General features: G+C 44.1%; 1 protein-coding gene across 1 annotated transcript; it reads right to left on the reverse strand.

The window, feature by feature from the left end:
• Positions 1-34,041: 34,041 nt before the first annotated feature.
• Pelp1 (proline, glutamate and leucine rich protein 1) lies at positions 34,042-51,706 on the reverse strand. Its single transcript, XM_028862157.2, is given in 18 exon segments — positions 34,042-34,185; positions 34,313-34,488; positions 34,491-35,817; positions 35,928-36,134; positions 36,300-36,355; positions 36,925-37,084; positions 37,191-37,338; positions 37,453-37,569; positions 37,648-37,736; positions 38,085-38,172; positions 38,281-38,410; positions 38,710-38,860; positions 39,126-39,185; positions 42,883-42,954; positions 43,164-43,313; positions 47,361-47,466; positions 47,842-47,906; positions 51,300-51,706. Coding segments are annotated over 18 exon segments (3,444 nt in total). The 5' UTR covers positions 51,549-51,706; the 3' UTR covers positions 34,042-34,092.
• Positions 51,707-69,565: the final 17,859 nt, after the last annotated feature.

Genomic DNA, 69,565 nt, shown 5'->3' on the forward strand with positions numbered 1-69,565 from the left:
CTTTTGTGCTTTGTTCAAAGATAAGCTGTTGCAGGAACGGCATGGAGGCATCAAGATCCCCAAAAACACGCTCTGCCGTCTCGATCATGTGAGCGACAAAATCAGAGAATGGCTCGGCCACGGCTTGGATAATCTTAGTGAGGCTACCGGCCATCTCGCCTTTATTGGGAATTGCCCGCCAGGCTTTATAATAAATTTCATTTATTTGCCTGTATACTTCCAGGGATAATTCGTTTGATCAATGGCCCATTGCCCTTGGCCAAAAAGCATATCTACGGTCCAATCGGGCTGTCCCTCCTGCACATTTCTCTTGTATTGGGCCTGAGCTTTGTCCATAATTATGGATCTAAAATCAAGAAACTGCCCATGGTTGAGACACGTGTGGGCGAGTTCCAGCCAATCGTTAGGCGTCATTGCATTAATTGTGAGCCTGCGTAACAAAGCTGTTGTAAAGCGGGCGGCTACTCTGTAAGTGCGTACTGCCTCCGCCGAGTCCTTCATCTGTTTGTAGGAGACAGGCTCGAAAAATCTCTCAAATGTAACAGCATTTTCAAAAACTGGGAACGCAGCCGCCAAGCAGGACCAGGTTTTTCTTTCTTTCTTTTTTTTTTTTTTTTTTTTTTTTTTTTTTTTTGGCTTTTCGAGACAGGGTTTCTCTGTGTAGCTTTGCGCCTTTCCTGGAGCTCACTTGGTAGCCCAGGCTGGCCTCGAACTCACAGAGATCCGCCTGCCTCTGCCTCCCGAGTGCTGGGATTAAAGGCGTGCGCCGCCGCCACCACCGACCGGCCAGGTTTTTCTTTTTATAAAGTGACATTTCCCAGCTGCCAGAGAATATGGCGGGCGCGCCGAAGGTGTAGTCTCCTTTCTACCTTCAGCCACAAGAGGTCGCTGCCGCCCATATCTTTTTTTCTCATACCTCGCGGTCGTTTCCTCCAAAACTTTGTCTTTAGGATCTAATTCTTCTTCTATCTCCAAGTCTGATTCCAAGTCTGATTCCCCCTCTGACTCTCTGTGAGGTTCCCTATCGCTGGACTCCTCATCTGTTATTTTTAAGCTTATAAATTCGTCCAGGGTCGGATAAAGCTGTCTTACCGCCCTGGCTCTCCCCTCTTCCTCCTGTTCTATTTCTTTAAAGGACTCAAACCTGTCCTCTTCAGTATCTTTTTTAGAGCTCTGAGGTTTTTCTTTACTTTTATATTTTTTCTTTTTAGGCCTAACTATATCCTCCTTTCTTGTTTCTGACTCTGAAAGGCTATCTTGGTGTTGCATCAGTACTCGTCTTCCCGCCCTAATGATGTCATGATGACGATCGTCCCTGAGACAGGAGCGGACAAGCCGCCAGAGAAGCAGGGTGCCCTTCCCTATCCTGCCTTCCTGTTTCGCTCTCTCTAGATCCTTTCCAAGCTTATTCCAGGAAGTCAAATTAAGGTCTCCGGACACCGCAAACCATGGCGCAATCTTATCTGTCTTTAATGATCCTTTTTATAGTACCTGCGGAGATCTTTAAGTCGCGTTGACGGAGTAATGCCTGTAAGGGTTCATGAAAATCGGCGGCATCTGAGCAGGCCCCCTGCATGTTGCCCATGGCACACTCTTAACTGCGAGCGAGTTTATCCACGGGTAGAGAAGGCAGCACAAAGGCAGACTTCTCTCTCGAAAAGCCGCGTTATCTACCGCAGACTTACTTTCGGTTTTAAGCAAAAACTCCCGCGCTACTTTTCAAGAAAGCACCGACACTCCCTTCCCGGTTCGTCACAGTGTAAACAAAGGCAACAGGCAAGAATTAGAAGTACCATCAAGGGAAAGACAAAAGCGATCACCCAGAATTCCACCCCCGTAGTCAGCATTCCTGGAGATACCAGCTGATACTTACCGAAGTCTCCTCTCCATGTGTCAAGTTCTGAATCCTCTTCAGCCCCTCGCTCGGTGTCCGAATTTTCCCGGGTTTCGGCACCAGTTGCGGCACGCTCCTCAGCCAGCGAGGAAGAATATAACAATGAATTTATGGGGATGTGATTTGTTACAGCAATGAAAAACACAGATTAACATTCTTCCAATTTCAGAAACAAACTATAAAATAAAGAGTGTTTATGAGAGAAATATTAAAAATTCATACTAAGAATGATCACTGGCCACTCAGATCATACATAAGCAAGACACAACAGCTGTTGATCTTTCAAAGACACCAACAACCCTACCTTTAAAATAGTTAACTGACAAACCTGTCTGAGTGGAACAATGGCCTCTGACATCAACATATTACAGGCACTAGAACAGCTGACACAGAAACAGCTAAATACTCAATATATTGAAAAATTGACCAGTCCTTGGACTTCTCCTATAGTTGTCATTAAAGAGAAATCTGAAAAATGAAGAATGGTAACTAAGAGCCATAAATAAAATGATTCATCCAATGGGCTCTTTATAGCCTGGAGTTCCCTTGCTCTCTATATTATCAAAAGGTTGGTCTATTATAGTGATTAATTTAAAAGAATGTTTTTTTTTTTAAGGGAGAACTAGGGACTCATCATTCCTCTCCACATTCTATTCTTTCCCTTGTTTTATATATTTAAAATTTTTTTATCAGTGGATTCTGCTGGAGGATCCGATGCAGATAAGCACTGGAGGGCTCCTGTTGCAAATCACCCTCTGGAGTGATGGAAGGATCTTTCTACTAGCACGTGGAGGAGACCCGATCTAGTGTTGGTGTGGTCCCAGGGTTCTGTTTATGTCTTTCCTCAGGACAATGAGGTTCCTCTTTGGATTCCTGAGCACTGAACGTGCCCTGTGGCTGCTGCTGAAGCCCAACATGACAGAGACCTAATGGGTCATCATAAAAAAAATCTACCTTTCTGATGCCAATGGAGATTGAGAGCCCAATATGGCCAGCTTTGGCAAGCATTAATGTAAGCCTAGGAACTGTAGCCATGAGATTGGATTCTCCAGAAGAGCTGCCAGCCAAAGTCATGCTCGGATCAAGAAAAACGGGCCTTGGCGGTTTGTGTTCCTGGAGTTGTATCCATGCCAGTGGATGTCCACACAATCCAGAAGAGAATTTGACAGTGCTGCTGCCACTGTTGCTGTTATAGCAATGGTGCACACCGCTGCTACTGTTTCTGGGATTACCATTTCATAATTGCTTACTACAGCTAGCACAGTAAAGACCCTGGCAACAAAAGTAGCTACCAGAGTTAGTTAATCTTTCATTCTATTGGGCATGATAAATTTAATTCAGTAGTTATATACATCTCAACTGGCTTTGAAAATTATAAATTTATAAACTCAAGTTCCATTTGCTTTTGGGATACTATCTTACAAGGACTCCAATGTACAGATTGGCTTGATAAGGAAGGGAATGGCTCAGTTGCCTTTAGCCTACTGGCTATGGTTGAGATAGGACCTCTGTTGGTCTTTTCTGTATCGAACACACAGATTGCAAGCCCAGTGCCACTTTGAGATCTTTGGCAGCAATTAACCATGTAGCTCACACACAATTGAGCTGGTATGATGAGTATTCAGAGACGGGTAATGCCTGAGAGGCACTCACCAACCTAAGACAGAGCACCTGTGTGGCCTGGGCAGGTGTCTCCATGAAGGGTAAGGTGACCTGCTGATGTCCTATACAACCCAAGTCAGAAGCTCATTTTTTAATAAAAGGGGGACCTGCAGGGCCCTGGCCCCCCGTTTTGGGTAACTGTTGCCTTGCTTGAGGACCTTGACCTTGATATCCTCCCAATGCTAATTCCCTGCCAGGTTCCACCCTCCTGAATGCTTAAGGGAAGTTCCTTGTCTGTGTATCCTGAATAATGGGCGTTAACAGCCTAGATGCAAGATTGTAAAACATCAGTAGCGAACTTCTACCCTCAGGGGTCCTCCCATTGTGCTGTAAGCCTGTAATTAAGACCTCCTACCCCCTTCAAGAAATGACATTCGACATTTAAGATTATATATAATATATATATATATATATATATATATATATATATATATATATACACACACACATATATATAATTGAATGAATACTGTGAATGTAATCTATGAATACCACAAATGTGATTAATATCATGAGTGTAATTTAAAAAATAAATAAATAAATAAATAAATGAGACAAAAAATAAAAGAATTTTTTTTTAACTATACCTTTACAAGAACAGGATAGAGAAAAATTTGCCTTATCGGTGCCTACTTATAATAATCCCCAACCTGTTAAAAGGTATCAGTGGAAAGTTCTTCGATAAGGAATGTTAAACAATCCCACGCTGTGTCAATATTTTGTATAACAGCCATTGGAAATAATTCATAAATTTTCCTCAGTCTATAATTTACCATTATATGGATATCTTACTAGCTGATTCAGACACAGATACTTTAGAAGAAATGTTCAAAGAATTAAAGAAATTTTTGCCTGGTTGGGGATTACAAATTGCTCCTAAAAATATACAAAAAGGAGATTCTATTAATTACCTAGGATATAAGATAGGTTTACAAAAAAATTCAACCACAGAAAGTATAAATCAGGATTAATCAATTACAAACTCTTAATGATTTTCCAAAGTTGCTGAGAGATATTAACTGGTTATGGCCCACAATTGGATTAACAACTCAAGAACTAAGTAATTTATTTCAAACCTTATGAGGATATAAAGATTTAAATATTCCAAAAGAATTTTCAGCTAGGGCTGAAAGAGAATTGGCCTTGGTAGAAATAAGATTTACAGGATGCACATGTGAATTGCTTGGATCCAGAGCTTATTTGTATCTTGATCACACTACCTCCTATGCATTCTCCTACAAGAATTCTTATGCAGAAAGAAGATAATATCCTAGAAAGGATATTTTTACTATACAAACAGAGTAAAATATTGAACACCCATGTAGAAAAGATTTCTGAATTGATTTTAAAAGGAAAATTGAGACTTCGTCAATTTACAGAAATAGACCCAGCTGAAATTGTGATACCCTTTACTAATTCTGAAATTGCCTCATTATGGGCAGGAAATGAACATTGGTAAAGATCTTGCAGTAACTCCTTGGGAGAGATTAGCAACAAATATCCCAAAAGCAAGAGACTTCAGTTTATAAAAAGAACTAATTGGACCCTTCCTCACGTTGTATGAAGAGCACCAATTTTTGGAGCCCCTATATTCTATACATGCAAACAAATCAGGAAAGGCAGGTTAAAAATCAGGAAAAATGAGTAAAGTGGTTCAAGACCTTATGATTCCATTCAAAAGTCAAAATTATATGCTTTTCTCATGGTATTATTAGATTTTCTATAACCTCTTAATATGGTTATTGATTCTCAATATGCAAAAAGAGTTGTTTTACATATTAAAACTGATAATCTTATTCCAGATGATTCAGAATTAACTTTGTTATTTATTCAATTACAAAAAATAATCAGAAATAGTAATCATCCCTTGTATATAACATATATCAGATCCCATATGGGTCTATCAGGCTCTCTAGCAAAAGGTAATGATGAAATTAATCAGCTATTAATAATAAAGGTGCTAAAAGCCTCAGAGTTTCATAAGAAACACCATGCTAATAACAAAAGTTTAAAGAAATATTTTTCTATCACTTTTCAACAAACCAAGGAAATTATAAGGAAATGTCCTACTTGTTCTTTGTATAACCAAATTCTGCTACCTGCAGGAAGTAACCCAAAAGGTACTCAAAGAAATGAAATTTGGCAAATGGATATGTTTAATTTTGTGGAGTTTGAAAAAAAATTAAAGTATGTATGCCATACCACAGACACATATTCAGGATTTCAATGGGCAACTGTTTTGAGTTCTGAAAGGGCTGATTCTGTAATTTCACATTTATTAGAAGTTATGTCCACTACTGGAATACCCTTACAAATTAAGACTGAAAATGCTCCAGCATATGTCCCTAGTAAGATGAAGCAGTTTTTGCATATTACAACATAAAGCATATATTACAATCCTATAGGACAAACCATTATAGAAGGATCTAATTGCACTTTAAAAGTTGTGCTTAATAAACAGAAATGGGTAATAAAGGACCCCAGAGAGAGATTATCCAATGCTTTATTAACTTTAAATTTTCTAAATGCTAATGAGAAAGGAACAACAGCTCTGGAGAGACATTGAATAGTAGAAAATGCTGCTGAATTAAATCAGCCTATATACTTTAAAGATGTGTTGACCTCAGAATGGAAACAAGGATATGTGTTAGGTTGTGGAAGAGGTTTTGCTTTTGTTTCCACAGGAGAAGAAAAGCTATGGATACCATCAAGAATGGTAAAGATTAGATTCAAACAAGAGAGACCCCTTGATTAGGAGAGGCAATAGTTCATCAAACAGTGTGGCCATTCAATCTAAACTAACTTATAAGACTAACAAATGCCTTTCATTTGATCAGACATAAACTGCCAAAAAAGGGAACTCCTCAAAGTTAGGGTTGGGGCAGGGTTTTGTTTTTGTCTTTAATCCCAGCACTCAGGAGGTGATCTCTGTGAGTCTGAGGCCAGCCTGGTCTACAGAGCAAGATCCAAGACAGGCACCAACAAAACTATACAGCAAAACCCTGTCTCAGAAAAAAAAAAAAAAAAAAAAAAAAAAGATAGGCTAGTCCTTCAAAGTTCCTGTTTCACGAAAAATTCTGTCAGATATTCTAGGCCTGTAGGCTAGATGCCTCAACATTGCAGAGGAATCTTGGCCGACTGTCCAGGCCACCAGATGTCCCTGTCATTTTATAGTTTGGGAAGTTGTTTGCTCTGCACTTCCTGCTTACTCAAGGAATGAGGTTGAAGACTAGACAGTTATATTTAAAGTTTTTCTTGTTACCAAATTTAGAAAAGAAACTCACAAAAGAGATGTAAAGTTTATAAGGTTGAGAGACATAAAAACTTAAGTTGTTTATCTAAGAAACTGTTTTAAGGTCTAAAAAGATATTCCTAGGTTGGTAATATAAGTTATGATAGAAAGTGAATTAGGTATAAAACTTTGGACTCATCAAAATAGGATAGATAATAGAATATTTTCTCTGAATTTGCCAACTACAAATGGACTAGACACTGTGAATGTAATTCTCACGTGATAATTGTTATTATTATATATAGTTTTACTTTGTTTAAAATAAAAAAAAACTTTCCTCTTTATTTAGACAATACCTGATAATTGTTCTTATCTTATATAGTTTTACTATGTTAGAGTTAAAAACCTTTCCTTTTTATTTGGACAAAAAGGGGGAAATGTTGTGGGATATCTGTTCGCACTGACGCTCTGAGACTGCCAACAAAATTTACTTTGAATTAGAGGGTGGAGCTAGTGACTAGCTGACGAGAAGTATCCATAGAGATTTTGGAGGATTCAAGATACATATAGAGAGACACAGGAAGTAGTGTGGGGGGGGACTTAGAAAGATTCGCACACTCTTTACGATTGGGGAAGGAAAGAGAGAGAGAGGTCACTGGTCACTCCTCCACTGCTCCTCTGATCAATGAGATTTTTACCCCATATCTGATTCCTGAGTTTTTTTTAAAAAGAGATTTATTTATGTATTATGTATACAACATTCTGCCTCCATGTATGTAGAGGCCAGGAGAGGTCACCAGATCTTATTATAGATGGCTGTGAGCCATCATGTGGTTGCTGGGAATTGAACTCAGGACCTCTGAAAAAACAGCCAGTATTCTTAACCTCAGAGCCATCTCTCCAGCCCCTGATTCCTGAGTTTTATTTAATAATAGAACAATATAAGTAAACATTTCGTGTGTGTGTGTGTGTGTGTGTGTGTGTGTGTGTGTGTGTGTGTGTATAAACCCCAGTAGGTAAACTTAATAAAGCCATACCCAGGAACCAAGTATATTATTGAAACCAAAGATTAAGAAAATAAATCTCAATACAGGCCCGGCAGCGGCCCACAGAGGTAGATGAGCCGGGCAGCTGCAGTCGACAGGGTCATACAGGCCTGGTGGCGCTGGCCCACAGAGGTAGACGGGCCGGCAAAACATGACCTGGAAACACAGAAGAAGGCGCTGCCCAACCACCAAACCAGATCACCAGAATCATAAGTATATACTTGACCAACTGAAATCAGCTGTCCCTGAAGAAACAGCCCAATAGCACCAATTTAACCAAGAACTCCTACTGAACCAAGACTAAAAATTAGAACAAGGGAGGCACTCTCAGACACAGATACCACCTGCACTGAGCAGAGGAAGAGATGAGTAGACACCAGTGCAAAAATACAGGCAACAACATAAAGACCTATATGGCAACATCAGAACCTAGTGATTCTACACCTGCAAGACCTGAACATAACAAGACAGAAGAAACAGAAGAAATCAACCCTAAAAACGACTTTAAGAAGATGATAGAGGCCATTAAAGAAGAAATAAAACATTCCCTTAAAGAAGAAATAAAAAAAATTCCCTTAAAGAGGTAATGAAAAACTCCATTAAAGAGGAAATAAAAAACTCCCTTAAAGAAATGGAAGAAAAAAACGAACAAAAAATGGGAAGAAATCAAATCAAGCCAAGAAAAAGCAATTAAACAGATGAAAGAAACATTCCAAGATTTGAAAAATGAATTTGAGACAATAAAGAAAACACATGCTAAGGGAATGCTGGAAATAGAAATCCTGACTAAACAAACAGGAACTACAGAAACAAGCATAACCAACCGATTGCAAGAGATGGAACAGAGAATCTCTGACACTGAAGACACAATAGAGAAAATAGATTCGCCAGTCAAAGAAAACACTAAAGACAAAAAAGTCGTAACAGAAAATGTCCAGGAAATTTGGGACACCATGAAAAAACCAAACCTATGAATAATAGGGATAGAAGAAGGAGAAGAATACCAACTCAAAGGCACAGAAAATATATTCAACAAAATCATAGAAGAAAACTTTCCTAACCTAAAGAAAGAAATACCTATGAAGATACAAGAAGCTTACAGAACACCGAATAGGCTGGATCCAAAAAAAAAAAAAAAAAAAAAAAAAAAAAAAAAAAAAAAAAAAAAAAAATCCCCTCGCCACATAATAATCAAAACACTAATTACACAGAACAAAGAAAAAATATTAAGAGCCGCAAAGGAAAAAGACCAAGTAACATATAAAGGCAAACCCATCAAAATAACACCAGACTTCTCAATAGAGACTATGAAAGCTAGAAGATCATGGACAAATCTTATGCAGACACTAAGAGACCACAGATGCCAACCCAGACTATTATACCCAGCAAAACTCTCAATCACCATAGGCAGAGTAAACAAAATATTCCAAGATAAAACCAGATTTAATCAATACCTGTCCACAAACCCAGCCCTACAGAAAGCACTAGAAGGGAAAATCCAACCCAAAGAAGCTAAACACATCCATGAAAAATCAAGCAATAGATAATTCCACAAAAACATACACCAAAGAAGGACAACACAATACAACCACAAAAAATAACAGGAATTAACAATCACTGGTCATTAATATCCATCAATATCAATGGTCTCAACTCACCTATAAAAAAACACAGGCTAACAGAATGGATAAGAAAACAGGACCCATCCATCTGCTGCATACAAGAAACACACCTTAACTTCAAAGACAGACACTACCTCCGAGTAAAGGGCTGGGAAAAGGCTTTCCAAGCAAATGGACCTAAGAAACAAGCTGGTGTAGCTATCCGAATATCTAATAAAATAGACTTCAAACTAAAATCAATCAAAAGAGATCAGGATGGACATTACATATTTATCACGGGAAAAATCCACCAAGATGAAGTCTCGATTCTAAACATTTATGCTCCAAATACAAAAGCACCCACATTCATAAAAGAAACACTACTAAAGTTTAAAACTCACATCAAACCCCACACATTAGTAGTGGGAGATTTTAACACACCACTCTCGCCAAAAGACAGATCTACCAGACTGAAACTTAACAAAGAAATAAAGGACCTAACAGATGTTATGACTCAAATGGACTTAATAGATATCTACAGAACATTCCATCCCAACACAAAAGAATATACCTTCTTCTCAGCACCCCATGGAACCTTCTCAAAAATTGACCACATGCTTGGACACAAAACAAATCTCAACAGATACAAAAAAATTGGAATAACCTCCTGTATCTTATCAGACCACCATGCCTTAAAGTTAGACCTCAACAACAACAAAAATTATAGAAAACCCACAAACTCATGGAAACTGAATAATGCCCACCTGAAACATCAATGGGTCAAGGAAAAAATTAAGAAAGAAATTAAAGATTTCCTAGAATTCAATGAAAATGAAAGTACAACATACCCAAACTTATGGGACACTATGAAAGCAGTGCTAAGAGGAAAATTCATAGCTCTAAATGCACACATAAAGAAGATGGAGCAATCCCATACCAATGAATTAACAGCACAACTGGAAGCTCTAGAACAAAAAGAAATAAATTCACCCAGGAGAAATAGACGCCAGGAAATAATCAAATTGAGGGCTGAAATCAATGAAATAGAAAACAAGAGAACAATACAAAAATCAATGAAACAAAGAGTTGGTTCTTTGAAAAAATCAACAAGATAGACAAACCCCTAGCCAAATTAACCAAAAGGCAAAGAGAGAGCACCCAAATTAACAAAATCAGAAATGAAAAGGGAGACATAACAACAGACAACGAGGAAATCCAGAGAATCATCAGATCATACTTCAAAAACCTGTACTCCACAAAAATGGAAAACCAGGAAGAAATGGACAATTTTCTGGATAAATACCAAATACCAAAATTAAATCAAGACCAGATAAACCATTTAAATAGACCAATAACCCCTAAAGAAATAGAAACAGTCATCAAAAGTCTCCCAACCAAAAAAAGCCCAGGACCAGATGGTTTCAGTGCAGAATTCTACCAGACTTTCAAAGAAGAACTAATACCAATACTCTTCAAAGTGTTCCACACAATAGAAACAGAAGGAACACTACCAAACTCTTTTTATAGGGCTACAATTACCCTGATACCCAAACCACACAAAGATGCAACAAAGAAAGAGAACTACAGACCAATCTCCCTCATGAACATTGATGCAAAAATACTCAACAAAATAATTGCAAACCGAATCCAAGAATACATCAAAACAATTATCCATATCGACCAAGTACGATTCATCCCAGGGATGCAAGGATGGTTCAACATACGAAAATCAGTCAGTGTAATACACCATATAAACAAACTGAAAGAAAAAAGCCACATGATCATCTCCTTAGATGCTGAAAAAGCCTTTGACAAAATCCAACACCCCTTCATGATAAAGGTCTTAGAAAGATCAGGAATACAAGGAACATTTCTAAACATAATAAAAGGAATTTATAGCAAGCCAACAGCAAACATAAAATTGAATGGAGAGAAACTCAAAGCGATACCACTAAATTCAGGAACAAGACAAGGCTGTCCACTCTCCCCATATTTATTCAGTATAGTACTAGAAGTTCTGGCTAGAGCAATAAGACAACAAAAGGAGATCAAAGGGATACAAATTGGCAAGGAAGAAGTCAAACTTTCACTATTTGCCGATGATATGATAGTATACATAAGTGACCCCAAAAACTCTACCAGGGAACTCCTTCAGCTGATAAGCTCCTTCAGTAAAGTGGCAGGATACAAGATCAACTCAAAAAAATCAGTAGCCCTCCTATACACAAATGATAAAAGGGCTGAGGAAAAAAATCAGAGAAACATCACCCTTTACAATAGCCACAATAATATAAAATACCTTGGGATAACACTAACTAAACAAGTGAAGGACCTTTTTGACAAGAACTTTAAATCTCTAAAGAAAGAAATTGAAGAAGATATCAGAAAATGGAAGGATCTCCCATGCTCATGCATAGGTAGGATTAACATAGTAAAAATGGCAATCTTACCAAAAGCAATCTACAGATTCAATGCAATCCCCGTCAAAATCCCAACACAATTCTTCACAGACTTAGAAAGAAAAATACTCAACTTCATATGGAAAAACAAAAGACCCAGGATAGCTAAAAGAATCCTATACGATAAAGCAACCTTTGGAGGCATCACCATCCCTGACCTCAAACTCTACTATAGAGCTATAGTAATAAAAACAGCTTGGTACTGGTATAAAAATCGACATACAGACCAATGGAATCGAATTGAAGACCCTGACATTAATCCATGCACATATGAACACCTGGTTTTTGACAAAGGAGCCAAAACTATACAATGGAACAAAGAAAGTATCTTCAACAAATGGTGCTGGCATAACTGGATCTCAATATGTAAAAGATTACAAATAGATCCGTATCTGTCACCATGCACAAAACTCAAGTCCAAGTGGATCAAAGACCTGAACATAAATCCAGTTACACTAAACTTAATAGAAAAGAAAGTAGGAAGCACTCTTGAACGCATTGGCACCGGAGACCATTTCCTAAATAAAACACCAACAGCACAGACCCTGAGCACAACAATTAATAAATGGGACCTCTAGAAACTGAGAAGCTTTTGCAGGGCAAAAGACACAGTCAATAAGACAAAAAGACAGCCAACAGAATGGGAAAAGATCTTCACCAACCCCACATCTGACAGAGGATTGACCTCCACAGTATATAAAGAACTCAAGAAACTAGACATCAAAATACTGAACAGTCCAATTAAGAAATGGGCTAAAGAGCTAAACAGAGAATTCACAAAACAAGAAACACAAATGGCTGAAAGACATTTAAAGAAATGCTCAACATCCTTAATCATCGGAGAAATGCAAATCAAAACGACTCTGAGATACCACCTTACACCTGTCAGAATGGCTATGATCAAAAACACCAATGACAGTTAATGTTAGAGAGTTTGTGGAGCAAAGGGAACACTCCTCCACTGTTGGTGGGAATGTAAACTTGTACAACCACTGTGGAAATCAGTATGGCGGTTTCTCAGAAAATTAGGAATTGAACTACCTCAAGACCCAGCCATCCCACTCTTGGGCATATACCCAAGGAATGCTGATTCATACCATAAAGATACATGCTCAGCTATGTTCATAGCAGCACTATTTGTAATAGCCAGAACCTGGAAACAACCTAGATGCCCGTCAGCTGAAGAATGGATGAAAAAATTGTGGTACATATACACAATGGAGTACTACTCAGCAGAGAAAAACAATGAAAGCATGAAATTTGCAGGCAAATGGATGGAACTAGAAAAAATCATCCTGAGTGAGGTAACCCAAACCCAGAAAGACAGTCATGGTATGTACTCACTCATAAGTGGATTCTAGATATAAAATAAAGAACAATCGGACCACAACCCATAGAACCATGGAGGCTATATATATAGCATGGAGGTCCCTAGGACGACTGTGGCTTATAATAAATTTCGGTTTTACTCAATTATTGAAAAAAATAGCCAAATGAATGGAAACACATGAACTATGAACCAAAGGCTGAGGGGCCCCCCAGCTGGATCAGGCCCACTGAATAGGTGAGACAGTTGATTGGCTTGATCAGTTTGGGAGGCAACTAGGCAGTGGGACCAAGTCCTGTGCTCATTGCATGAGTTGGCTGTTTGAAACCTGGAGCTTATGCAGGGACACTTGGCTCAGTCTGGGAGGAAGGGACTGGACCTGCCTGGACTGAGTCTACCAGGTTGATTGCAGTCCTCGGGGGAGGCTTTGCACTGGAGGAGGTGGGAATGGGGGGTGGTCTGGGGGTAAGGGGAGGGTGTGGGAGGGGGAGAATAGGGGAACCCGTGGCTGATATGTAGAACTGAATGGTATTGTAAAATAAAATAAATAAAATTAAAAAAAAAAAAGAAAAGAAATCTCTAAAATTTCCAGTTAAATATAAAAGAGCAAAATGACACATGACATACAGGGTAGGGTAGCAACTGTTTGAATGACATAGATCTCTATCTGGGAACGAAGGAGGCAGAAGGCAATAGAATGGCATCTTTGGAACATTTAAAGAGCTATCTGTGTCGTGCAAATTCTAATTGGTCTTAATAATAAAAACCTGGAGTCAGATATAGGGGTAAATGCTGAAAGATCAGAGAAGTAAAGGAGCAGCCACTAGAGAGTCTTCTTGCCTCTACCAAATCCTCAGACTGAAAGGGGTGAAGCTCCTGTCTCCTCCAGCCTTATGTTCCTCTATCCAATGAAATAGAAAACAAGAGAACGCGGGCGTGTGGCGCACGCCTTTAGTCCAGCACTCGGGAGGCAGAGCCAGGCGGATCTCTGTGAGTTCGAGGCCAGCCTGGGCTACCAAGTGAGTTCCAGGAAAGGCGCAAAGCTACACAGAGAAACCCTGTCTCGAAAAACCAAAAAGAAAAAAAGAAAACAAGAGAACAATACAAAAATCAATGAAACAAAGAGCTGGTTCTTTGAAAAAATCAACAAGATAGACAAACCAAATTAACCAAAAAGCAAAGAGAGAGCACCCAAATTAACAAAATCAGAAATGAAAAGGGAGACATAACAACAGACAACGAGGAAATCCAGAGAATCATCAGATCATACTTCAAAAACCTATACTCCACAAAAATGGATAACCAGGAAGAAATGGACAATTTTCTGTATAAATACCACATACAAAAATTAAATCAAGACCAGATAAACCATTTAAATAGACCAATAACCCCTAAAGAAATAGAAACAGTCATCAAAAGTCTCCCAACCAAAAAAAGCCCAGGACCAGATGATTTCAGTGCAGAATTCTACCAGACTTTCAAAGAAGAACTAATACCAATACCAATACTCTTCAAAGTGTTCCACACAATAGAAACAGAAGAAACACTACCAAACTCTTTTTATGAGGCTACAATTACCCTGATACCCAAACAACACAAAGATGCAACAAAGAAAGAGAACTACAGGGCTGGAGAGATGGCTCAGAGGTTTAGAGCACTGCCTGCTCTTCCAGAGGTCCTGAGATCTATAATGAGATCTGGCGCCCTCCTCTGTATACATAATAAATAAATAAATCTTTAAAAAAACAAAAAAGAAAGAAAGAAAGAAAGAAAGAAAGAAAGAAAGAAAGAAAGAAAGAAAGAGAACTACAGACCAATCTCCCTCATGAACATTGATGAAAAAATACTCAACAAAATATTGGCAAACCGAATCTAAGAATACATCAAAACAATTATCCATCACGACCAAGTAGGATTCATCCCAGGGATGCAAGGATGGTTCAACATACGATAATCCATCAATACAATACACCATATAAACAAACTGAAAAAAAAAAAAACCACATGATCATCTCCTTAGATGCTGAAAAAGCCTTTGACAAAATCCAACACCCCTTCATGATAAAGGTCTTAGAAAGATCATGGATACAAGGAACATTTCTAAACATAATAAAAGCAATTTATAGCCGGGAAGTGGTGGCTCACGCCTTTAATCCCAGCACTCGGGAGGCAGAGGCAGGCGGATCTCTGGGGAGTTCAAGGCCAGCCTGTTCTACAGAGCGAGATCCAGGAAAAGGCGCAAAGCTACACAGAGAAACCCCTGTCTCGAAAAACAAAACAAAAAAAAAGCAATTTATAGCAAGCCAACAGCAAACATCAAATTAAATGGAGAGAAACTCAAAGCGATACCACTAAATTCAGGAACAAGACAAGGATGTCCACTCTCCCCATATTTATTCAATATAGTACTAGAAGTTCTAACTAGAGCAATAAGACAACAAAAGGAGATCAAAGGGATACAAATTGGCAAGGAAGAAGTCAAACTTTCACTATTTGCAGATGATATGATAGTATACATAAGTGACCCCAAAAACTCTACCAGGGAACTCCTACAGATGATAAACTCCTTCAGTAAAGTGGCAGGATACAAGATCAACTCAAAAAAATCAGTAGCCCTCCTATACACAAATGATAAAAGGGCTGAGAAAGAAGTCAGAGAAACATCACCCTTTACAATAGTCACAAATAATATAAAATACCTTGGGATAACACTAACTAAACAAGTGAAGGACCTTTTTGATAAGAACTTTAAATCTCTAAAGAAAGAAATTGAAGAAGGTATCAGAAAATGGAAGGATCTCCCATGCTCATGGATAGGTAGGATTAACATAGTAAAAATGGCAATCTTACCAAAAGCAATCTACAGATTCAATGCAATCCCCATCAAAATCCCAACACAATTCTTCACAGACTTGGAAAGAAAAATACTCAACTTCATATGGAAAAACAAAAGACCCAGGATAGCTAAAAGAATCCTATATGATAAAGCAACCTTTGGAGGCATCACCATCCCTGACCTCAAACTCTACTATAGAGCTATAGTAATAAAAACAGCTTGGTACTGGTATAAAAACCGACATACGGTCCAATGGAATCGAATTGAAGACCCTGACATTAATCCATGCACATATGAACACCTGGTTTTTGACAAAGGAGCCAAAACTATACAATGGAAAAAAGAAAGTATCTTCAACAAATGGTGCTGGCATAACTGGATCTCAATATGTAAAAGATTACAAATAGATCCATATCTGTCACCATGCACAAAACTCAAGTCCAAGTAGATCAATGATCTGAACATAAATCCAGTTACACTAAACTTAATAGAAAAGAAAGTAGGAAGCACTCTTGAACACATTGGCACCGGAGACCATTTCCTAAATATAACACCAACAGCACAGACCCTGAGCACAACAATTAATAAATGGGACCTCTCGAAACTGAGAAGCTTTTGCAGGGCAAAAGACACAGTCAATAAGACAAAAAGACAGCCAACAGAATGGGAAAAGATCTTCACCAACCCCACATCTGACAGAGGATTGATCTCCACAGTATATAAAGAACTCAAGAAACTAGACATCAAAATACTGAACAGTCCAATTAAAAAATGGGCTAAAGAGCTAAACAGAGAATTCACAAAACAAGAAACACAAATGGCGAAAGACATTTAAAGAAATGCTCGAGCAGAGCAGATGATCTCTTGAGTTCGAGCAGCCTGGCTACCAATGAGCTCCAGGAAAGCACAAAGCTACACAGAGAGACCCTGTCTGGAAAAAAAAAAAAAAAAAAAGAAAGTCAACATCAATCATCAGAGAAATGCAAATCAAAACGACTCTGAGATACCACCTTACACCTGTCAGAATGGCTATGATCAAAAACACCAATGACAGTCAATGTTGAGAGGATGTGGAGCAAAGGGAACACTCCTCCATTGTTGGTGGAATGTAAACTTGTACAACCACTGTGGAAATCAGTATGGCAGTTTCTCAGAAAATTAGGAATCGAACTACCTCAAGACCCAGCCATCCCACTCTTGGCATATACCCAAGGAATGCTGATTCATACCATAAAGATACATGCTCAGCTATGTTCATAGCAGCACTATTTGTAATAGCCAGAACCTGGAAACAACCTAGATGCCCACCAACGGAAGAATGGATGAAAAAAATGTGGTACATATACACAATGGAGTACTACTCAGCAGAGAAAAACAATGAAAGCATGAAATTTGCAGGCAAATGGATGGAACTAGAAAAAATCATCCTGAGTGAGGTAACCCAAACCCAGAAAGACAGTCATGGTGTGTACTCACTCATAAGTGGATTCTAGATATAAAATAAAGAACAATCAGACCACAACCCATAGAACCATGGAGGCTATATATATAGCATGGAGGTCTCTAGGACGACTGTGGCTTATAATAAATTTCGGTTCTACTCAATTACTGAAAAAAAATAACCAAATGAATGGAAACACATGAACTATGAACCAAAGGCTGAGGGGCCCCCAGCTGGATCAGGCCCTCTGAATAGGTGAGACAGTTGATTGGCTTGATCAGTTTGGGAGGCATCTAGGCAGTGTGACCAAGTCCTGTGCTGATTGCATGAGTTGGCTGTTTGAAACCTGGAGCTTATGCAGGGACGCTTGACTCAGTCTGGGAGGAGGGGACTGGACCTGCCTGGACTGAGTCTACTAGGTTGATCTCAGTCCTCGGGGGAGGATTTGCCCTGGAGGAGGTGGGAATGGGGGGTAGGCTGGGGGTAAGGGGAGGGTGTGGGAGGGGGAGAATAGGGGAACCCATGGCTGATATGTAGAACTGAATAATATTGTAAAATAAAATAAATAAAATAAAAAAAAGAAAGGAAAAAAAAAAGAAGTGTTAAGGGAACTTTCTTGAGGCTGAAGGAGAATGATACTAAGAGGTAGGATGCCTGCAGGGATGAAGGAGGCACAACAGCGGTAAGCTGAGCACTGTGCAAAACTGCCTCTCTCACGGCATTTCAAAAAAGCACTAGCCGGTGAAAACAAATGTCAGCACATTGTCTAGAGGAGTTTTTGGTGTGTGACTAGTATAGAGAAAGGGGGACTGGAGAGAGCCCAGTGGTTAGGAGCAGTGGATGCTCTTCCAGAGGTCGCAGGTTTGAACAATTCCCAGCACCCATATAGCAGCACACAGCCATCTTTAGCTCTAGTTCCAAGGGACCCAATGCCCTCTCCTGGCCTCCTTGACACCAAGCACACAAGTGGTGACAGACATGCATGTAGACAACACACTCATATTAGCTAAAAATAAATCTTACTTTACAGCTACTATCCACTTACAAGTGAGTACATACCATGTTTGTCTTTCTGGACTGCGTTACCTCACTCAGAATAATTTTTTTCCTAGTTCCATCTATTTGTCTTCAAATTTCCTGATGTCAATGTTTTTGTTTTTTTGTTTTTGTTTTTTGTTTTTAATTAATTTACTTTTTTTAATGTGCATTGGTGTTTTGTTTTGCCTGTGGAAGGGTGTTGGGTCTCCTGGAACTGTAGTTAAGGACAGTTACAAGCTGCTGTGTGGGTGCTGGGAATTGAACCTGGGTCTTCTGCAAGAGCAGCCTGTGTTCTTAACCGCCGAGCCATCTCTCCAGTTCCCGATGTCAATGTTTTTAACAGCTGAGTAATACTCCATTGTGTAAATGTACCACATTTTCTTTATCCATTCTTCAGTTGAGGGGCATCTAGTTTGTCTACAGCTGTAACGTAAAGGATGACAAGGCTACAATCCACATACCCAAAGAGGCTATGTAATAAGGAGGGCTCAAGGGGGAGATGCATGGGTCTCCCTGGGAAGGGGAAATAGAAGAGATCTCTTGGATGGACTAGAGGCGGGTGGGGATGGGAACTTGAGGGATCCAGTTAGGGGATGGATGGATGGATGGATGGATGGATGGATGGATGGATGGATGGATGGATGGACGTGGAAGAGTACTGTAAGAGACGACTGGAAAGGGGGTATTTCAGAGTCAGGTAGAAACCTGATACAAGGAAAACACCCACCAATTGACAAAGATGACCCCAGCTAAGGCTCCTAGCAACAGTGAATATGTAGCATGAAGTGGCCATCTCCTGTGGTCAGATTGGTGACTACCCCAATTGTCATCAGAGAGCCTCCATCCAGTAACTGATAGAAACAGATGCAGAGACCCCTAGTCAAACATTAGCCTGAGCTTGAGGAACCCTACTGAACAGAGGGAGGAAGGATTGTAAAAGCCAAAAGGGTCAAGGACACCACAAGAAAACCCACAGTATCAACCAACTTAGTGAAGCAGAAAGTAAGACTGGAAAAGAGCGAACGGAGAGCAGGCGAGACAGAAAACCCCAACTCAGGCCTGTTAGTGGCTGCTTTTATGATCTGAGCGTTTGTCTGCTGCTAAATTTGAAGAGTTCCCACCACTATTTGCTCAAAAACCATTCTGTATTTTGTTCTCTTCTCTTCGGGGACCTCAGTGATGTGGTGGCCAGACATTTTAGCATTGTCCCAGAGATCACAGAGCCACAGTTTATTATTTCTTGATTCATTTTCCCCTATTTTCATCCACTTGAAATTCATCATCTCCATTTCACTACTGAATCACCCTGGGGAAATTTTACATTGTTTTCATCAGCTCTAAAATCTGCATCGAGCTCCACTGGTCTTGAGAATGCCTGTCCAGTATCGTTACCTCGCAGAATGGTTTTAACAGCTGCTCTAGTTTGTCTAACAATCTAGGACGTACGTCATTTCATGGCTGGCTTCTGTTAACTGACTTTTTCTTAAGAATTAGACCAATCTTCCCAATTCTTTTTATATGAAATACTTTGAATTATAACCTGGACATTTTGAAAACTGTAGTGAGAGATTCTCAGTCCCATTAAATTTTCTGGAGAATGTTGATGTTTTGTTTTGTGAGCTATTTCCTCCGAACTAAAATACTCTCTCCTGGAGAGAGGAAGGAAGCTCATAAGAGTCAGGAAGTGAATGAAACATAAGAGGCCCAGGAAATAAAGGAAATTACCCAATTCAGGAGCTCCTGAATGTTACAAGGTTCACCAAAGCTATAAGACATAGATGCTGACCAGTTGGTCAGAAAGCTGCGTTTTTGAGCAGGCAAGATGGCTCAGTGGCTATAGATGCTTGATGCCAGTCCTGATGACCTGAGTGTGATATGTGGGACCCACATATTTGTAGCTACAGTTTTCAGGCTTTGCCCACAGTCAGGACAAATCTTTGTCACCCGCCAGTCCCACAGCTGCTCAGACCCAACCAAGTAAACACAGAGACTTATATTGCTTACAAACTGTATGGCCGTGGCAGGCTTCTTGCTAACTGTTCTTATATCTTAAATTAATCCATTTCTATAAATCTATTCCTTGCCATGTGGCTTGTGGCTTACCGGCGTCTTCACATGCTGCTGGTCATGGCGGCGGCTGGCAGTGTCTCTCTGCCTCAACCTTCTGCTTCCCAGAATTCTCCTCTCTCCTTGTCCCACCTACTTCCTGCCTGGCCACTGGCCAATCAGTGTTTTATTTATTGACCAATAAGAGCAATTTGACATACAGACCATCCCACAGCACATATTGAAAGAAAACTGACTCCTTTGCGAGTTGTCACCCATGCTGGAGTGATTCTTGGATATGAGGCTGTCTTTTAGTCACCCATGCTTGCCAAGCTTTCCAGGAAAGTTAATGATTTCTTTGGTTGGTCGGTGGTGCACTGGTTCAGGTGATTAGATATTTATCCCCATTCCCCAGGGGAAGCCATACGATAGTGAGGTTCCAGTTCACCATCCATCTTGCTTTCTGTGATTTCAGTATCAAAACCTTTGCCTAAGCTGCTCCAGATCTGCTCTACCTGTGCCTTTCTCGTGGTCTGGAACCTAAATATCGGCTTATGTCATGATTCAGTCTCTCAAAGGCACGGATTGCTGTGCTACTGTTAATCTGTTCTTTGCATGCACATCTCTGCAGTTAACCCAGAACTTGTATAAATTCACAAACAACTCAAGGTTCCTCTTTCCTGCTCAGTATTTCCTTACTCTTGCCAACTTCTAGAGGTCCGTTTTCTTCAGCCCTGTTGCTCAATGCAAGGCACATCTCCATGTTTTAGGTACTTGTGCTACCCAGTTCTGCACAGCTGGGACTGTCCTGGTGTGGAGTGGAGAGATAAAGGGAGGTACTAAGCACTTTTCGACCCAAAGATCTTCTTTTCCAGGTTCCTGTACCCTGAAATGTGGGTTTCCACTTAAGAAGGTGGGTATCAGGTACCCAAACTGGACCTATCATTGTGTCTCCTGTGACCAAGCTATATGTCACATTTTAAATATATATTTTAAATTTAATTAACATAAACTATATTGAATGCCAATAGACAGGATGAAAATTTTTATTAAACCATGAACAACTCACAAAGGATTAAGAACAAAGTTAATATTTACCACTTTAAAAATGAATTATATGACAATGTGCAGAGAATAAGAGACTTTGGAGCACCCAGTCCTAAATGGGACATATTCATCAAACCCCTTCACTCAAGGCTCAGGAATCTGTGCAGAAGAGGAGGCAGACGCAGGTGGGAGGCAGTAAAAGCCAGAGGTGAAGGATGACACCAAAGACACAGCATCTTTCAGACACAACAGAACTGACGTCCATAGGAATTCACAGACCCTGTGACAGTGCACGCACGCACACACACACACACACACACACACACACACACACACACACACACACACACAGGTTCTAGTTCCACAGAGTCCCAGCACTGAGAAGGGAAAGTAGACACAAAGTCCCACCCCACCCAAGGAGTTATTTCTAATTGGCACCTGCTGGCAAAAGAAAAATCCATTTTCTCCCAGGGAGTGTCACTGGATATCCAACCATACTCCAGGACAGATCCCATGCCCAGGAATTTTGACCAAGACAAAAGTAACTCCATGTTTTTTCAGAGGGAAGGTGTTTTTTGTTCTGTTTTGACATTTTTTATCTTATTGGATTTTGTTTGTTTTGAATTGGGGTTCTGAGGGGATTTTGTTTTGTTTTTGAGAGAGAGAAAACGTGAAGTTGAGTGGGTAGAGAGGTGGGGAGGATCTTGTAGAAGTAGTTGAGGGAGGAAACATTATTAAAATATATTGTATGAAAAAAGCTCAGTAAAAAAAGTTAATAAATTGTGTGCCTGAGTTTTTTCTCTTTTTCCTAGAAATACAGTGATAGAACTTTGAAGGTAAGAATTTATCATGGTTTTTAAGAACTTTTTTGTACTACTGGAGATGCAGGGCATGCAGGCAAACACCCCACCGACTGAGCTACATTCCCAGCCCCACTTCTTCGTTTTAATGCAACAAGGAAGGCCAGGATGGTGACTAAAACCTCACCTCGGGAGCTGGAGAGGCAGTTCAAAACACCTTTTGCTCTTGCAAAGGACCCAAGTTCAATTCCCAGCATCCATATGATGACTCACAACTGTCTGTAACTCTAGCTCCAGGAGAGCTGATGTCTTCCAATCTCCATGGATACACATGTGGTGCACACATACAAAGCAGGCAAAACACTCTCGCTATAAAATAAAATAATAAATCTTTTTTTTTTTTTTTTTTGGTTTTTCGAGACAGGGTTTCTCTGTGTAGTTTTGCGCCTTTCCTGGAGCTCACTTGGTAGCCCAGGCTGGCCTCGAACTCACAGAGATCCGCCTGGCTCTGCCTCCCGAGTGCTGGGATTAAAGGCGTGCGCCACCACCGCCGGCTAATAATAAATCTTTAAAAAGGGAAACCAAGCTTTACCTCGGACATTGTGACAGACTGCACATCCAAGACATGGCTGCCTCACATGCCCCATGCCACATGGTATTCTTCATTTAATCCTAGGGTGGGGCTTTGCAGGTGTGCGCATGCCATGGTGTGCATGTGGAGGTCAGCGGACCACCTCAGACACCAGTTCTCTCCCTCCATACTGTTTATGCTCTCCTGTTACAACAGCCCGGCTGGCCTTCGAGCTTCCAGAGTCTCCTGTTGTCTCTCCCCATCTCGACATAAGCACTGGGGTTACAGATGTGCACAGCTGTGTCCAGCTTTGCACCTGTTCTGGAGATCCTCATTCAGATCCTCACATTGCAGAACAAGAGTCCAATGGTCTTAGGTAACCCACATATTGAACCCACCCACTGAGCCATCTCCCCAGCCCCTAGAGAGTCCCTTTCTCTCCCACTGAGTAGTATAAATTTCAATCCCCTTCTTTCTGAATGAACTCTTTTGACTTTGTCCACCTGTAGACCACTACAGAAGTTAAAACAGGTTGTGGGGCCACACACATCTCTCACCTTGGTTTTGGTTTTGTTCTTGATTCGTTGCTGGTATTTTTAGGATAGCGTCTCCTAAAAGTAGCCTCAGACTCAACATGCAGCCAAGGCTGGCCTTGAGCTCCTGATCTTCCTGCCTCACCCTCCTAAGTGCTGGAATTACAGGCACGTACAACCGTTCCCCATATCACCTTGCTCTTTGGAACTTAGCTACCACACTACAGGAGAACAAGCCTCAGGTCAAGAACAGCCAATGGTCAGCATCGACTACTTGATAGGAGCATGGAAGATGATGCTGGCTCCAGGCACAATCCAACTACACTCATATGAGACCCTGAACAAGAACCTCTGGCCCAGGTTATTCCCAAAGCCATTTGAGGTAATAAATTGTTAAGATTTAAAACCTCCAATTTTCGGCATAATTTATTACAGAATTGGCCCCAGAGGAAGCTGTGTTGAGGGCTTAAAGGAAAGTATTATCAAAAGCTAAAGACAGTGGAACAGGAGCAACAGCTCAGTGGTTAGGAGCACTTGCTCTTGCAGAGACCAGGGTTCAGTCCTCTCCCTCCAAACTGCAACCCTGTAGTACAGTTCCTCATGTTGTGTGACCCCACCCATAAAATTAGCTTCATTGTTACTTCAGAACTGTAATTTTACTACTGTTATTAATTGTAAAGGTACATATCTGTGCTTTCTAATGGTCTTAGGTAACCCACATATTGAGAATCACTGCTTTAAACAGACACAATCCTAACCTTGTCAGGGGATGCTTGGAAACAGAGAAAATCAAGGTCAATGAGTCTGGCATGGTGGTGCTTGACTGTATTTTCCCAGTACTTCCAAGAAAGTAGCAGAAGGACCATGAGTTCAAGGCTAGCCTCTACTATTATAACAAGTTTGAAGTCAGCCTGAATTACATAAGATGCTGTCTCACCTGTTTAAAAAACTTTTAAAAAGACTACTCCAAAAAACAGATCCAGAAACTGTTACTCCAAGAGGGCCCTGGAGAAGGGTCCGAGGCAACCCTACTAAAGGAATGTGAACAGCACCTGGCTGAGTAGGTTGAGGCTCAGGGTCTAGATGCTATGTCCTATCTTTCCTCACCTAGTCAGTCCTCGAGGAAATAATTTGTGTGGTGTGTTAGGAGTTAAATCACTGGGACTGCATACTTGACAGAATCAATGTGAGAAGGAAGATGTATTTTGGCTCATAGTTTCAGAGGTTTCAGCCAACAGTCCTTGGTTCCACAGTTTCTGCCCATGGTGGGACAGAACACAGTGGCAATTAGAGCATGTGACAGAGGCCACTTGTGCATTGGACAGGAAGCAAAAGGGCCTGGTATAGGACACAGCCCTCAAGAACATGCTCTTGGTGACCCACATACTCTAAATCGGCCTCACCTACCAAAGTCCCCAGAATAGCATCACCAGCTTCTGCCTTCAGCAGAAGCCTATGGAAAACCATTGTCAAGGGATAACGTGTGCTTTTATAGCAAGGGAAAGCATTTAGCCTTGCAGCTTACTCATCCAAAGATGCTGCCTCTCAACACTACTGTGTTGACAATTAGGAATCCATATCCATAGAAATACAGGTATCACCCTCAGTGACAAAGTGGCTTATGCCTGGAAAACACACACACACACACACACACAAATAAATGTAAAAAGAAAAGTCCCACTAACACATACACACTTACAAATAACCATATCCTAGAGCCTCACTTCAAAAACAAAAGGCAAGCATCACCAAAGAGGTAAGGAGAGTATGGAATAGAGAACCCAGGCAGGAAGGAAACTTAGAGAGATGAGAAGAAGAAGAAAACCTTTTACACTATCATTAAAGCATGAAGAGATAAGAAAAGAGGACATTGCCTAGAAGAGGATATTACAGGAACAAGAAGAGGAAGGATGGAAGGAAGGAGGGAAGAAGGGACTGAGGGAGGGGAAGACAGTGAGAAAGAGAATGTATGTGTCAGGTCTCAGAAATAAAAATTTGATTGCAGAAGATAAATTTCTAAAGATGCCTCAGAGAGAAAGTTGTTTAAATCTCCCAGAAAAAGGACAAATAAATAGGAAACAAGGGAGAAACAGTAAGAAAAACCAGTGAGTGTCTCTGAAATAAAGCATTGAAGGGACAGTGTTTCCTGGATGAGAGAAGGGGAGGAAAGGGAGGAAAACTTGTAAATAAGAACTGAGGATATTAGCTGCGGTTGAATTAACCCATCAGATGCCAACAGTATGGACTCTCAGAACACTACCACAACAAACAAAAAATCCAAAAGCATCCAGAAAGGAAATAGACCACATGAAAACTGAGCCAAATGACATCAGACTCCTCAATTGCAAAACTAGACGCTAGAAAAATGAGGACATGTCTACAGAATCTTGAGGGACATTAGTTTCTGGCCACACACCCCTGTATCTGACCAACCAGTCAAGGAAATGTGAGGGAAAGAACACCCCCAGAACATGGAGAACTAAGCCATCTGCTTCCTACACATCCTTTCTCAAGAAGTTACTGGAGGCTGTGCTCTGCTGACATAAAGAACCTGAGGATCACAGTCCAGGAAGCAGAAAAGGTAGAAGTGACCAAGGATGATGGCAAAGAGAGTTCCTGGGTGACCAGGACATCTGGGGGTGGGGGGCGGAGGTAAGGAGAGGTGTGTCTCCAAGAAGCATCGAGGGAAGGGCACACCTTCAATCCCAGACAGGCAGATCTTTGTGAGTTCAAGGCTGGCCTGGTCTACATAGTGCTCCAGACCACTGTGAGATCATCTCAGAAGAACACACACACACAAAAATGACTCTGATTAAATTATTAAAAATAAAGATATTTTAAGTCATTGTATGGGCATCACGAAAGACAATAGGACAGTAACTCCTGAAATCCTGCTTTATAATAGTTTAATTCAGTTTTCTACTGAACTGCCAATTAATGACTCGGCAACAACCAATCCCAAATGTTTTTTGTTCCGCCTGCAATCCAGTCAATTCCTAGCTCCCCTGCCCATCTACCTCTTCACGTGTCTGCTGCCATAAGGACCACAAAGCGTGAAGAGTGTGCTCCACTGCAGCTGTCACCCCGTGCAGCCTCATCTGTAGGAACTCATGTGACACAGCAACTAAACTAGACTTTGTCTGCATCACTTTTCAGTGGTCAAGGCCACACCCTTGACAATAACGTGGCTAGATAATTGGGGTGAGCCTGAGTGTCCACCAATTCTGCCACAACCGGAATCTCCATCTGACATTTGTGCCGTTCTTGTTTGAATGGTATCTATTTAGTTAGAAGGTATAGATCTGAATTGTGTGTGCTAAACACAAACACATGCTGCAAGCCTCAGGAAAACACAATGGAATTCAGCTACTATCACATAAGCTACTACTTGGAAAAGTCAAGGACTTCTCTAAAGGTCAAGCCATGGCTTAATAAAGAAGTCTTGGTGATATTTTAGCTTTCGTGTATATATTAGCTGGTTCCTACAGTGATTTTCTTGTAATGCTATAAGTGCTTCCAAGAACTTCTAACAGTGTATTTATCTAAAATACCTATCAAGCATCCAAGGTCAAACAATCTCCTGAACTAAGGTAACACCCTTGTGGAAACACCTGTTCCCTAGGTCAGGAAGATAGCCCTATTTCTTGTGCAATCTGAGACCCTCCTTTTCTATTACTAACATTATAGACTCCTAACTTCTTACCTAACTACTAGGAATTTAGACTTCACACACAGATCCCCTTCTTCATATACTAACCTATCATTAGCTCTCAATTGACCTCCTCCTTTACCACTCCCCTTTGGGTTGTAACAGAAAGCCTGGCGGTCACTGTCTGAGGAAAATTCTTACCTGCCTTTATGACCCCATAAGAATTCAAGCCTGGCCAGTTGGATCTCTGTGAGTTCGAGGCCAACTTGGTCTACAGAGTGAAATCCAGGCACCAACACTACATAGAGAAACCCTGTCTCAAAAAACCAAAAAAAAAAAAAAAAAAAAAAAGAAGAAAGAAAGAAAGAAGGAAAAAAAGAAATGGGTTAATTTAAATATATACGCCTCTGAGTGATTATTTGGAAGTGGCTGTGGAATGGGGTGGGACAGAGAAAAGTCTCTGTTTGCAGGGTGTGTTTAAAAATGTGCATAGGCTTAAGAAAGAAAAGAAAATGGGTATAACGAGTCCTAGAAAAAAAGCAAATTGTTTATAAATAATAAAAAAAAAATAAGCCACATAAAGATGGGAAATACACAGGGAGTCTGGATTCTGTATGGTGTTATATTGACTTTAAATTTTTTGATTGCTGATGAGCAAACAATAATAGCTGCTGAGAGACATTGGATTATAAAAACTACTAAAACTATTAAATTAAACCAAACTATATACTTTTTAAAAAAATCCTTTTTAAAACCTTTACTGTTGACATGATGTTTTTTATGAAATTCTGAGGCCTTCAGCACATTTCCTATCAATAATTTAACAATCTCATCATTGCCTTGTGCTTGAGGGCCTGGCCGACCAGTATGGGATCGGATGTGAGTTATATATTCTTTTTCTGATTGTATCTTGTAATTGAATAAATAGTGAAGTTAATTCTGAAAAAAAAAAAAAAAAGAATTCAAGCCTGGTGACCTTGCTTTGTCAGAGGATTGCTTTGGGTTTGTAACTGGATTCCTGGGAGACTTGGAGAGAACTGAGAATAAGGAGACTGAGAGAAAGAAAAAAAAGAGAACAGAAGAACTAGATGGGTAAGAACTGGAGAGGGATGAACTAGATGGGAAGAACTAGATTGGAGGGCTAAAAGAGAGTACTAGAGGAACAAGATGGAAGATGAGGAAGAGCCAGATGGGGAAGAACAAGATGAGGAAGAAGATGGGAGAGGAACTAAGACGGGAAAGAAGTAGATGGATGAGAACCTAGATGAGGCAGAATTAAGACGAGAATTAAGATAGAACTTAGAGGGAGCAGTAGATGAATATAGAGAGAAATCAGGCAAGAAAGGAGCCAGACATGAGAACAGAACTGAAGCTGTGTAGATAGGATTTTATCCCCGACGAATAAAGTAGACAAAGAGCACAGTGTACTTAGATTCTTTTCCCGAAAATAGTTCTCGCCATTTGTAGTTTCTCTTCTGAGCCCCTGGGAAGTATATTATTAAGGCGGGTCCTTTAATAATATACAAGACACACACACACACCACGTGACTCCCCCTTGTACCTCCTCTGCTATCTCTGCTTCTGTGAAACCATGTCCTCCCCTGGGGATAAAGCTGAAGGGCCCTAAGACGGCAGTCTGGTTGCTCCACGTGGGCAGTTTTTGTTGGTTTGGTGGTGCTGTGGAATCAAGCAAAGTGCTCCCCCCTGGGCTACACATTCGTGACTTTTTTTTTAATTTCTACATGTCCGATGAATCTAAAAATCAACCTTATAACTTCCAAATGTTGTGGCCTATATTTTGAGAAGTGTGCAGCATCCCAGAGAAATCTCTCGGCAATATGACTTGTTAACCCATCCAGAATGATTACTGAACACATAAACAACTTAACTATCCTAACACTCACTCCCCTGGACAGCCCACTCTAAAAGTCTAATGCAGAGCTTGATGTAGCCCACAGACTGTCATTACTCCCTTCACTACCAACCCAGAACCCCCAGCCTAGCCTGAGAGACCATATAATCAACAACTGTTGTCCCAGTCTGGCCCTTACCAAGTACTCTTTCCCCTCATAAGCCAAGGTAACACACCTTAAGAATCTACTCTTCCAGGCTGAAGAAAATGGTTCAGTAGTTGGGGGTTGGAGATAACTCAGAGGTTAAGAGCACTGGCTTCCAGAGGTCCTCAGTTCAATTCCCAGCAACCACATGGTGGCTCATAACCACCTGTAATGAGATCTGGTGCTCTCTTCTGGCCTGCAGGCATACATGTCAGAACACTGTATACATAATAAATAAATCTTTATGGGAAAAAAAAATGGCTCAGTAGTTAAGAGCACTTGCTGTTCTTTTGAAGTTCAATTCCCAGCACCCACATGGCAGCTCACAACTGTCTATAACCCTACTTCCAGTAGACCTGACATGCTTTTCTGACCTGTCTGGGCACCAGGCAGAAACATCATGCACAGATATATATGCAGGCAAAATACCAATATACATAAAATAAATCTAAAAAAACAAAAACAAAAAACACAGTTTGTGGTGCATGCCTTTATAAAGCCAGCACTCAGGAGGCAGAGGCTGGCGGATTCCTGTAAGTTCAAGGCCATCCTGGTCTACAAATCAAGTTTCAGGACAGCCACAGCAGCTACACAGAGAAACCCTGCCTTAGAAAACAAAAAACGCCGGGCAGTGGTGGCACATGCTTTTAATCCCAGCACTCCGGCAGAGCCGGACAGATCTCTGTGAGTTCGAGGCCAGCCTGGGCTACAGTGTGAGTTCCAGGAAAGGTGCAAAGCTACACAGAGAAACCCTGTCTCGAGGGGGAAAAAAAAAGGAAAAAAAGAAAGAAAGAAAAAAAAAAGAAAGAAAGAAAGAAGGGGAAGGGAGGGGAGGGGAGGGAGGGGAGGGGAGGGGGAGGGGAGGGGAGGGAAGGGGAGGGGAGGGAAGGGGAAGGGAAGGGAAGGGAAGGGAAGGGAAAAGGGAAAAGGGAAAAAAAGGGAAAAGGGAAAAAAAAAAAAGAAAAGGAAAAGGGAAAAAAAAGGGAAAAGAAAAGGAAAAAGGGAAAAGGAAAAGGGAGGAAGGGAAAAGGGAGAAAAGGAAAAAAAAAAAAAAGAAAAAAGCGGAAAAGGGAAAAGGGAAAAAAAAGGAAAAGGGAAAAGGGAAAAAAAGGGAAAAAGGGAAAAGGGGAGAAAAGGGAAAAAGGGAAAAAAAAAAAAAGGAAAAGGGAAAAAAAAAAAAAAAAAAAAAAAAAAAAAAAAAAAAAAAAAAAAAAAAAGGGAAAAGGGAAAAAAAGGGAAAAAAAGGGAAAAGGGAAAAGGGAAAAAAGGGAAAAAAAAGGGAAAAGGGAAAAAAAAAAAAAAAAAAAAAAAGGGAAAAGGGAAAAAGGGAAAAAAGGGAAAAGGGAAAAAAAAAAAAAAAAAAAAAAAAAAAAAAAAAAAAAAAAAGGGAAAAGGGAAAAAAGGGAAAAGGGAAAAAAGGGAAAAGGGAAAAGGGAAAAGGGAAAAAGGGAAAAAAAAAAAAAAAAGGGAAAAGGGAAAAGGGAAAAAAAGGGAAAAGGGAAAAGGGAAAAGGGAAAGGAAAAAGGGAAAGGGAAAAGGGAAGGGAAGGAAGGAAGGGAAAGGGAAGGGAAGGGAAGGGAAGGGAAGGAAGGAAGGAAGGAAGGAAGGAAGGAAGGAAGGAAGGAAGGAAGGAAGGAAGGAAGGAAGGAAGGAAGGAAGGAAGGAAAACAAACTACTCTATTCATCCTACCAGATCTTTAGACACATAAAGGCACAATAAGTGTGTACATAGATCAATGAAAACAGAACACAAGAAATAAACCTAGATAGGAATTCCAACTACCTACCTACCTACCTACCTACCTATCTATCTAGATATCTATCTAGATCTATCTATCTAGCTATCTAGATATATAGAGAGGGAGGGGGAGGGCAGCTTTCAAAGTATGCAAAGATGCTTATTTCCAAAATGGCATTTGGATAAAATACTAAGATTTAATTTGTACCTTATACTTTGCACTAGGTAAAAAGTTTAAAAGCCAAAAACTAAAACCATAGAAGTATTAATATTAAAAGAACATGGCATCATCAAAGTCGTTGGAAACACACGAGATAGTTCCAATAATCTCACCCAAGGCTTTTAAATATTGCCAGGCTGAAGAGACAGCTGAACAGTCAAGAGCTCTTACTGTCCTTCCAGAGAACCAGAGTTCAATTCCCAGCACTGCATCAGGTGACTCACACCCTCCTGGTAACTCTAGCTCCACAAGACCCTACACTCCTGGTCTCTGCAGGACCTGCACATGCATGCACACACACATTAGGGATATAGTTCACTGGTACACAGAACAACGTTCTAATTCAACTTGCTTGAAAAACAAACAAAATCACTCACATACAAAACTAAACCTCCTTTCCTTGCTTTACTTTCCCATTGCATTAACATAGATTTTATTATTTGTCAGCAACCACATCTCCGGACTGCAAATAGTGTGAAGGCTGGGAAGGACTTCCATCCCTCCAGACCAGAAAGCATGGCTCATCACTGTAACACCAGATGACTGGTTTTAATACTGTGTTGTAATCTGGTAAGTTGGAACCACAGAGGGAAACGAGGTGAACAGACCTGTGTCACCTCTACTCATCTGTACCATCTTTGTGACCTCTTGTAGATGTCCCCTGCCCCACCCCCAAATACACATATATCAGTAGAAGATGCTGTTATAAAACTATGAGACCTGGTTATAGCATCTTTGGAGTGAGTGTTTGCCAATAAGAAAGAATGGAAGTGTCAAGAGGGGACAGGGGACAGGGGACAGGCCTGGTGCCTCGTCATTACTATCAATTACATACAATTTAAAAAAGCATGTTTATACAAAATTGCTTACAAATGTACACATCTCTAGAATACATCAACACTGAGTCAACTGTTCTGGGAGACAACCTAATAGAGACAGAGGTCAGAAGACTTCTCAACAAACCTAGGATTTCTTGAAGTAACATGTTATCTACCCAGAATATAATTTAAACCAGAAAAACCCTGTTCTAGTCTATTCCTATGGCAGTTTCCAGGTATCAGGCTCTTTCCAAGAGAATCACTAGAGTATCGCCATTAGTAATCCTTACATGGGCATCTCCAACACATAAACTCTTGACCCACAGTGGGGGACAATACCAGCCATGAATTTTATGAATAACTGTGACTGTCACCATCTGGCCAATACAACCTTCCTGACAACAGAATTACACCCCCAATAAACCCATCATAAGCTGGAAGACGCTCCCCTTACTACACCCAATCTACCCAATACCATAGCCTGGCCTACTGAAGCACATTCACAACACTGACAACTGGGCAAAGCATCCAGCATAAAATCTATTTGGTAATCAGGAGTTATCTCATGTAATTTACTGAATACTGGACTAAAAGTGGAAACACTAGTCATCTTTACTGTTTTAACACTGTCACGTCAAACTCTGAAGTCAAGGACCACCTGACTAAAGCATTGCTGGAGCTTTTCTCAGGTTTGGTAATTGTTTTGTTATTTAGACTGTTTGGGTGTGGGGGCTGAGATAGGGTCTCCTGTAACCCAGGCTAGCCTCAGACTCACAATGCAGCCAAGTGACTAACTTGATCCCCCAGCCTCTAGCATTGCGTGCTGAGATCACAAGTGTGCGTCAGCATGCCTGACTGTGACATGTCGCTGAGCAGCGCCATGTGGGCTGGGGGTTGAGGCCAGTGTTTCATGCACACTAGATGTGTCCTCTACATCTGTGTACTTCCAGCCATGGTTGTTTGATTGTGGGGGTGTCGGTGTGTTTTAAGTTATGTGGATAGGTGTTTTACCTGCATATATGTTTGTGTACCATTTGTTAGCCTGGTATCCATGGAGACCAGAAGAAGGTGTCAGATCCCCTGGAACTAAAGTTACAGGCAGCTGTGGGCTGCCATGTGGGTGCTAGAAACTGAACCTGAGTTCTCTGGAAAAGCAGCCACTGCTTTTAACTGCTGAACCATCTCTCAACCTCCGGTGTTAGGGTTTTTTTCTTTCTTTCTTTTAATTTTCAAAATAGGGTTCTCTATATAGCTCTGGATGTACTGGAATTTGCTCTGTAGACCAGGCTGGACTCAAACTCAGAGATCTGCCTGGTGATGGGATTAAAGGCATGTGCCACCAGTGCCCACCCAGTATTATGTTCTTAATCTCAAGTAACACGGAAGATCTAGGGGACAAAGGTCATGATGTCTACAACTTACTGAGTTCAACAACGTAATACAGATGCCTAAGATTATATAAGTGTATACAGGTCTATCTATAGATACAGATCTATGGAGGTAAGAGAAAAGCTAATATAGTTAAATATTGATAACTGGTGAATCTAGGAAGAGGTTAAATATTCTAACAATTTCCCTGGGGGGTTAAATTTTTTCAAAATAACTTGGGGATTTTTTTTAAACCTATTCAAGTTCAACTGCTAACCTCAAAATGCTAGCCTTGCACAGCAAACTCAGAAGCAAAACACAGCTCTCTGTAGCATCACCCACAGGCAATTCGGCTCACGTGACATTAGAAAGCAGAGGGGTGGGAGTGGGGGGGGGGGCTTTGGGACAAGGGAAGTTGACACAAGATGATGAATTCACGGCCAGCCTGGACCACATGGCAAGCTCCTGCAGAAAACAACAGAGGACAAGAACTGAAAACTCCAACACTGACTGACAGGACAGTTAGCCACTTCTTGAAGCCAAGGTTCTTCTTCAGGCCAGTGAAGACAACAGCCAGCTACAGAGGACGCAGTAAACCCCAGCACTCACTCAAGCTCCAGTCCAGGACCAGTGTGGCCAGAGCCAAGAGCAACATAAATATCTACAGAGGTAATTTTATTGGATACAAAGTGTCAGGGTGCAGAGGGGGCTAAGAGTCGGGCTCCTCGGCAGGGGGTGGCTTCTCATCATCAGGAGGACAGTCGATGAAGTCAGCCAGCATGGCAGCCGTGTCGTCTTGCTCCTTTTAGGGACAAAGACACAAAATTCAAAGTCACACACGCACAGGAGGTTAGGGCAGGCTGCGGGTCGTCGTCGTCGTCGTCCCCCCCCCCCCCCCCCCCCCCCGTGCCCTCCCGGCTGACCCTCACCTTCTCCTGGGGAGCTGCAGCCTCTGCTTCTGCCTCCATCTCTTCTTCTGCAGGTGTCTCAGGTGGGGGTGGCACCTTGTCACCTCCACCCTCAGTCCCCTCTTCCAGCAGGGCAGGAGGAGCAGAGGCCTCTTCTTCAACAAGCTCCTGAGGAGGCCCTGCTGTAGGGCTCCCCCCTCCTGCTCCACCTCCTCCTGGGAGGGGAGCACCTCGGGGGCCAGGGTGGGAGCCGTCTCAGGCTCTGGCACCTCCTCGGCCCCTGGCTCTTCCACTTCCAGTAAGAGCCCAGGTTCGGGTTCTGCCTCGGGCTGTGCTTTCGGGGAGTCTGTAGGTGGCAGGGCAGGGGGCAGCGCTGGGGGTGGAGGTCCACCTTCTTCTACCTCTCCCCCTATTGAACCAAACTCTTCTACCTCTTCCAACTCTTCCTCCTCTTCCTCTTCCTCCTCCTCTTCCTCTTCTAATTCACCTTCCTCCTCCTCAAATTCCTCCTCAAACTCTTCCTCCTCTTCCTCTTCAAAATACTCTTCTTCATCTTCCTCCTCTTCCTCAAAGTCTTCTTCTTCCTCCTCGTCTTCATCTTCCTCCTCCTCTTCCTCCTCCTCTTCTTCCTCTTCATCACTGCTGTTGATATTAATAACTGTCAAATCTTCTTCCATGGCTGTGGCTCCTCCTCCTGCTCCTCCTCCTGCTCCTCCTCCTCCTCCAGGAGTCCCTTCAGGGACCAGCTGGGGTGGGGGAAGTGTCACAGGACCAGAAACAGGTGGGGGAGGGGGCGGAGGGGGCGGCAGAGGCCCTGGAGTTGCAGGCAGTTCTTCAGAATCCTCCTTGGCTGGCACAGGAGGGGAGGCTGTTGGTGGGCCAGCGGGAGCCACAGGGGGAGGACTGCCTGATGGTGGTGGAGGTGGCAGGGATGGAAGCCCCTCGGGTACAATCACCACACTGTCATCAGAGTCGCTTTCCAAGGAGATCTCCACATCAGACGCCTCCTCTTTATCATAGTGGACAAAGGCTGGCCGGGGTACTCTCCCACCAAAAGTTTCATCTGGAGGTATGCTAGGTGGAGGGGTCCCACTAGGAGCAAGGACAGGATCCTCACTGGAGCCTGCACGGTGGTTTTCAGGGCCAGGAAGGAGCCTGGGTGGGACAGACACCAGGCCCGGGACAGAGAGGCCTAAGTGGTTGGCTGTTGCTGGAGGCCCGGGGCGAGAGGGCACTGGGCCTGTGGACGGCACAGGGCCAGCTGAGGACATGGAGCCTACTGTGGGAATGGGGCCTGCCGAGGGCAAGGGGCCGGCTGGAGGTGCCGGGCCTGGAGATGGCATCGCACCTATGGAGGGGATGGGACCCGGAGGGTGGAAGGGGGGGGCCCTGAACGGAGATGGGGCCTCAGGAGGAGGAACGGGGGCAGGGGCGGGGCAGGCAGGGCCCGAGCTCTGCAGGGGAGGAACTCGGGGGTGTGTGAGAGCAGCACAGGTCACTAATGCTTCGGAGCAGAAAGAGGAAACCTAAGGAAGGAAGAGAGGGCCAGAGCATCAGGAACACAGGGTCTCCCGCGGCAAGCATCAGAACAAAAGAACCCCGGAATCAAAGAAAGATCTGGCCAGTGAGCAATTACCTCCAGACTATCTTCCCCTTGGCCAAGAGAGAAAGCCTTCAGGGCGCAGGCCAGAGGAGGTGGGCAGCGAGGGGAAGGCGCCAGCAGTAAGGCCAGCAGCAGGCGGTAGAGCTCCCGGCGACAGCAGGCACTGTTGTAAGGGGAGCCACCAAGAACCTCGCCCTGCTGGACACTCATGACCAGGGGCAGCACTAGATCGTGAAGTCTCTGAAAAGAAGACAGTGAGTCTAGAAATGTCACCAAGACCACCCAACCCTTCAAGGCCAGGGCCTTGTTCCCAGGTTTTAACGGGCCCACCTCTGGGGTCAACACTCCCAAGTACACAGGGCAGTAGCCCCCTCCCCAGACTCCATGAGGACCACCTCCACTAACCCTGTGAGTCTCCTCCTTGATGAGAGGCCCACACATGAGGATGGTCCGGCTGAGGCCTGAGAACAGAAAGGCATGTCAGGGGCAGACTGAAATGCGAAGACACACAGACCAACAGGAACACCCAGTTCTGCCACTGCCTACCCTGGGCAAGGCATTTACCCTCTCGTTTTCTTCCACTGGTATAAAATGGGGGTGACAGATAATGCAGGTAAGACATTATCGATGTCTATCTGTATGTACTTGAGGAGAACTGGCCTCACCTTGACAATGAGATAGCAGATAGTAAGAATACATGGACCCAAAGGAAAGCCATCGACTAACTAACTGCATGGCATTCACTTAACTTCTGCCTACATTCCCAGATGCACTGGATGCAGAGAAGCCCCAAGCATCCTGCTCTGCAGGGTACGTGACCTCCACTGGCATGGATCCATGGCTCCCCCCAAGTGCTAGTACTGTCCCTGGCACACACAGTGCACGTGTCAAGTGCTTGAGTAAATTCAACTGAGACCTTGGGAGATCAGGAAAGACTACCAGATCCCCAATCTAAGGGCGGCCCGACTGTCTGCTCCTGCATGCTCTCCTCTGCCAACTGGGCTTGGCTCCTCCTTTCCCGTCGCCCCACCTCTCAGCGCAGCTGCACACACATCGCTGTTGGCGTTCCTGTCTCCCTTCCTGTGGCTGGAGGGGGCCAAAGCTTCTCCCACATCGAGCTTTAGCTTCTTCGGGGCACTTGGCTTTCCACTTTGCAAACCTCCATCGGAGCTTCCTCTGGGACCACACAGCTTGTGGTAAAAGGAAACACAGTCACGCGTACAGGCAAACAGGAAGTCAGGACAGTCAGGAAACAGACACAGGAGCTGGGGGAAGAGGAGCCAAGGTCTCACTCACCTTCAGAGCATCCGCTGGTGGAGAGATGTCACTGAGTAGGTGGGTGAGCAAGGCCTCTCCTGAGGCTCCTCCCTGGAGCATCCCTGCCGAGGCCCCACAAACCTGCACCCACAGCTCTAAGATAGCATACACCTTGGTCCGGATGGTGCTGGAGCAGGAGCGAGGAGAGCAGGGTATGAATAAGGACTGACATGCCGGAGCCCCTGGGCCACCCACGCATTCTCACCACCCTCTCCACTCTATCCCCTTCCTGGACAATCACCTGTAGGGCCTCTCCTGGCCTGGAGCCAGAGTATCCCTCCCAGTGCTCCAGGTGCTGAGGACCTGGGGAAGCAGGCGGCTGATCAGGGCCCCAAAACGCAAGAGTCTGCCTCCACACCTGGGGGCAGAGGATGGAACAGTGGCCTTCATTTCCAGTAGGTTCGTGCCCTCGCCACACCATGACCATCCCACTTACGCAAGGATCAGTGCCGAGAGCAAGTCCAAGGCTTCCAGGTGGATAGAGGGCAGCAGCAGCAGCCTGAGGGGACCATCTCCAAGCAAGTTCTGAAGAAAAAGTCAGCAAAAGAGATGGAAAAAGGAAAGGAGAACCAGAGAAAGACAGAAGGAGAGCAGGTGGATCAGACTGTACAACACAGACCCACTCCCTGGCCCAACTCGACCCAAACTCGTCTCCCACCTTGCAGGAGAAGATAGCTGAGCCCTTTAACAATGCCATGGCTCACCCCCAAATTCACTCTCTGCACTGACCACAGGTGGCTCTGCTCTGTGGGAGCCAGTCCACTGACAGCCACACACGTGTCAGGGACAAAGTTTCAGAGATGACACTGTGGGTGCTATCCAGATGCCCAGGGTCCCAGGCAAGGCTACAAGTGGAAGACAAAGTCCACTCACGATATTCTTGCTACTGATGCTGAGGATCCGGCAGATGAGGTCCAAGATTTCCTGCACAGGAACGGACACAGGAGCCCCAAACTCAGAGCTAGAGAACCAGAGCAAAGAGAACCTCAGAGCAGTCACCCCAGCTTGACTCCAAACACCCACCTCAACTTCTCCAGCCCCAAGACCAGTCCCGCCAATACCTACACACCTGAGCATGAGCCCCAGGCAACGGGCCAGTCCTGAAAACCTCTGCCGAAGCTGGAGGAGGACATGAGTGTTGCTGTCTTCTGCTTGGGAAAGCAGCATCTCTACTCCAGGGCCTTCACTCTGCACAGGAGCTGGGCAGCAACACAAGCACCTGTACACTCTGTCTTTCCCCATCCCCCCTTTTGCATTTGTGTGAGCTGCCAGGGGGTGCTGGGACGCAAACCCCGGTCCTCTGGAAGAGCAGTCAGGGTTCTGAACCACTGAACCATCTCTCCAGGCCCCATCCTTTCTCATTTGTGGAAGATGACCCGCTTATCTTCTCATCCCTGATGCCCAGAAACCCACTGTCCTGCCTCAGGACCACCCTCCTGTTCCCTTCTGCCACACAGCCCGTGGAAGCCCATCCATCTCCTGAGCACAAAACCCCTACCGGTCTCTGCTCCCTCATACAGGGTCCCCAGCAAGCTGTGCAACGAGGCCAACAGGCTGTGCAGCTCCTGCTCCCAGTTCTCTGTGTGCTTCAGACCCTGGGAAAAGCCAGCACCTAAAGAGGGCAACCTGGAGTAACACTCACAGGCCAACTGCAAAAGGGCGGAAAGCTGGTCAGAAAGGAACTAGCTCAGCCCTGGGTCTCCCACCCCACTAACGCCAGAGATACAGATCAACAAGAGCTCAAGGAACAGGGAGGCACGAGTCTCCAAGAGAACGAAAGCAGGAATTGTGTACGTTAATAGGGAGAAAGCAAGAAGAGGGTCCAAATGCTCTAACAAATAATGCCTAAGAATGAGCCCTAAAAGATAGCCCAGGTCAGAACCCCTGGGCTCTGTGCCTCTCCCTTCCCTTTACCTGTTGGAGCTGAGGGTTCAAGGCATCTAACCGAGACAGGAAAAAGGAAGCCAGCTTGCCCTGGAGGAGGGAAGAAGGGAAGAGGTTACGGGGCAGTGACAAGATTCTCCACAGCAGTCTTTCCACCTGAGATTCTGCTTTCCTATAGTCACAGGAAGCGTCAGGCATCCATGGGACAGGGACAGGTATTAGCAGGTGCATTTCTGTGCTAGAGAGACACCCTGAACATGAGCTCTCGTTCTTAGCCTCCTTCCGGGTAGAAACGGCCTGGCCCCTGCCCCCAAAACAACTGGGCTCCCTCTGCTAGTTTTTGCAAATGACAGTCCTTTCTTCTGAAGCCAAATGGCAGTTCTGAAAAACAACGACCCGCAGTCCGACTCTATGAGCTGAGGTACAGAAATGAGGACCCAGAATGAATGCACTGCCCAGAGGGATGGGCACAGGACTGGGTCACAAGAGCAGGCTGTGGAGGGGCAGAGCAAAGGCAGCAAATCTCAGAGCTGACACCTGTCTATCAGCAAACCCTCTGCCTGATACAAGAGGGCAAGGAGTAAGTGTTCAGCCTCAGGTCCACACTGATTTGGGGTGGAAAAAGGGGGCTTGTGAATGAATACATGAGTGATACTGGGGGAAATCCATCATTAGTTTCAATAACTATGTAAAATATAGCATATCTCTCCATTTTTTCTTTTTCTTTTGTTTTTGAGACAGGGCTTCTCTATGTAACAGCTCTGGCTATCCTGGAACTCACTTTGAGATCAGGCTGGCCTTGAACTCAGAGAACCACCTGCCTCTGCCTCCCAAGGGCTGGGATTTAAGGCTTACACCATCACACCTGGCTCTCTCAATTTGAAATGCAAACAAATAACGCTTATCAGCAGGACCAATGACTGTCAGCAATGAACTCATTTGTTCCTTTCACATTGTAACAGACCTTAACACATCAACTGCATGCATCACAAATTCAAATCACAGATTTAACAAGACTGAGTTCTACAGTGAATTGTAATTCTACGCTGCCATGGTACCCACTGTGAATGGTTACCATTCTCTCATACCACAAGTAGGGCTCAGTCACCCTGAGTTTCCAGTTCTCCCTTCCTTCCTAGTTTCTCACTGTGGGCAATCCTGATATGTGCTTTCCATAACTTCTTATAAAGACCAGCTCCCTAGATCTAGCTTGCTTGACCCAGGACCCTGCTGACCTCATACCAGTAGACTGTGCAGATCTGCCAGAGTTATCATCTGGGGCTCATGACTACTTCCTTTAAACTCACCAGGGACAAGGGAAACCAAGGTAGTTCTTGATCCCTGAATATCCCTGTGGCTTCTAGGTGTGCCATATATTCCTACAAAGTCCCTGGAGGACAGGTAAATAATAGAACTTTTACTTCTATATTTCTCCTAGTCACTGAAGGAATGCTCTCTACCTTAAAATTACTACTTTAAAGCATGACCTGAGCTGGCGAGACAGCTCATCCAGTCAAAGTGTTTGCTACATAAGCCCAATGACCAGAGCCCATGGGAAGAGAGATCTACTCCTAAAAGTTATTCTCCAACTTACCATATGCACAAAGGGAACACACATATACAAATTTTCTTAAAGATCTTATTTAACTGTTAATAAATTTGCATATCCTATTCTAAAAGATTTATTTTAAATTTTTGTGTTTTTGCACATGCATGCCTCATATATGTTAATTTTTTTCTTTTTAAAAAAGTATTTATTTGTTTATTTATTATGTATACCACATTGTTGCCTGCATGTATGTCTGCACACCAGAAGAGGGCAACAGATCTCATTACAGATGGCTATGAGCCACCATGTGGTTGCTGAAAATTGAACTCAGGACCTTTGGAAGAACAACCTGTGCTCTTAACTGCTGAGCCATCTCTCCAGCCCAATGTTGATTTTTTTCTTTCCACCACATAGTTTCTGGGAATCAAACCCAAGTCATCAGACTTGGTGGTAAGTGCCTTACACATTAAACCATCTTGCCAGCTCTAGTCTGTAATTTTTAAACTATTTCAAAACACTTTAACTGAAAGAGAATGTTCCTAATTCCATGCATTTTTGTCTTATGAATTTAAATCGTAACTCTGAGAAGGCTGAGGATGTAATTCAGTGGTTGGAGTGAGCTCATTCCACAGCAGAAAAGAGAAAAACAAAAATCCTGTCCTGATCACTTACAACTTCTATTAGTTGTGATTAGGAGCACCCAAATGAAAATGGAAGAATCAGTACAAATATGTTCACTGAGAAATAACTGCTTTGAGACTTCACATATTGTAGGTAACTAGTTAGTGACACATACCCCTTATCCATAAGCAATATGTATCAGCACCTCTAGTAGACTGTTGAAACTATAAATTCCAAATTCTTGTGTGTGTGTGTGTGTGTGTGTGTGTGTATGTGTGTGTGTGTGTGTGTGTGTACACAGAGAGAGAGAGAGAGGCGGCTATATGTTTATGTTATAAGTAATTTCAAATCACATACATGGTAGGTTTTATGTTTAATTTGTTGTTGTTGTTGTTTTAAAGTTTCACTGTACAGCTTAGACTAACTCCCAACTCACGATCCTCCTTCCTCAGCCACCCTAGGGCAGGCACCCCACGCCGTCTATGTTCTTCCTGTGCACACTGACCCATCACAAAGTGGAAGTCACAAACTGGGTACAGTACGGGCTTGCTGACTTCCGGTGGTAAACCACCGCGGCGGTGACAACAGACCGCTCTGGAGGTGACAGCTCCGTTCTCTCGGCATCCCCGCTGCTCTCCGCACTGTCAGACATGACACCAGTGCCTGTGCTCAAACAGCCCTTACTTTAGGATGAGCTCAAACGCTGTCAGCTCAGGCTGGCCAAAGAGAAACTGTAACGCTCTTCCTCTAAGTGAAAAGGCTTAAAGTTCTTAACGTAATGGGAAAGGGGAAATGCTGGCATGCTAGGATCGACTGTAAGAGCAAGTCTTCTCTGAGTGAAACTGGCAAGGAAAGGCAAGACAGGCTTGGTGGCCAGCACCTTCTCCATGACAAAGCCATGAACAAGGGTAGCTGAAACCAGAAACACCAAAGCCAGAAATAAAGGGGGTGCTACTAAAGTCTCTTTAGCACCATCCTTCCTGATTGGAACTCTTACTGTTTCAGGAGCAGGCAGGACAGCAGTAAAATCAAGCAGGGCGTTCTAAAGATCCACAGGCAGACTAAGAAGAGAAGGGTCGAGGGTGGGGCCTGGAACGCAGCGCAGTGGTCAAGCAGTCATTAGAAAGGGGGTGGCGGAAGCAGGGCTGGAGAGGTGGCTCAGCTGTAAGGCACATGGTCGCTCTTGCAGAGAGGACTCTGGTTTGGTTCCCAGCACTCACATGGCAGCTCACAACCATCTGTTAACTCCAGTTCCGGAAGACTTAACACCTTCTGGCCTCTGAGGGCACCAGAGACACGTGTGGCTCATAGAGAAACACACAAGCAAAATACTCATACACATAGTTTTTTAAAAAATAAATCTAAATTTAAAAATTAATAAAAGAGGGTATGAGAGAGGGAGAGAAGAGGAAAGGAGCATATGGGCCCTAGCATTAGACAGACACAAGCTCCAAGCCCTGTTCATCTTGGGCAGGTAATTTACAGCCGTCCCCACTGTGAGGACTCAGTAAGTACTCCATGGTAGCATCATTATCCAGTAGTTGTTGCAATAAGAGCTTAGAAAGGGCAGGGATGGAATCTAAGGTGGAGAGCTGTCACAGACTCCTAAGTACTTACTTTTAGAGAGCCACAGGCCCGAGGAAAATAGGTCACACACGCCTTCATTCCCTCCAAAGCTGATTGCTCACACTGTGGGAAGAGCAGAAATCAGAAGGAAAAGGCCAAGCATCAACAGCCCATACATACTCTTGCGTCTCCTCCCTGGCCCTAAGGTCTCTTATCCTGAACAGTCAGTCACTATTTTCTTATCCTCACACTTCCTAATTCCTACCCTCTAAGCAGGTCCCAGAACATTATTTAATCCAAACAGTATAAAAGCCAGAACTGTAAAGTCTCACCTCTGGTCTGAGGCCCAGCAAGGAAGTAAGAAGCCCAGGAAGGTGGTTGGTGGAGATGTCCCGGAACAGTGTGGGAAGCTGGGATGCATATCGGAGCAGATCCCTCAGGATGGCCACGGCCAGCTCCATGGTGGGTGGTGAGTCCTGGGACTAAAAGCAAAGACAGCCATGCTGTAAACCTTATCCTCACTGTCACAGGAAGAGGGTCATGGGGTACAACACGACAGGGCTTTCAAGAAGCACCACAGCGAATGTCAATACTACCGTCACCTCTACCACAACAAGAAAGAGGTTACAAAAGGAACACGTGTCTGTAGAAAGGACGTTTATATTTTAGTAGCTAGTGTCTAGAAAACTGGGGGTGTCCACTTGCCTAGCATGCATGAGGCAATGGGTTCCATCCCCAGAACCTCAAAAATAATAAACTACAAAAATGTATCTGGGTCACAGGAAAGCTGTTTGAAGAAAAAAGTAACAAAGCCACACCTAAAAGACCTGAGTGTTGAGATCTCAAAGGTCCTTATCTCCCACACTGCATTTCTCTGCCCCATCTCTCCAAGTGTAACTCACACCCACCCTGGAATTCATGGGGAAAAGCTACTTTGTTTCAGGACTTTTCTGGAAAATTAACAAGAACCTGAAGGGAGGAATTAAAAAAAAAAATCACTTGGCATACACCTTCTTCTAAACCCGAGGAGACTATGTGCCAACAACCAGAGGAGAATATTAACTAGGAAAACATGAACGGCCAGGCACCTGGTGTGCCTGTGGCCTAGCTATCAAAGGAGGGGCCTGGGTTTTAGCTTATCTCAGAAGGAATTCATTTGCTATCTTCTTCTTCTCTTACTGATTGATGGATCGACTGACTGATTTGTGAAGGCAGGAGCATGGAGTCAGAGGACACCCTTCAGGACTCAGTTTTCCTTCCTCATGTCCAGGATGAACTAAGGTCATCGGGCTTGGCAGCAAGTGGCTTTACCCGCTAAGCCATCTTGACAAATCCCTTCATTTTAAAGGCAAGAACAGCTGGGCCCACGAACTACAAACAGGCCTTCACCACTGTCCAGCAATCCCACTACATTTCTCTCCAGCTAGATTTCTCCACTGAACTTACAAATCCCGATCCCCCCACCACTGCCATCCTGCATGGCCTTGCCTTCAATTTGGCAGAAAAAAACTGAAGCCAAAGACCAGGACTACCTTAGCTTCCAACTCCCAAACCTGAAAACGTAGGCTTCCTCGCCCTTCCTGCCTGGCCTCCTCCCGCCTCCTGGCCATACATGGCCCTGCACTGGCCTCAGTAACCTTTCTTCTCTCCCACCGACATGTGCAGACTCAAGTGGCTCCCATGTTAGAAAGTCTTTCTTTGAGCAGACACAAAACTCTACCCCAAATCCCAAGCACGGCCCAATTCTGGTTCCTCTGACAATCAGAATCTTGAAAGGATCTTGTATCTCCCTCACTTCTATCCTCTTCTCGAAGTTGCCTCTCATCCCAATCCAATCCATCTGTGTCTACAGCTCTTCAAAACCACTTCCTTTTATTATTATTATGTATACGGAAGAGGGTGCCAGATCTCATTACAGATGGTTGTGAGCCACCATGTGGGTGCTGGGAATTGAACTCGGGGCCTCTGGAAGAGCAGCCAGTGCTCTTAACCTTGGAGCCATCTCTCCAGCCCTCAAAACCACTTTCACTCGTCTCATTAACTAAGATTATAAATGACTCGGGTCAGTCTGGTGCCACCTCCAGACTATAAACAGAGGTCACTCCCAGAAGAAGCAGAAGCGACTCCCCTCTGGAGTCCATCCAACCCACAATCTTACTCCTCCCTCTCCTTTGGGTTCCATCCAACCCACAACCCTGGCTATCTCGGGGCTGCTGGGTCAGTCTCGGCCTTTCCAGTGAACTCCTCTCCATGACACCTAGTGTGGTATACACTTAGCTGGCAAGGACACAGACCAAAACCCACCCCATCTTCACTCCCGGCTAGACAGGTAACTCCCCTGGGAAAACACAGCCACAGAAGCCCTCTTCCAGGTCATGGTCACATCAAGAGGATGTTTACTGAAAAGGCTGCTGCTCAACACCCCAGGTCACACTCAGGGTTTTCCTTTTTTCCCTCTGAGTCCTGACTGCCTTCCAAGGTTCTGAAGGCCACAAATCGTGTTGGTCATGTCTCCTCCCTCAAGCCAATCAATCATGAGACCACTCACTTGGCTGTCAAACCTACTACCTCTATCAGCTCCACCACACCACCTCGTGCAGGCTGCTGCACAGGTCCTCTGCTCTCTCCAAGCCATCTACCTGGTCCGTCTTCTTCCAGTCCTCTCCTCACTACTTCCTTCTTCAGCCAGAACCCAGAGGGAAAATTGCAAACGGGAAGATGTCATTCCTACCACTTCACTGTGGTGATATATTGTGCACCCAGTAAAGCTTACCTGGGGATCAGAGGACAGAGCCAGCCACTAAATCAGACATAGAGTTCAGGCAGTGGTGGCACACACCTTTAATCCCAAGAAGTAATATGGCAGGACACAGAAAGGTATACAAGGCGTGTGGAAACAGGTACCCACTCTCTTGAGGTAAGCTAGTGGCTGGCTGTTCTGCTTCTCTGATCTTTCAGCTTTCACCCTGATATCTGGCTCTGGGTTTTTTATTGTAAGACCTTTTAAGATTCGTGTTATACTTCCCCGTCACCACTACGGTTTGCACAGCCTCCAAATTACATCTACTGGGGTCTTCATCCCCAACACAACAGTGCTGAGGCAGCATGTTTCACTGACTGAGTCAGAAAGAGACAAGTTATCACAGGAGCAGATCTGTTACAGAGGGAAGCTCAGCACACACACACACACACACACACACACACACACACACACACACACACTCACTCACTCACACACACACTCACACACACACTCACACACACTCACACACACACACACCTCACACACACGCTCACTCATTCTCACCCCCAGATCCCACTGATGCCATCCACCATGTTATAATGGAGCAAGCAGGTCCTCAAGAGACGGTTCTCCTTCAACTTGCATGGTCCAGCTTCTAGAACCATGATTCAGATAAACCTGTTCTATATCTCAATCTGTGGCATTGTGTTATAGCAGCAAGAAATCTACTTAGAACTTCTAATCAACTGCCACTACTCAGAGAATAAAGGCCAAATTTCTTATAAAATAAAAGCCTATGGCTGAAGCCAGGTGGTGGCGCACGCCTTTAATCTCAGCACTAGGGAGGCAGAGGCAGGCAGACCTCTGTAAGTTCAAGGCCAGCCTGGTCTACAAAGTGAGTTCCAGGACAGCTCCAAAGCTACACAGAAAAACCCTGTCTCAAAAAAACAAAACAAAAACAAAAACAAAAAAGCCTATGGCTGGTTCTCCTACATCTACCTCCCCAACTGCATCTCAACCCCATCAACTTGCCATGGTTACCATTCTTCAAATGATCAACTTCCTCCTCTATAGAGCTTTTACACTTAGAACACTGTATAGCCCAATTAACTACTGATCAGAACAGAAAAGCACTGGTAAACTTCTGGCCCTATCCCTAAATCCACACCACCCTAGGTGGAGGTCAGATTCCCAGTCCACACTCTCAGAGAACTAGTCTTTACTGTAATAGGTCTCAGTTCAAGTGACTTCTGTTAAACTAGAAATCTGCAAACTGTGCCATGTGAGGATATGACTTTACATGGCCCATAAGCTAAGAATTTTTTCCATCTTTACAGGACTGAAACACAGAATTTAACAGAAACTCCATGGCTAAATTGCTATCTGCAAACTACTGGTTTATAAAAAATATCCCAGTCCCTATATAGACTTAAGAGCCACCCAAGTGGAGCCCAAGAACCTCTTACCCTAAGCTTAGCACACAACTTGCTTACACAGTGACTAAGAAGTGCAGAGGGCACAGGGGTGATGGGGAGAGAGGTTAAAATGTCCTAAGGGTAACAAAGCAATAGGCAGGAACCCACACACAGGACTCACAGAGAACTGCAGAGCTGAGAGCTGCGTGTGCCAAAGGGCAAACAAGTGGTAAGCTCTCAGATTTGGAAGTTTAGAAAATCTCCTCTATGCACACAGCAGGAAACTGTTTTCACCCCTTCTGTCCCCAGAGCTGATGTCCAAACACACCCGACCCATCCTGGGGTCAGGACCGAGGGGAGCAGAGCCTTACCTGCAACACCTGCTGAATGCTCCGAAGCCAGGAGACACAGTGCTGCTGGAACAGCTCCGTGGGGCTCTCCCCTACCAGCAAGGACAGCAGACACAGGCCTTCAAACCTTCCAAACGAGACGGTGATAAGAGGTGGAGGCCAGACGGCAGAGCAACCTACTGACTGTCCGTTTATTCTTGCGGGGCTGTAGTAAGACTCCATGCCCAGATCTACTGTGGTTTCTATCTCCTGAGACACAGGGAGGACTCAGGCTGAGGTGGAGTATCGGGCAAAGGAGGAAGCAGAGCTAAGCTCAGTGGGGACCAGGAGATGGGAATGGTGAGTTTAATTGGAGTGAGCTCACAGAAGGAAAACTCTCCAAAGCTCTTGGAATGGGAAAAAGCTCCTGAATCCATGGGGTGGGGACAAAGGGTACATAAATACACACTCAACCCACTTCCTACAGGTACACCATCCTGAAGAGAGAGGGTTAAAGACTTACCGAGTCTTGATGGAACCAAGATGTGCATTACTGAGATTCACCAAAGCCCCAAGAGCTGAAAGATTCTAGAAGTGGAGGAAAACAGGAGTCAATCAGGCAAAGGCCACTAAAGATGCTGAAGAGATTCTCCCACCCCTTCATTGTCTCTGCGCCTAAGAAGGTTTTCTGAAGGTGCACTTTCTGAGTCCAAAAAGGCCATCAGCCTGTGTCACAGCTGTCTGTCCTTCAGCCTGTTTCCTCAAGTTCTGTCTTGTCTGACCTCCTCCCTCATCTCCCATGCAAAAAAAGAAAACACAAAATCACAGAGCTAAAAGTGGACAGCCCAGGACTGGAGAGATAGCTTAGAGGTTATGAGCACTGGCTGCTCTTCCAGAGGACCCAAGTTCAATTCCCAGCACCCACATGGCAACTCACAACTGTCTGTGACTCCAGTTCCAGGGGATCCAACACCCTCACACAGACATACATGCACTCAAAATACCAATGTGAGAGAGAGAGAGAGAGAGAGAGAGAGAGAGAGAGAGAGAGAGAGAACAGCCTAACTCACCTACTAGATTTCAATAAGGCCACCACCAGCGCCTGGCTCATTCTTTCTAATTCCACATTACACTGGTCAGAAGAAGGAAGGCACAGCTGAATAAAATAAATAAGATCCCAGCACCATCTACATGGCTCAACAAGCCTGACAACCGGTATTTGACTCCCAGAACCTACATGGTAGGAGAACCGACACCCAAAGTTGTCCTCTGACCTCCACATGAGCACCATGGCATGCATACATCCGTACATACACAAAATTAATGAGTGTTTAACTTTTATATTAAAAAAAAAAAGTCCCTACTCAGGTGGGAGAAATTGTTCATTAATTTATTCAGTACATGTTTAATAGTGTGCTTAATGTTTACTTTAGGAGAAACATTGTTTTTAGGTGCTGGGTAGCTTATTTCCTAGGTGGAAGAAAGTGTAAATACGAAATTCATAAGGTAAACACAGCTGAACACTCACAATTAGAAGATCCAAAATGTTCCAAATCCAAAACATTGAGCTCTGAGGACCTGTCAAAAGTGGAAACTCCACACCTGACCTTACATCAAAGTACAGGTGAAGCCAGGCTTGGTGGCACACATCTTTAATCCCAGCACATGGGAGGTGGGTCTGAGTTTGAGGCCAGCCTGATCTACAGAGCTACTTCCAGGACAGCCAGGGCTACACAGAGAAACCCTGTCTCAAAAACAAACAAAACAAAACAACAACCCACAGATGAAGCCTGTGGCACACACCTTTAATCCCATGAGTACCAGGGAGGAAAAAGGCAGGTGGATCTCTGAGTTCAAGGCCAGCCTGATCTACAGAGCAAGACCTAGGCAACCCAGAAATGCCTTAACAAAAGCTGGAGAGACGGTTCGGTGGTTAAGAGCACTTGCTGCTCTTCAAGAGGACACAGGTTCAAAGGCTAGCACCCATGTAGTGGTTCACAATCATCTGCAAGTCTAGTTCTAGGGGATCCAATGCCCTTCTGATCTCCATGGGACCAGTACACATGCAGTGCACATACAAACATACAGGCAAATCCCTCTCCCTCTCTCTCTTTCTCTCTCTCTCTCTCTCTCTCTCTCTCTCTCTCTCTCACACACACACACACACACACACACACACACACACACACACACACACACGAGTGCAATAAATCTAAAAACAAAAAGAAAAAAATTTAAAAAAAAAAAAGCCACAGGTACATATTTAATCAGGATTCGCCAGGGGAAACAGAAAGACCCACTCAATTCCCTTAGCTATGATGCAGCTCCAACCCCTACACACAAAGGGTAATAAAATGCATCTTCAAAGACCAGACTGGCCAACAGCTACTTTCCCATAATGCCTCATGTATGGCTAAGCCCTGCGTGCATTACTCACTATAGACTGCTCTTCCTTCTCTCTGCTCTGTGGTCTGTGTGTATGTGTGTGTAAGAGAGAGAAACAGGTAACACCAGTAAGACTAAAGCAGCAAAGCGGGTCCCCACAGCCCAGGTGACAGCCATAGTGCCACAGCAGGAACAGTAAAGATGACATTAACATTAGAGAAAATGTCTCAGCTGACAACAATCCAGGGAACTTGTGTGCAGGGCTCACTGAAGGACTAGTCAGTGTACATCTATAACAGAACAAAAACAGGTGACTGGTAAAGTGAGAGGGATTTCTAAAACAAACAAACAACAATGTTAATGGGGCAGACAACTGGAGTATTCCAATCATCTAACTGAGGTCTGAAGAGAGTGACAGATAAAAGCACTAACCACACAATCCTGTCTACCCGAGTTTGGTCCCCAGAACCCTGCCATAATATCAGTATAAGATCTGCAATCCTAGTATCCCCTATCAAGAAACACGAGGTAAAAGCATCCACAGAAGCTCCTGGGCTAGCTAGCCTGGCTTACACCATTGCCAAGGGACCTAGTCGAGTGACAGGAACTTGAGGGCCTGACCGCTGTCTTAGGACTCTGACCTGTGCAATGCAGATTTCTAGTTTAACAGAAGCCACTTGAACTGAGACTGATACAGCTGACTGTGAATGTGCTACCCTAGTCCATAGCCATCAACATCAACAAACACACACAGCTGAGCAAGACAGCATGTGCCTTTAATCCCAGCGATCCCAGGCACCGGAAGTTAAGAGCTCAACAAGTTCCAGCCCAGTCAGGGCCACACAGTGAGACTTGTCTCCAAGAGAAAACAAGGCAGAACTTCACGGACTGCTGACGGACGCGTGTAAGAAGCCACATACTGAGGATGAGACACTCGGGTTTCTAGCTTGCAGGACAGAATGCATGTGTGAATTTTCTGTGCACAGCCTCCTAACCAGGCCTACAACGCTGCCCCCTGCCTGCCCATCTACCTCTCCTGCCTCAACTCTACCTACTCCCCTTGCTTCAATATCTAAACCCCTACCACCCCAAACAATGCCCTTATTTTCCGTCCCTTCGGGGAATTCTCAATACTCTATCCCGGGTTAGGGGCTTCATTCCAGATTCAATTTTGTGTTACAGCATTTTGTCTGCATCGCCATCATGGCAGCTATTGAACGTCTAATGGGGGATTAGGTCCTCAGCTAAGAGCTAGTAAATATCTGTGTTCAGTTACCCCGGGGGAAACACCCCCCAAAAAAGTTTCGCCAAGAGAAAAATGCTGAAAAGCATTCAACTAGTTAAGCGACCAGGCATGGAGCTGAGTCCTTTCATTTCTTTGTGCCAATCAATGACCTGACAAACAAGGGCCTAATTTTTCCCCGGGGAAGCGGCAGATAATGAGATCCGTGAATCCCGTCCCGAATGGTAAATGAGGACTACTCTCCACCCTCGGCTCCGCTCTCAAGCTCACGGCTGCAGCTTCAGGAAGGCGTGAAAACAGTCGTGGCGGCCTCACCAGACTTCCCACGCTGACCGCGCGAGCGGCAGACTTACCTGAGCCCCACCCACTGTCCCATGCAGCCGCAATAAGCACATGAGCCCGGGCAAATGTGGGGCCCAGTGGATTGGGGGATGCACGGGGGCAACGGGGGACCCCGTTCGCGGCTGCAACAACCCAGAAACGCTCTCCAACAGCAGCAGACGCAGACGCGGGCCCGACCCCACCGTAGAGAGACCCCCAGCCCCGCCAGGAGCCCCAGCCGGGGAGCCCGCGGAGGGCCCACTAAGAACGGCTGCCGCCATCTTCCCAGGCTCGAGCAATGGCGTAGCGTGATGACGCAAACACAAGCGCGACGCACGCCCCTCGGGGAGGGGTCTTGAGGAGGGGGCTGCGACCGCGCGCGGGATGAATGGGGGCTGACGCCCTCGCTGCAGGAGGGAGCATGCGCGATGTGGGCGGGGCCGGCGCCGGGGCGGCGAGGGAGCCGCTCGGCCCGGGGCCGGGCGCCGTAGGGCGGGGCGGAGGCGGTGCTCCGCCGGCCAGACACGTGGTCAGCAGGAAAGGCGCGGGAGTCTGAAAGGTTTCAATCCCGTCTGGCTTCGGGTCCCCGTCTCCCCAGGGCTCAGGAATCCTATCCGAAGAGCGAGCCCCCAAGTCTGAAATCAGGAACCTTCTACACTGCATTTCCAACAACGGACAAACAAGTCAGGCAGTGCACATGCCCTGGAGAGAAAAGGGAAGTGCCATTGCGTCCCCAAGGCACTCCCACAGTAATTGGTGTACTTACGTTAGTCTATACACAAACATACAGTTTGTTTTTGCAAGAGTAGGGTTTGCCCTTGGCTTTTTACACTCACGTAGTGTGGGTCTCTGTAAGTTATGGGACCGTTAATTTCACTGGCTGTGCCATGATTTAATCATTGCATCCTTGAATACTTAACTGCTGCTCCAAGTTTCTCTAATACACTAGCCAACACCTTAATAAATGCACTTAAGTAATGGTTAGACTCAATATCCATATATGTTCTCTGTTTCCTATCCAATTCTCAAGTCCCGAGATTCTGCTTGCTAAATACATTAGCTTGGGCTGGGGGTGTAACTCAGTGGTAGAGTGTTTACTTAATGTGAGGGAGTCCCTCTGTTCAATCCTGAGCACCAGTTAAAACAACAAAAAGCGTCTATGTACACTCACACCTCACACTCACACACACCTCACACTCACACACACCTCACATTCACACACACCTCACACACTCCAAATGGTTTTTTTTCCCCACTTCCGATTTCTAACACCACCCTTGTCTGTATCATCACCCTCTCTCCTGACCACTTAGAACCTTTTCAAAGGCCTCCTCATTATCTTCTCTCCCTCTGTAATAAGCACTCCACACAGTGACCGAATTAGGCTTTTCTAACACCAACCAGTCACTTGTTTTGTTGTTGTTTTTTGACAGGCTGGCATCAAGATTGTGTCCATCTTCCTGCCTCAGACTCACAAGTTCAAGGGCTGGCATTATGGGTGTGAGCCATCACAGCTTACTACAAATCGGTTCTTGTCATTCCCTGCTCCGAGCCCTTCAGTGGGTCCTAAATATCGTTAAGAAGAAAAAATTCTCTTTTCTTACACATACTAGAATCTATATGATCTGACCTCAACATACACAAGACTCATTTCTCCCTTCTTCCTCTGGTCTTTTGTGACTATTTTTGTGGTAGGGAGATGCTTGTTTTTGTTGTCTTCCCCTAGTTTTGAGCTAAACTAGCCTTTTTTTTTTCATCCTCCAGCAATGTCTATTCCCATTTCAGGGCCTTTGCACAGACTTCCAATCCTGCTGACGGTAGGGGCCCCACAGAGGCTCCCTAGTAAGGCCTTACTCAAGGTGAACTGGCCCTACCTCTTTTTTTAAAAAAAAATAGTATATATTAAATTTATAAGACAATAGGTTTCATTACCACTTACAGTTTATATTTTGGAGGTGCTCTGGGACAAGGTCTCTTCAAGTAGGCTGGCCTCAAACTTGTAACAATTGATGAACCAGCCTGACTCCATTTTAAAATTAGAAGCCATTTTATTATAAGGTCAAAATAAGTTCATTCCTGTTTTCTGTAAAATGTGGGTTTAACCATGTCTTGACCCATATTCTGGAATTTGACTTGTTCCACACCCTAATACTCTCACCTCCACCCTGATAAGATGTTCTGCCAAGATCTTATGTCACCAAAACACCTTGAAAACCCCCTCACCTTGCAGTTTAGGAGTTAAAAGAGGCCCTGCCTTCTCCTGTGTCTGATGCCATTTTCTCAAACCCCACCTTAGGGAGGTAGCCTGACAGAAAATAAAGCTTGCTTAATTCAACTAAAAGAATTTGGGTAGGGCTGGAGAGATGGCTCAGAGGTTAAGCTCTTCCAAAGGTCAGAAGAGGGCACCAGATCTCATTACGGATGGTTGTGAGCTACCGTGTGGTTGCTGGGAATTGAACTCAGGACCTCTGGAAGAGCAGCCAGTGCTCTTAACCACTGAGTCATCTCTCCAGCCCCTAAATAAATAAATCTTAAAAAAAAAAAAAAAAAGAATTTGGGTGATGGTCTTTACTCTCACTTGATGGGATTACCACAATCTTGCTGCTTCTGCTTCTTGAAGACTGGTATTAAAAGCCTACATCGCCATCACCACACCTCGTTCTCCACTGTGCTCTCCCCACCCCCACAGCTCCTCAGGCAGGGTCTCACTATAAATCTTCGTCAAACTCAAACTAGCATCCTTCTTCCTCAGCTTCCAAGTTGTGGGAATACAAGCGTTTACCACCACACCCAGGTCTCATGATCACATTTCCATAGATGTAAATAATGTACTGTGGTTATATTTACATCTCCTATCATCTCATCTTGTCCATCACTTCCCCTTCCCTATGCACTGGTCCCCTTTCTCCTCCTGATTACTACACTGTAAAAACTTTTATGTTTTTAAAAAGAAAAAAAAAATAGATTCTACATATTCAAGAACATGTGATCCTTATGTTCTGAGTCTGGCTTATTTCACATAACATGAGTGATCTCCAGTCTTCATAGTCCTGCGTGTGACATGATTTTGTCCTTCATCCTGGCCGGCCGAATATACCTCATTCTGAATATGTGCTCAGTTTTCTTTATCCGTTCTTACTTGATGGGCACCTAGATGCCACGGCTTAGCTATTGTGAGCAGCGCCATGGTGAACACGGGTTTCAGGCACCCCTTTACTTCTTCTGCCTTTGCTTCATCGGTGTGTGCTCAGGAGGGCCTTAGCTGAACCCCTTAATAGTCCTGCTGTTACATTCTGAAAACCCTTTGTATGAATTTCAGTATGGCTGCACTAATTTACACTCCTTACCAGCAGTGTGTCAGAGTACACTTATATACCCCTCCTTCCCCTCCTCCTCATCAGCATGTGTGGTTTTCTGGATAATAACTATTTTGACTGGGATGAAATACATCTTCACAGTAGTAGGGTTTTGATATTTGGTTTTGGTGGTGGTGGTAGTGTGTGTGTGTGTGTGTGTGTGTGTGTGTGTGTGTGTGTGAGAGAGAGAGAGAGAGACAGAGAGAGAGAGAGAGAGAGAGACAGAGAGAGAGAGAGAGAGAGAGAGAGAGAGAGAGAGAGAGAGAGAGATTCACATAGCTCAAGCTAGCCTTGAACTTCCTATAGCTGAGGATGACCTTGGTCCTTCTCTATCTTCTCAGTGATGAAATTACTGGCACTCAGGATACCACTTCTGACTTTCAATCTGTGTTACTCTAGTGGCTCAAGAGGTTGAACATTTCTTTGTGTGTTTTTTGCCATTGAGAACTGTCTGTTCAGCTTTGGGTTCTTTTTTTTTTTAAGATTTTTTATTTATTTATTATGTATACAGTGTTCTGCCTGCAGGCCAGAAGAGGGCACCAGATCTCATTACAGATGGTTGTAACACCATTGTTGCTGGAATTGAACTCAGGACCTCTGGAAGAGCAGTCAGTGCTCTTAACCTCTGAGCCATCTCTCCAGCCCCGGGTTCTTTTTTTTTTTTTTTTTTGTTTTTTTCGAGACAGGGTTTCTCTGTGTAGCTTTGCCTTTCCTGGAGCTCACTTGTAGCCAGGCTGCCTAGAACTCACAGAGATCGCTGCTCTGCCTCCCGAGTGCTGGGATTAAAGGCGTGCGCCACCAACGCCCGGCTCCAGGTTCTTTTTTTTTAAACACTCTTCTCTCATACAACACATCTTGACCACAGCCTCCCCTCCTTCAACTCCTCCCAGCTCCCCCAACACCTCCCCTCTCCCTCAGATCCACTCCTCCTCCTCCGGTTCCCTACAGAAAAGAACAGTGCTCCCAGAGATATCTACCAAAGACAGCATCACAAGACACAATAAGACTGGGCACAAACCCTCATGTCAAGACTGGGAAAAGCAACCCAGTCGGAGGAAAAGGGTCCCAAGAGCAAGCAAAAGAATCAGAGACCAGCATGAAATTTGCAGGCAAATGGGTGGACCTAGAAAATATCATCCCAAGTGAGGTAACCCAAACCCAGAAGGACAACCATGGTGTGTACTCACTCATAAGTGGACACTAGATATAAAGCAAAGAACAATCAGACTGTAACCCACAGAACCAGGGAGGCTACATAACAGGGGGGACCCTAGGGTGACTGTGGCTTATAATAAGTTTTGGTATTACTCAATCACTGGGCAAGCCTCAGTGAAACATTTCACTATTAGGATAAGAATTTGTACTGTATCAAGCTGATAATAGAAAAAATAAATAAATAAAAATTTAAAAAAAGAGTCAGAGACACCCCCACTCCCACTGTTAGGAGTCCCACAAAAACACCAAGCTAACAACCATAACATTGTGCAGAGGACCTAGGGTAGACCATGCAGGCTCTGTGAGTGCTGTTCCAGTCTCTGTGAGCCCCTGTGAGCCCTGCCTTGTTGATCCTGTGGGAATCAACTAAGTGATTCTGTTCTCCTGGTGTCCTTGACCCCACAATTCTTCCTCCCCCTCTTCCGAGGGGTCGCCGGAACTCCAAGGGGATCTCTGATTTGGGCTTCCTCACCAACTAAGGTTTGGCTGTGAAAATATTTATGTTTTGCTTCATTTATGTCTGTACACCACATACATGAAGTCAGAAGAGGGGGTTAGATCCATAGACACTGGAGTGAACAGGTGTTTGTGACTCATGTGGGGGCTGGGAATTGAACCTGGATCCTCTAGAAGAGCAGTCAGTGCTCTTCACCCCTGAGCCATCTCCCCAGCCCTCAGCTTGGGGTTTGTTATGTATGTATTCCGGATAGTAATCTGTCGAATGGACATCTGGCAAACCTTCACGATGTGTTGTTTCCTTTCTGTGTAGAAGCCTCTCTCTCTCTCTCTCTCTCTCTCTCTCTCTCTCTCTCCCTTCCTTCTTTCCTTCCTTCTTTTAGGACCCCCTCACTGTGTAGCCCAGGCTGGCCTGGAACTTGCTCTGTAGCCTCTAACTCAGAGACCCACCTGCCTCTGCCTCTTAACTGCTGGATTAAAGGTGTGGGTCACCATACCTGGCTGTGTAGAAGTATTGTAATTTGATAAAAATCACTTTGTCACGTATTTTTGTCCTGTTGTGTGTGGTGCACGTCCACGTGTGTTCAGGTATCCGTATCTACGAGCTCACAGAGGCCAGAGCAGGCATTCTCCTCACCTAACTCCATTCCAGCAGGGTTTCTCCTTGACCCTGGAATTAACTTCGTTACACACACACACACACACACACACACACACACACACACACACACACACACAAATGAGACCCAGTGACTCTCCTGTCCCCACAACCCTAGTATGTGAAAGACGACACCCAGTTTGGATGGTGGAATTTGAACTCAGGTCCTTATGATCGTCCAGAAGTGCTCTTAGCCATTGAACCATAACTCCAGACTTTTAAGATTTTTTTTTATTTTATTATGCATGAGTGTTTTGCCTGCATGTATGTCTATGCATTACATGAATACCCGGTGCCCACAGAGGTCAGAAGACGATATCAAATCCTGTGGAGCTGTAATTACAGATGGGTTTGAGCCATCATATGTGTGCTGGGATCTGAACCCAGGTCCCCTAGAAGAACAAGTGCTCTTCACTGCTGAGCCATCTCTCCAGTTCCATTCCCCCTTTGAGACAGGAGTCTCATGTAGCACAGGTTGGCCTTGAATTCACTGTATAGCCAAGGAGCACCTTGAAGTCCTGATCTTCCTCCCTCCCCCTCACAAGTGCTGGCTGGGTTTAAAGGCATGAATTCCCCCACCCCCATGCCTGGCACCGGTTGTCAGCTCTCATTTTTCCCAGCCTGTTGGAGTCATATTCAGAAAGTCCTTGTCTGTATTTAATAGTAATTTGAAGTGTTTGCCTATATTTTTCTCTGGTAGTTTTGTTTTTGTTTTTGTTTTGGGGGGGGTTGTTTGTTTTCTGTTTTTTTTTTTTTTTTTTTTTTTTTTTTTTTTTTTTTTTTTTGAGACAGAGTTTCTTTGTGTAACAGTCCTGGCTGTCCTGGAACTTGCTTTGTAGACCAGGCTGGCTTCGAACTCACCGAGATCCACCTGCCTCTGCCTCTCCAGTGCTGGGATTAACGGCCTGTGCCACCATTTGCCCAGCAGTTTTGGTATGTTTTGAATTGATTTTTCTTCAGGGTGAGAGATAGGATCTAGTTTCGATTTTCTGCATATAGTATATGTAGGTATCTACATATAGATATATGTATCTACTGAGAGGTCTAAATTTCTCCCATTTACAACGGGATCTAGGTTTCAGTTTTTTAAAAGCAAACAAAATTTTTTCCAACAAAGGTGTTAGTTATTTGGCGGCGCTCTTACCCTGGGAGGAAATGTCACAAAACACGACAGAATCCACTAACAAGAGTTTTTATTAAGATAAGAGAGAGAGAGAGAGACAGATGTGCTCAGGCCCGTTGGAAAGACACATGGATAAGGAGGGGAGCCGGGAATGTGGCTGGGTCGCGTACACAGGGTCATGTGGCTACTCCACGCATGCGCGTAGATCACATGGTTGCGGTGCGCACTTTACGCAACCATGCAAAGCCACAGGGTCCTGGTCATGCGAGACGTTTTGATCCGGAAATGGCTATTTTGACCCGGAACTGGCTAGGCGGAAGTGTCTGGGTCCGCCGGGCTTATGCAACCAGCAACCATGCCCAACCGTGGGGTCTTGGCGGCGTGTTGTAAATCTATCAAAAGGGCCATTAATCAACACCGCCCCAGACAGCAGAGACAGGAGGGAATCGAGTACGAGGCCTGAGCCAACCCCCACAGTATCACGAGACAGTCACAAAAAAAAAAAAAGGACAGTTCCAACAATCCCCCGAAACAGGCCCAGACTTGCCCCAGTATGCCCAAAGATGGAAAAAAAACCTAAAACCTCAGCCAACAAAAAGTATATTAATGTAACTGCTGCTAGTTTAACCAATCATGTTTTAGATAGCTTAACTGTTCCTGAAATTCCCCTAGCTGTGCTTAAAATGACGTGCACGCCTTTGTTCCGGGACGCCATTTGTACAAATGGTCGACCTTGAATGCCAAAAGTTTCTGCAGAGTAAACGCTCTTTGTCTTTGCACACTATTTGAGTCTGGGGTCTCCCTTCAGCGAGTCTCAGACCCTTACACTAAATATAGATATCCAGTTTTCCCAGGACTATTTGTTAAAAAGGCTTTTTCTCCAATGTATCAGGTGCACTTTCTTTTTTATTTTAATTATTTGTTTTTCATTTTTATTTTTAACTCTGTGTGTGTGTGTGTGTGTGTGTGTGTGTGTGTGTGTGTGTGTGTGTCCTGGAGAGGGCAGACAGAAGTGCCCTGGGAGGGCAGAGACCCCTGAAGCTGGAGTTATAGGCATTGTGAGGCATCCAACATGGGTGCTAAGAATTGAACTTGAGTCTTCTGCCAAAGCAGTATTCGTTCTTAGCCTCTGAGCTGTCTCTCCAGCATCCATGTGCATTTTCTGTAACTCTCATCAAACATATTTACATCTGGTGGTGCGTGCCTGTGGTCTCTGCAGCTTGGGAGACTGAGGTGAGAAGGTCACTTTTGCCCACCAGTTGAAGGCCAACCAGGGGAACATAGTGTGACTCTGTTTCCAGAAAGGAAGAAAAGAGGAAGTGGGGGAGGGGAGGAAGAGCTAACCAACTTTCTAATTGATTGACACTCTCTAGTGTTTAAAATACAAATTCACAAGGCACAGAACTGCTGTGGGATGGTCTGTATGTCAAATCTGTTGCTCTGATTGGTCAATAAATAAAACACTGATTGGCAGTGGCCAGGCAGGAAGTAGGGGACAAGGAGAGAGGAGAATCTGGGAAGCGGAAGGTGAGAGGGAGAGACATTGCCAGTAGCAGCCATGACCAGCAGCATGTGAAGACGCGTAAGCACAGCCAGTGCAAGGTATAGATTATGGAAAGGATTAATTAAGCTATAAGAACAGTTAGCAAGAAGCCTGCCACGGCCATACAGTTTGTATGCAATATAAGTCTCTGTGTTTACTTGGTTGGGTCTGAGCGGCTGTGGGACTGGCAGATGACAAAGATTTGTCCTGACTGTGGGCAAGGCAGGAAAACTTAAGCTACACAGAACTTAAGAAATGTGTGTATGTGTGTATGTATGGCTGCATACAGGGGGTTTATGAGAATGCCTTACAGGCTGGGGTCCAGCCAGTCCAACAATGGCTGTCTACCAATGGGAGGTCCAAGACTCCAGCAGCTGTCTCAGCTGCTCTTCAGTATGTTGGGATTCCGAATAAGCAGGCTCTAATGCAAGTGAAGGAATGGACTTGCTAGCAAGAGCGAGAACAAGCCGGCAAAGATCCAAAGCTTCCTTCTTCCATGTCCTTTATATGTGCTGCCAGCAGAGGGTGTGGCCCAGATTAAAGGTGGTTCTCGGGCTGGAGAGATGGTTCAGTGGTTAAGAGCACTGACTGCTCTTCCAGAGGTCCGGAGTTCAATTCGCTGAAACCACATGGTGGCTCACAACCATCTATAGTGAGATCTGGTGCCCTCTTCTGGCCTGTCAAGGACACATGCAGACAGAACACTATGTATAATAAATAAATAAATCTTAAAAAAATAAAAGGGGCTCTTCCCACAACAAAAGATGGGGATTCAAGGACTTGTCTTCCTACCCCAAAAGATCCAGATTGAAAGTGGTTCTTCCCACTTCAAATGATTGATTTAATTAGGAAAAAAGTCCTTCACAGGTGTGCCCAGCCACTTGCATTTTAATTAATTCCAGATGTAGTCAAGTTGACAACCAAGCATAGGCATCAAAGTGGCACCCACCTTTAAAGCCAGCACTCTGGAGGGCAGAAGTGGGCGGATCTCTGAGAGTTCAAAAGTACATAGTGAGACCTCAAAGAGCCCACAGAGTGGCCAACCAATGACTGGTCTAACTTGAGACCTAAGCCACAAGAGGGAGCCCATGTTCAACACTACCTGGATGGCCAGGAGCCCGAAGCTGGATGACCCAGTAACCTAGGCTAGAACCAAACACAACTGACAAAAAAAAAAAAAAGGCCAATGAAATGATTCCTAATGACGTTCTGCTGTACTCAGCATAATCATCATCAGAGAGGCTTCCTCTGGCAGCTGATGGGAGCAGATGTACAGACCCACACCCAAACATTAGGTAAAGTTTAGGGAACCCTGTGGAAGAGGGTTGTAAAAACCAGAGGGGTCGAGGGCACCATGAGAACACGGTGCACAGAATCAACTAAGCAGGGCTCATAGGGGCTCAGAGAGACTGAAGCAGCCATCACAGAGCCTGCATGGGTCTGCCCTAGGTCCTCTGCGTATATGCTATGTTGTTTAGCTTGGGATTTTTAGTGGGATGCCCAACATGGGTAGTGGGGGTGTCTCTGAATCCTTTGCCTGCTCTTGGGACCCTTTTCCTCCATGAGGGTTTATGCCTAGTCTTACTGCATCTTGTTGTGCTATGTTTGGTGATGTCACTGGGAGACCTGCTCTTTTCTGAAGGGAAATGGAGGAGTGGATCTGAGGCAGAGGGGAGGTGGAGAGATGAGAAGGAGGGGAGAGGGAGGAGGCTGGGAGCAAAATGTATTGTATGAGAAATGAATATTTTTTTTCTTTTTTTAAATTTATTTTATTTTATTTTATTTTACAATACCATCCAGTTCTACATATCAGCCACGGGTTCCCCTATTCTCCCCCCTCCCACACCCTCCCCTTACCTCCAGACCTATCCCCCATTCCCACCTCCTCCAGGGCAAAGCCTCCCCCGAGGACTGCAATCAACCTGGTAGACTCAGTCCAGGCAGGTCCAGTCCCTTCCTCCCAGACTGAGTCAAGTGTCCCTGCATAAGCTCCAGGTTTCAAACAGCCAACTCATGCAATGAGCACAGGACTTGGTCCCACTGCCTAGTTGTCTCCCAGACTGATCAAGCCAATCAACTGTCTCACCTATTCAGAGGGCCTGATCCAGCTGGGGCACCCTCAGCCTTTGGTTCATAGTTCACGTGTTTCCATTCATTTGGCTATTTTTTTCAATAATTGAGTAAAACAGAAATTTATTATAAGCCACAGTCGTCCTAGGGACCTCCATGCTATATATATAGCCTCCATGGTTCTATCGGTTGTGGTCTGATTGTTCTTTATTTTATATCTAGAATCCACTTATGAGTGAGAACATACCATGACTGTCTTTCTGGGTTTGGGTTACCTCACTCAGGATGATTTTTTTCTAGTTCCATCCATTTGCCTGCAAATTTCATGCTTTCATTGTTTGAGAAATGAATAATTTTTTAAAAAGCCCACAAACACTATGAAAGGATTCTTGCCTTCGTCGCGGTCTGGTTCCCACCTCCTAAGGCTGTGTCTGGTACATGAAAAGTGTTCTAGAATCGGAAGAGATTGCACAGTGGTTAAGACCACTGGATGCTGGCAGAGGGGACCCAGTTTGTTTCCAAGCAGCAAGATGGCAGCTCACAACTGTCTGTGACTCCAGTTCCAGGGGATGCCCTCTTCTGGCTTCCACAATCACTGAGAGCAAGTGGTACACTTACATACATTCAAGCAAAACACTCATATGCATAAAGTAAAAATAAATAAATCTTTTTTAAATTTTTATTTATTATTTATTTAGGTTTTTTTTTTTTTTTTTTTTTTTTTTTTTTTTTTTTTTTTTTTTTTTTGAGACAGGGTTTCTCTGTAGCTTTGGAGTCTGTCCTGGAACTTACTCTGTAGACCAGGCTGGCCTCAAACTCACAGAGATCCACCTGGCTCTGCCTCCCGAGTGCTGGGATTAAAGGCCACTGCCGGGCTAAATTTTTATTTTTTTAAAGTGTTCAATTAATATTGAATAGCTGGATGGCAGTGTTGGTACACACTTTTAATCCCAGCACTTGGGAGACAGAGGCAGGTAGATCTCTGTACGTTCAAGGCCAGCCTGGTGAGTTCCAAGATAGCTAGGGCTATTACACAGGAAAACCCTGTCTCAAAAAAAAAAAAAAAATCAAAACCAAAAAAAAAAAACCCACATTATCAATCTGAATGATAACAATGATCATCTTTCAACCATCCCTCAGTAATTATTGACATAGAATAAGTCTCATGTGTTTAGTGGACAGCATTTACTTTTCTTTCTCCTCAGAACGGTGTCACCATTAGGAAACCTCACTGTATTAATTACTTTTCCATTGAGATGATTAAAAAACACCACAACCAAGTCAACTTATAGAAGGAAGCATCCAATTGGGCTTGTGGTTCCAGAGGGCTGGAGTTCATCATGGTGGGAAGAAGATCTGAAGCAAGAACAGCCAAGAGCTCACATGTACGACCCACACAGGAGCCAGAGAAAACACCTGTCTTTTAAAACCCTCAAATCCCACCCATTGACACACTTCCTCCAAATAGGCCCCACCTTGTAGATGAACAATCTTATTAAATAAGAAGCACAGAGCTAATGCAGAGATGAAAGCCCAAGAGGTCAGAGTAATAGCTAAGCGCTAAAAGCCTTACCCTTCACTGCCGCTCCTGTCCTTCCCTCCACAAGAGACCTCCTTCCTGTGTCTCTGTCTTCTTATAAACTTTCTGTTCTGCCTTCTCATTGGTTGTAAACCCAACCACTGCCCATCCATACAGACCTCCAGATCTTCTATGGTTGGTATTGAGATTAAAGGCCTGTGTCTCCATGCTGGTGGTATCCTTGAACAGAGATCTGCCTGTCATGTAATCGGGATTAAGGGCATGTGCTACCACTGCCAGACTTCTGCTATGGCTTGCTATTAGCTCTGACCCCCAGGCAACTTTATTTATTAACATACAAATAAAATCACATTTCAGTACAAATAAAATATCACCATACCACCTCCTAACCTTTCCCAAACAGTTCTGACTGCTGGGGACTAAGTATTTAAACATATGAGGGGGGGGGCGTTTTCATTCAAACCAGCACAGTAGCCTCAAACTCACAACTCTCTGGCCTCTGTCTCCTGAGATCTGGGATTACAGGCATGTATGCCACTACACCTAGCTTCTTGTGTGTTATCTTCTCATGTTTAACCTATTTGGTTGTTTGTCTCTATTTGACTAATTTCCGGGAACTCTGTACATAATTGCACTGGCCCTGTGGTTTTACCTTGTCAGCTGCAGTCCTATCCAACGGCCCCCAGGAACCACCCTATGACCTCATTCTACTGAAAAGAAGAAAAGACAGAGACCTTCAGAAACTCTATTAAGGGGCTGGTGAGGTAGCTTAGTGGTTAAAAGTACTGGCTGCTCTTCTAGAGGTCTGGAGTTCAATTCCCAGCAACCACATGGTGGTTCACAACCATCTATGAGATCTGGAGCCCCTTCTGGCCTGCAGGGACACATGCAGATAGAACACTGTATACATATAAGTAAATAAATCTTTATAGAAACTCTTTTAAGTTTCTCTTAAGTTACCAAAACTGTCTGTTGGCTACTGTTAAGACATATAGGCATTGTCCTACTTAGGGCTACTATCGCTAGGATTAAACACCATGATCAAAAGACCCCTTGGGGAGGAAAGGGTTTACTTGGCTTACACTTCCACGTAATAGCCCATCCTTGAAGGAAGTTAGTACAGGAACTCAGGCAGGGCTGGAATCTGGAGGTAGGAGGAGACAGAGGGGTGCAGCTTACTGCCTTGCTCTCTATGGCTTGTCAGCCGGCTTTCTTATTGAACCCAAGACCACCAGCCCAGGGATGGCCCCACCCACAATTGCCCGGGCCACTCCCATCAATCACTAATTAAGAAAATGCCCCACAGCTGGATCTTATGGAGGCCTTTTCTCAGTCGAGGTTCCCAACCTTCAGATGACTGTAGCTTGTGTCAAGTTGACATAAAAATACCCAGACACCTTTCATCAGGAAACTCTTTTTTTTTTTTTTTTTTTTGGTTTTCCGAGACAGGGTTTCTCTGTGTAGCTTTGCGCCTTTCCTGGAGCTCACTTGGTAGCCCAGGCTGGCCTCGAACTCACAGAGATCCGCCTGGCTCTGCCTCCCGAGTGCTGGGATTAAAGGCGTGCGCCACCACCGCCCGGCTCATCAGGAAACTCTTCCCAGAGGAAAAACAGTGTCTGAAAAAATGAAAATTAGATCAGTGGCTGAAGAACAGAGAAACTTGTGCCATGCTCACAAATCAAACTCTCAGCAGGGCATAGTGGTGCACGCCTTTATTCCCAGCACTTGGGAAACAGAGGCAGGTGGATCTCTGTGAGTTCGAGGCCAGCCTAGTCTAAAGAGCAAATTCCAGGACAGCCAGAGCTACATGGAGAAACCTTGTCTCAGAAACAAACAAACAAACAAATCCTCAACTCCAGGGACTTGACAGGTTACATACATGGGATACAGATAATGAGGGAGAGAACCATGCTAATAAGGACAAGGAATATTCACATCTTTTCTAGAAATGGGCAGAGATCTTCCAGGAACTCAGTGCCTCCTCCTTTTGCGGCTTTTAGAGTCTGGTGTTTTCAGTCGAGGTGTCTGGTAGTTACCTTTAACCTTTGAGGTGTGAGAGACAGACGAGGTAAGTCTAGGTCATGTTAACCCTGACTTACAGTTTGGGACAAAACATTTCTCAAATGAACAGCATGATTACAGGAAAAGCTGAGTAGCCTCTCCCCAGCGGTTAAGACAGCAAAGGAGACAGACCCTGGTGAGGGCGAAGTGGTTCCTCCCCCGCTAGCTGCCTTCGCTTGCAGGTCCAAGAGAACAGTCGGTGTGTTCAGCACAAACAGCCTTGAGTTACTGAAAGGTAACCTAGGCAACTATTGTCATCTTAATCCACACATCAGAGGTGTTATCAAAAGCAATGCTATTGGGAGACTAGTGATGTTGTGGCCCAGCTTTGTAACCTACAAAATTCCTGATTTTTAAATAAACTAAGAGTAAGCAAAGTATATTTAGATTTTTTTTTCCTTTGGTAAAACTATAGGGCATTATTCTGTTACATGTTGTAAAGGTACACTACTGAATTGTCTTTCTTTCTTTTAAGGTTTTTGTTTTTTGTTTTTTGTTTTTTTGAGACAGGGTTTCTCTGTGTAGCCCTGGCTGTCCTGGAACTCACTCTGTAGACCAGGCTGGCCCCGAACTCACAAAGATCTGCCTACTTGCCTCTGTCTCCCGAGTGCTGGGATTAAAGGTACTCATCCTTTATTTTTATGCAGTCATTTTTTAATTATTTATTTTATTTTTAATATTTTCAAATATTTTAACACTTTTTTATTTTAATACTTATTTTTAAGTTTTCATCCCCCAAACTGTTCCCCTCTAGGGAAAATTCAGAATGTGTACTTGGGGGTGGGGAGTTATGTGCATCTGTGAGTGGCGATGCTGGTGGAGTTTCGAGGGGTGTCAGATCTCCTGGAGCTGGGGTTACAAGCTGTTGCAGGCTGCCCGTAGGTGCTGGAACCCGAACTCTGGCCCTCTGCTAGAGGAGTACCTATGTGCTCATCACCTGAGGCTATCCTAGGCTTAAATCGGCCATTTTGAAGTAGGGTGCTGTGAATACGGAAATGGGCTCTCAGACGAGATTCTGGGGTTAGTACCCCAGTTTTAATTCCTACTGATTGTGAAGTGAAGCTGGGGTCTAGACTTCCTACGCTAACAGTTTCTTCCTTTGTCTTTGTTCCTTCCTCAATAAAGGTTTGAGGTCTGTTACAATTCAGGTAGCCATCTCAGATCCAACCAGTTTTAGCTGGTTTAGTCACAAGGGCCTTCTAGTCCATCTCCATCCTGTCCTTGGAGACAGGAAGAATTAGGGGATTAGCAATAATTCAGGCTATGTTCAGTCGGGCTATATGGCAGTTACAAATTGTCCCTCCTTTATTTTTACTCTTCATTCTTGAGAGGAACTGAAGGGTGAAGATTTGATGTGTTCTATAACTTCCTCAAGCTTACTTGGAGCATCCATTAAGTGCCTGATGGGAGAATAACATTTTTGCCTACTTTAAGCTGGCCTGGTTACCACCTGGAAATATGTGGGTCACCTGGTGTCTTTTCTTACATTCCCTGAGTGGTTGAAGTTCTTGTAACTTTATGGTCTCCAACCTTTTACTTACCAAAGAAGACAGTCAAGGCTGCTTGGCCCTAAGAGGGACAAGAGCAGGCTTGCTACGAAGGGACACAAAAAAACAGAAACCAGGTGGTGCCTGGGATCTTAGTTACCTTTCTATTGCTGTGATAAGACACCATGACCGAGAGTTTATTGGAGGCTTACAGTCTCAGGGAGCACATAACCGTCACGGTGGGGAGCATGGCAGCAGGCAGGCAAGCATGCCGCTGGAGCAGGAGCCGAGAGCTGACATCTTCTGACACAATCCCGTGGCCAAGAGAGAGCTGACAGGAAACAGCATGAGCTTTTTAAACCTCAAAGTCCACCTCCAGTGACACACCTCCTCCAACAAGGTCCGACTCCTAATCCTTCCCAAACAGTTCCACCAACTGGGGACCAAGTATTCAAATATCTGAGCCTATGGGGGGATCATTCTCATTCACATCAACACATCTGGCAACACTCTCTCAGCTATGGGCTGTACAGGAGTGGCTGGACTTGGGTCTACATTTTTTTTTATTCTATGATTTTACTGGTGTTTACATTAAAATAATAGGATGTGTTAGCTGTCTATCATTGTGCCTGGGCAATCAAAACATATCTTAGATGAAAAGGCATCAGAGACTTAAGCCTAAAGTTTAAAAAAAAAATAGCATTATAAGCCAGATGTGATAGTGGATACCCCAGCTCTCAGAGGGTCGAAGCAGGAGGCTGTCAAATTTGAGGCCAGCCTGGAACACAAGGCAAATTACATTATAAACTGTAAGAATGAAAAAAAAAAAAAAAAGGGCTGGAGAGATGGCTCAGAGGTTAAGAGTACTGACTGCTCTTCCAGAGGTCCTGAGTTCAATTCCCAGCACCCACATGGTGGCTCACAACCATCTGTAATGAGATCTGGCACTCTCTTCTGTGTACATAATAAATAAATAAATCTTGTAAAAAAAAAAAAAAAGAATTAAAAAAAAAAAGGTCAAGCCAGAAAGCATCTAATTAGATAAATCATGGGAGGGCCCCTTTTTTCTTGTAAATGGTTCCATGGGCATGAGCTGCCAGGAAAGACAACATATTTGGAATCAGTGAAAATAAACATTGTATTATCTGTGTCTAAAGGAAGGCCCTACCGAGCCTCAGTGACACCTGCCGTGCAGTTACTCGGTAGAGATAACTTCACGGCACCTTTTTCTGGATTATTCCATGCTGCCTTTCATCCCTAAAACTGTTCCCATTTGAGTAAAATTCATGATGTAGACCTTAGTGATTCTGTTATCAGGCTCAAATTGGCCCATTAAAAACTTCTGATTTGAGCCAGGGGTGGTGGCTCACTCTTTGATCCCAGCACTCAGGAGGCAGAGGCAGGAGAATCTCTGTGAGTTTGAGGCCAGCCTGGTCTACAGAGCTAGTTCCAGGACAGCCAGGGCTACACAGGGAAACCCTGTCTCAGTAGGGGGAAAACAACTTCTGATTTGGTCAGCATCTTTGATAATAGTTATTATCAGGCAGTCACTCACAGAAACACTTCCTTTATAACTTCTCTCACTCACTCTTTGGTAATTCTGAAAATGCATATTTTTTTATAGCCTCTTTTGTCTCGTGAGAGCATCTGCAAATCATGATCAAATGTCCCGCGGCTGAGTTCTGGTTGCCTCCGTGGAGAGGATGGACTTGTTCCCATTGGCAGTCTAATCCGGACTCAAGTTGGAGGGGAAGTGACTGATTATTGGGAGATGGGGTCAAAACCCTTTTAGCCACGTTTGAACAACAAGCTGGTTTAGAAAGAGCGGCTCCCGAGTTCAGCTTAGCTGGAATCCATTGTTAAGGCTCAGCTTCTCTGTTCTGTACTTCCTGGGGAGCAACCTTAAGATGTGGGCCAGACTGAGCTCTTAGGGGTGGTACTGCCGCAGACTGTTCAGAGGCAACAGCTACAAGTTTCAAAAGCAAACTACAGAACAAAACAAAAGAGACAAAACAAATCCAGTTTGTATCTGAAAGATAGTTAGAAGAAAAACCAATTTGTCTGGAAAATAAGTTTAGCTTTATCCAAAAGTTGTACTCATTTGGGCTGGAGCGATGGCCCCAGTGGCTAACAGCACCAGCTATTCTTGCAGAGGACCTGGGTTCAGTTCCTAGCACCTACATGGCGGCTCCTTACTGCCTCTAACTCCAGTTCTGGGGGATCCGACACCTCCTCTGACCTCCGCAGGCACTGAATGCACTTGATGGACTTACGTACATGCGGGTACACACATACTCACAAAATAAAACAAGTATTTTTTAAAAGAAACTCAAACAGGAAGCAAGTGAAAAGGCTTTCATTTTTTTTTTTTTTAAAGTTATACTCATTAGACTTTTCATTTATCTGGTTGCAAATGCTTCAGAAAATAATCAAAACTGTGGACGACAGAAGGCTTTCCAACAGCTGTGAGTTAGGAGGAAGAGGCAAAAGGGTCAGAAGTTCAAGTTCATCTTTGACTACACCCCGAGTTTGAGAACATTAACTATGTGATATTGAGTCTAAAACAAAAACAAGCAAACAAAAAAAAACCCACTTTCCATGAAATTTAGCCCTCACAAACCTTCATACCAACTTGCGCCACTACAAAAGCCGGCCTGCAAAGAGGAAGCATCCAGTTGCAGAATGATGCCTCTACGTCCTGCATCCAAAGTGTGTGGTGTGTTCAGCAATAGTCTTACCATCTAGTTCTGATAGAAAATCAAGAGCAGGGCTGGAGAGATGGCTCAGAG

The sequence above is a fragment of the Peromyscus leucopus genome, chromosome 8b (assembly GCF_004664715.2).
Source record: "Peromyscus leucopus breed LL Stock chromosome 8b, UCI_PerLeu_2.1, whole genome shotgun sequence".
NCBI lineage: Eukaryota > Metazoa > Chordata > Mammalia > Rodentia > Cricetidae > Peromyscus > Peromyscus leucopus.